Here is a 69,992-nt window from a genome sequence, read left to right as displayed (position 1 = left end):
GTTTGGTTGATGCGGTCATGGCTTCGAGCAATGGGTGGACAGGCTCCAAGAGTGATACTTACTGACCAAGACAAAGCCTTGAAAGAAGCTATTGCAGAGGTCTTTCCAGAATCTCGTCACTGTTTTTGCTTGTGGCATATATTAAGCAAGATTCCTGAAAAGCTCAGTTGTGTGGTGAGGCAACATGAAACTTTTATGAGCAAATTTAACAAGTGTGTTTTTAAGTCTTGGACAGATGAGCAGTTTGAAAAGAGATGGCGGAAAATGGTTGACAGATTTGACCTAAGAAATGACATATGGTTTCAATCATTGTATGAAGATCGTGAGCAATGGGTGCCTACATTCATGCAAGACTTGTTTTTGGCTGGAATGTCTACAACTCAACGGTCGGAAAGTGTAAACTGTTTCTTCGACAAGTACGTACAAAGAAAAACTACATTGAAGGAGTTTGTGGAAAACTACAAAACAATTCTACAGGAGAAGTATGAAGAGGAAGCAAAAGCAGATTTTGAGACTTGGCATAAACAACCAGGATTGAAATCTCCTTCACCATTCGGAAAACAAATGGCAACATTGTACACACATGCAATATTCAAGAAATTCCAAGTTGAGGTTTTGGGAGTAGTTGCTTGTCATCCCAAAAAAGAAAGTGAAGATGGAGCAACCATTACATTTAGGGTTCAAGATTTTGAAGAGAATCAAGATTTCATTGTGTTGTGGAATGAAACAAAGTCAGATATTTCTTGTTTATGCCGTTCATTTGAATACAATGGTTTTCTTTGTAGACATGTGATGATTGTTCTGCAAATGTCTGGGGTGCATAACATCCCATCTCACTATATATTGAAACGTTGGACGAAGGATGCAAAGAGTAGACAAACCACAAGACAAGGGTCAGATGCGGTTGAGTCTAGGGTGCAACGATACAATGATCTATGCCGACGGGCTTTTAAATTGGGTGATGAAGGGTCTTTATCCCAAGAGACTTACAAAATTGCATTCAATGCACTGGAAGAAGCCTTGAGAAAGTGCGAGAGTATAAATAACTCAATTCAGAGTGCAGTGGAGCCAAACTCACTGCTCACTCATGGTTTTCATGACTTTGAAGAGGTGAACCAAGGTAATGGTTCAGCCAAAGCTAACAAAAAGAACAGTATGTCCAAAAAAAGAAAGGTTAGTAACGTTAATTGAGTTTCTATGATTATCTTGCTTATGTTCCTGTTTTTTCTAATGAGTTACAATAGATGGTAATTTATTTTAGTTGGCCTTTTTTAAAATATGTTTTAGGCAAATCCAGAGCAAGAGATAATAACCATTGGCATGCAGGACAGCTGGCAGCAAATGGTTCGTTACTTCATTTTCTTTGTCTTAATGTGGATTTGATACCATATTAATGAAAACAAGGGTATAGTTTAATGTGGGTTCCATACTTTTGTAGGGACACTCAAATTTACGAGCACCAACCCTTGATTGTTCTTATGAAACACAAGAGGGCATGCAAGGGATGGTATGAATGTTTTAACCATGATCAAGTCGTATTGAGCAGGAGATTCATGTTGTGCCTAGCTTGTTCTAGTGTAATTTGAAAGAACAACTTTCTTAAAGTGTAGTTTAATACTTGTTGTAGGAACAACTAAACTCAAGAGCTTCAACTCTTGATGGCTATTTTGGCACTCAACAAATTATGCAAGGAATGGTATGTGATATTTTAAATTTGCCCATAATATAATGAGCAAGGATTTACAGTTATACATTTTCATTAACAAAATCTAAATTGCTTTCTGGTTCTTCTTGCTGCAGGGACAATTAAACTCAATGGCTGCAACACGTGATGATTATTATAGCCAACAGAGCATGCAGGGACTGGTAATGCGTGTCAAATTTTAGTTGCACTGTTTTTGCTTAATGTTTGCTTTTATAATCAATTCTAGTGTCAAATTGGGCTTGTAGGGACAATTGAACTCAATTGCACCTATGCATGATGCTCACTACGTTTCTCAACAAAGGCTGCATGGGCTGGTAATTTATATTTTCATGTGTTTGCAATAAATCTGGTTTTGTATACTGTAGTGATCCATAATGTTAAGAGGCTTTTTAATATATAAGGGAACTCTCCCTTGGGCATTTTTATCCTATAGATGTCTCTTTATACCTGAATGAATATTATTGCCTTTTTCTTGTTCTTCACCCATGGGGATTATATTGTTTTGTTTTGTTTTTTTAATATTCTTATACTAGTAGTAGCATTGTTATTATATTCTTATGTTTTTGTCGTGTAGTTAGATGATATGTTATTTCATGTTTGTAGGGGCAGTTACATTTCAGACCACAAACTATACAGAGTTGTTTTGACATCCAGGACAGTTTGCAAGACATGGTATTTGAATGGGTTTCTCGGTATTGCTTAGCCTTTGCTTTCATAGATTTCTCAAAGTGGTCATGCTTGTTGCAGGACCAGTCCAATATGGGACCTGTGCAGATGCATGGCATGGCATCAAAACATTTGCATGCGAAACACCTAACTCGTTAGCTGCTGATCTAGCACTGATCTTATAGAGGTGGTTTGTATTCTACTTGGGCTTTATTTCTGTCATACTAACTTCTGAGAAGAAAATCATTTTTGGTTGGCTTAAGGCATTAAACAAGCCGATACCTGAGTTCCATTTGTTGACATCCAGTGGGCTATTTGTAACAAAATTTAGTGCTGAAAACTTAATTCTCGTAAGTTTTGTAATAATTTTACCAATCCCTGAAATTTCTGTTCCTTGTAAGATTAAGCTGTAGCATGCTAACCTATTGTTGAGTACCAAATGCTCTGCGTCCAGTTTCGTGGAATGAGCTATAGGTCATTTTTTCAACTAAAATAAAAGTTTTTATTTTACTACCCCGGTGCCACATGAGCCACCATTTAAAAAAAAAAAAAAACTTAGTTAGAATCACAGGAGGAAGCTACAGCTTCTTAGCAAAAACCAGAGTTTGTATTTTTAATGGGAAGCCACATCTTTAGCGCGCGGTTTCAGCTTTACAAAACACAGAGTTTGTATTTTGATGGAAAGCTGAAAAGGGGCTGTTGTGAAGAATATTTTGTAAAATCGCCTATAGCTTATAATGTTTCTATCAAACAGGCCATTTTGACCTTCAACTTGATTGTTCTTTCTATCTAAAATGTCAAATTATGGGAATTTCTATAAGCCTAATGGCAAGCAACCCTTCTTGCGACTTGAGGTTTTCCATGCTGCAGATTCAGCATTGAAGCTTTTTATCACAGTTTTGGGGAAAAATGGTGATCTGATAATTTGATTTGCAGATTGGATAGCAGGGTAGCACATTAAGTGACTGGTGTTTATGGATGCCCTTTTGATTTTCCTTGTTTTTTGCTGTCAGTGGCAATTCCTTTGAAAAGAACATGAGCCACCCCTGTTCTCTTTCTTTCAATTGCCACGGTCCTGCTTTATAGTTTTCTTCTGTAAATGATAAGAGCACAAATCTTTACAAAGAATACCATTTCGTTTTAATCTTTGGACTTGGATTAACAGAAAAACACACTGTTCTTACAGGTGAACACAAGACTGAGCATCTGGTGTACAAAGTAAAACCAATTCAGAAGCATGAATTCTTCTGGTGCAGGCAGGAGCGGGCCTTATACTGCAAGATGCATCAACTCAGTGTCAAAGATGGACTGCTACAGTCAATCCATTCTGGGGTTGGTGTGCAGCAGAAACATGAACAACAGTACAGACACTGATAAGGGTTTCTTTTGTTCCGACAATACCTCATCTGTTCTGTAAATGATGTATTTTCGGGTTTGCAGTTACCTTTGGTGTAAGCCCATGCTTACTCTGTTGAAATTAGTTCTTGCCTTCCTTCTGCAGATTGTAGTTAAGTTACTAGCTTCAGAGATTTTGTCAATGTTGTTATGGTTGTGGATATGGGGTCTGGGTAGGTTTTGTTAAAACTCTGGCTATGATTCATAGCAATGCAGTTGGTTTTGTTCCCATTTTTCTGGGCATTATGACTTAGAAGCCACATAGAAATTGAATCGTAGTCAGTTGCAATTTCCTAGTTTGATCTCCTTCAAGGTCTCAATTTCTTTCTATATTCGCCTTCCACTAACTTGTTCTTCCAATCTTTTAAGTTTTCACTTGGGATAGTTTCGTCTATTTCCAGATTGTTCTTAAAAATAGTTTTCTGTTTTAAAACAATTTCTTTCTAAGATGTTTTCAAAAATTGAAAATTTTGCTTCAGAATTTTAATTTTATTCTTCGTGAAAGCATTGTCGGATGATGCATTGCTTTAATCCTTTTTTAGAAAATGAAATTATCTCAAAGTTTATGTGAAAAAATTATTTTATTTTAAGAATTAATCATAAAAAAACTGTTTTCACTTTTAAAAAAAAATACAAAATATTAGAGTATGTTTGATATTATGATTTAAAAACAGTTTTTTATTTTTTAAATTTTTTAATATTGTTTGATTGTTGTTTTTTGAAAATAAAATAAAATAAAAAATAATTTTTAGAAAATAAGTAAGAATTGTTTTTAATTGTTTCTTAAAACAATAAAAAAATGTATATTTATTTGGTCATATTTTTAAAAATATGTTTTTAAAAATTATTTTTAAATTAAAGAATAAAAAATAATTTTTAAAAACAAGTTTAAAAAATGCCCTTAATTATCACTTAATTTATATTAGAAAATATCCGGTTTTCATTTATATTGAAATCAATTATGGAAAAAAAATATAATTTTAAAATAAAAAACTGTTTTCACTTTTAAAAAATATAAAATATTAGTTATATTTATATCAGAAAATATTTAGAAAATATCCACATTTCCATTTATATTGAAATCAAATATAGAATGAAAAATAATTTTACAAATTTGAAATCAAACGCTCTTGCTGAGTGTTTGTTTGACGAGAAAGAGAGTATAGAAAACAAAAAATAGATAAATTTAACAAAAACAAACCTAGGCAGAGATACTACAGCGGCTCAGGCAAGAGATGTTGGGTTTAGCCACCACTGCTACCGCTACCACCGCCACCGCAGCTCCGACCACCGCTGCGAAGAATCGCGTTCTCTGCAGCTCAGGAAGACTTCAGCGGGTACTGCATTCACAGCGGTTTTAGTGTTTCTTTTAATATATACCGTGTTTTTATGTTTCAAAGACTCGACTTTATTTTTGCGTGCGAACGCTTTTTCTCCAACTCTAGGTTTTTGTTCAGTGGTTTCAGCGTTCTTCGGTCGCGTGCTATCGCATTTCTTCTCCATCGCTGCGGTCTAATTTCTGCGCAGTCAAGGCTATGGCGGAGGCGGACACCATTTCGATTCTGAAGGCTCAGTCTCAGTCCAATGCTTCGGGTGCTCTTTTTGTTTATTTTTTATGTTTTCTTTTTGGTCATGATTCTGAAGATGTTGAGCGGATGTTGTTTACAATTGTTTTTCAGGCAACAAGCAAGCTTTGATTTCGTTGTCCGACAAAAAGGATCTAGCTTTCCTTGGAAATGGCCTCCAAAGTTTAGGGTAACTTCTCTCCTGTTCTTGGTGAAAATAACAGCAATATAAACTGTGAATAGTTTGAAGTCTGACAAGGGAATAGAGTGAGAACAAATCAAAGAATTTCCAAGAATTCCTCAATTCAAACGAAGAGTAATATAAGTTTATTAATTTTCTTTTCATATATCACTGGATTTTAGCATTTTTCTTTTAAATGACTGTGTCTGTTCCTTTTATATAATGGTGTTGGCTTTTTGATGTGTATATATTTTTTTCAGTTCCCGTTAGTCTGTAAGAAAATTATATGTAGTTTGGGAATTTGGAATGAATGTAATAGGAAGCTATTTAAAGGGGTGGAGCCATCTGAGATCAAGTTGAAACACATTCTTCTAAAGTTTTTGTTTTCTTGGCTTAGAGATTGTCACTGGGAGGGGAGGTTTTCCTTCCTTGGTTTCATTGATAGATTGAGGTTTAGGGTTGTTGTGGTAGCCTTGTTTTCAGGCGTCTTTCATTTATTTTTTAATGAGGATCTTGACTGGTATTTATGTAGAGTGCACGCACACGCACACACACACACTATATATATATATATATATATATATATATATAAACACAAAGTCTGTAAATCCTTGTTACATGGGTTTAGTGTTGATCATTTAGTACGCTAAACTTGTTCTCTTTGTGTTTCCAATTTCATTACAAAACCTTGTCCTCTTCAAGGTTGCAATTTTAATTCTGCATGTGATGGCCTCTTTTATACCTTGTAGATATACAATTGTTTCAACTGGAGGAACAGCATCAGCTTTGGAAAATGCAGGGGTCTCTGTAACTAAAGTGGAACAGCTTACCTGTTTTCCAGAAATGGTTAGTTGGTTCTTATCTTGTCCTTTCTAGTCTTGATTTTGTTCTTTCTAGCCTGTATCACTTTGCAATTGCTCAATTAGAATCCTTATGCACATGTTAATTTTTTTCTTTTTCTTTTTTGTTTCTGTGCAAGTATGCATGGCTGTGTTTCCATGTAACACCTACCAAGACAAGTGCAAACTTCATGGTCTTTGTTGATTATAAAATTCCTTGAGCAACTTTCCCTGAATTATAATTTTTTTTTATTTAAAAAAGCACAAATCTGCAATCAACCTTAACTAAAAGTGTGGGTATTGCGTTTAAAATTTCACGAAAGACAAGATCCAAAATTTCCCTTACTATTAGTAATAAATAGGGCATTTTTCTGATCATGGATTGTCTGTAAGTGAGATGAACTAAACTATAACTTCAAATTGATAGATAATGACTCGTGTAATTTTAACAATCTATTATAAGCTTGTACTGTTGTCCATTAGAAGATTCCTTGGATTGAAAATAGGTCTTTGCAGCCTTAATGCTTTTTGCTGGTTGGTTCCATTATCACAAAGCCGCTCCAAAATTGGCTTGGTTCCAAGATGTAGAATCTATGTTGAATCACCATTTAGTGGGGCTACTAGGACTTGGGTCTCTTTCTTGGGCGGGGCATCAAGTACATGTATCTTTACCGATTAACCAATTTCTAAATGCTGGAGTAGATCCTAAAGAGATCCCACTTCCTCATGAATTTATCTTGAATCGGGATCTTTTGGCTCAACTTTATCCCAGTTAGTCTTCTGGTGTTTAATATTTAATTTTGCTTCCATCTTTTGCAAAGCAATGACTATTTAGTAGGACTGATGCATAAACCAGTAGAAACTTTCTGTGAAATAACTGATACTAAACAGTGCAACTACAAGCATTCTGATTTTGTCCATCAAGTATTATTAAATCCTCTTTTCTTTCACCTCTTGCGAGTGACACATGGCTTTTGAGTTTTGAAAATATTTTTTTAGTTATTTTACAGCTTGATGGCCGTGTGAAAACTTTACATCCAAACATACATGGGGGTATTCTTGCTAGAAGAGACCAAAAGCTTCACATGGAAGCTCTTAATGAGCATGGAATTGGTGAGTTCTGTTATCAACTCCTTAATTAATTGTCCTTGCTAGATTGTAGGGTATTTGAACAAATGCATATTTGTCAAGCAGCTGGATTCTCTAAAAATTTTTGTTACATCATTATATTTTTGTTTGTTTAAGCATGGTAGATATTTGCTATTACTAAAACGGTTTCCCAATAGGTACTTTTGACGTGGTGGTGGTGAACTTGTATCCATTTTATGATAAAGTTTCTTCTGGAGGAATTGAATTTGAAGATGGAATTGAGAACATTGATATTGGTGGCCCAGCCATGATCAGAGCGGCTGCAAAGGTTGTTTCTTTTGATGGAAAGAATTTTTTCTATTAGTCATGCTTTTTAATTTTTAGATTGACACTAAGGTAGGAACTGTTTTTTGTATTAGTCTTATTGGTACCATAATGGGTTCCTCCTTATCTTGGCAGGTGCTTGTGGGTACTTTTAGCGATGAATCCAAAAAGAATAGAGCTCAGTTATCTATATTTTAAATGTCCAATGAAATAATCTTTTTCACAACCAAGTTGATTGTAAGGTGAAGATAATTCAACATGTTGGTTTTGAGGCTAATGTCACTATTCCCAGCCTGCCATTTGGCACCCATACAACTTTAGCTTCTTAAATTGTGAAATCAACTTGATCCTATCCAACTCTAGACACAGTTGTTAATTCAAGATATCATTTTGAAAAAATCTGAAGCATCCAAAGCCTAGTAAGAATGTCTAAATAATAGGCATTTCATTCTCTTTACTTCCTGTAAACTTGTAAGTTACAGATGCATGGTGAAGTGGCTTTTTATAAATGGTTTTGATTCATGGAGATGCTTCCCTAATCATGCAGGAGCCTAGAAAATATGTGACATACTGTAGTTCCTATTTCAAGGGTTCAAGAGTTGGTAATTCCTGTGTACATGGTTGCACCTCCTCTGGTCTCTCTTTGTCCAATTTAATTTCTTTATCTATGAAAAGGGATTTAAGGCCTGGCAAAGTAAAAGGTCAAGGAAAATTAGGAACACCTAATGCAATCTAGGAATTACATTTTTGTAGTGCATCATTATTTCATATGTTAAAGATGGTTTTTAATTTTTCTTTATCAGTTTTAGATTTTGACTGACACTTGCATATGAAACAGAATCACAAGGATGTTTTGGTTGTTGTTGATTCACAAGATTATTCCGCACTCCTAGAATTTCTCCAAGGGAACCAGGATGACCAACTGTTCCGAAGAAAGCTTGCTTGGAAGGCTTTCCAACATGTTGCTTCTTATGATTCTGCAGTTTCAGAGTGGCTGTGGAAGCAGACTGTAGGAGGTACTTCTTTGCTCCATATATTTCTAGCTATTTTCAATAAGGTTTTTGTAAACCATGTGGGAATTGAATAACCCATTTTTGTTTCTTGGTAACATTTTTTTTAATGTGGAACTGACCTTGGCACCTCCTCATTCTGATGCCAATTTTTCACACAGAGTTGTACTCAGTGTCACCAAATTGATTTGTTTTTCATCTTCAGAGAAAGAGGTCACTATTTGCATCTTAAACTATCCTGGGTTTGCTTCAAAGAAGCATCAAGAGAAAAGAACTAGAATTTTTCTTTGAATTTTTGAATATATACAATGTTCAGTTCAAATTTTTATGAAATAGGATCATGGTAGTTATATTTAATGTGGTTGCCCATTGTGCTTATTATGATGTGGTACATACATTTATGGGTATCATTCTTTGTTTTTTGTTTGAAGACAAATTTCCTCCCAGTCTGACAGTTCCTCTCTCACTCAAAAGTTCTCTTCGTTATGGTGAAAACCCTCATCAAAAGGCTGCATTTTATGTTGACAAGAGTCTTTCTGAGGTTAATGCTGGTGGTATTGCTACTGCCATTCAACACCATGGAAAGGTGAGATAATTAAATACTATGGTCTTCATATTATCTATCGAGCCCTGTATTACTTCTCTATGTGCAGTCTGAGCTTACACCCTGGGACTTGGGTTGTGCTCCCTTTGGTTCTTTTCTATGAATTTCCTCTGTATCTATAAAAAGGCGATCTTCATAATGTCAATTATTTGTTATGCCTGAGATCCATGATAATCGACAGTACATTGTATGACAAGTTCTATGTGATTTATGGAGTTTGTTTCATTCTAGGGTTTTATGTTCAAGAAAGAGATCCTTCTCTAATATCTACATGTACCTATTAGATTCCAAAATTGAGGAAATGCAGTTTATAAATTGAACGTTTCAATGGGGGGCTGGGTTTGTCAATTTACTTTAGTTGTATTGTTAGTATAAACTCTTTAAGATCATAACTTATTTATCCTTTTTTTCCCTACGGGATAAGCAGTGATTGAATTCTTGGAATGCATTTAGTTAGAATACATGTATTCTTGTAACTTAGCTATTGCAGTCTGGGTTCACATTGATATTTTTGGAATCTTTGCAAATCACAGCTCTGTTTTTTTCTTCTATTAAAGCATTTCACAAGAAATATTTAGTGGGAGCTAAAATTTTGGCACCCATGATGAATTAGACCCCTTCGATGGTTATTTCTATTGTATTTTGATTTTAATGCAGATGTGAACAATTGTTATACCCTTACATGTTCCCTTTTTTCGTGCAGGAGATGTCATATAATAACTATTTAGACGCTGATGCAGCTTGGAACTGTGTGTCAGAATTTAAGAACCCTACATGTGTGATAGTAAAGCATACAAATCCCTGTGGAGTAGCTTCACGTGATGACATCCTTGAAGCTTATAGATTAGCTGTGAAAGCAGATCCAGTGAGTGCATTTGGTGGTATCGTAGCCTTCAACATAGAAGTTGATGAGGTGAGCCATTATGTTTTTGTTCTTTGGGTCTACTCTGAAATGGCATTTTTGTGGGTTGTGTTCTTTCTGGCATGAGCATCTTCCGTTGTGAAGGTGCCAATTTGATTGCGCCAGATGAAGGTACTGCTACTGCCTGTCATTTCACCTACAGCAGGGATAATCCATTGTATTCCTGCTTTCAATGAAAAGACATGAAGTGCTGGTCTGTACCCTAATGTGAGGCAATGTGATTGTTGACCTGAAGAACTAGAGAAACTATTACTGTGAAGGGGATTTCTTTTGAACTTGTTCCGACTTCTGAGAGCCTGTTTTTCTGTATTTTTAGGCACTTGCAAAAGAAATCCGTGAGTTTAGGAGTCCAACTGATGGTGAAACACGGATGTTTTATGAGATTGTGGTTGCACCCAAGTATTCACAAAAGGGACTTGACATCCTCCGTGGAAAATCAAAAACTTTAAGAATTTTGGAAGCAGGCAAGAACGAGAAAGGAAAGCTTTCACTTCGACAAGTTGGTGGGGGTTGGTTAGCGCAGGATTCAGATGATTTAACCCCAGAAGATATCCCATTCAAATTAGTTTCTGAGAAGGCTCCTCCGGAAAGTGAGCTTCGCGATGCTGAGTTTGCATGGTTGTGTGTCAAGCATGTCAAGAGCAATGCCATTGTAATAGCAAAGGTTCGCATTCTTCTGATTCATTATTGTAAAATGTTTTGCTTAGCAGGACAGGCAACCAGAAAAACATCTGATCCTTGCAATTATTTGGACAGAATAACTGCATGTTGGGTATGGGGAGTGGGCAGCCAAACCGCCGGGAGAGTTTGAGAATTGCAGTGAGGAAAGCTGGGGATGAGGTCAAAGGAGCTGCTTTGGCCAGTGATGCTTTCTTCCCATTTGGTAAACACTCCTTTTTTTTCAAGTCACCCTATGTTATGCTTATTAAGATGGATCACAATTAAAGAGATCATTAAAATATGAAGATAATAAAAAAAATGAATTAATATAGGGCTGTATATTGAAACACAAGAATGCACTTGCACCGCTAGAATGGCGTTTAGACAATAGTCACTCACTGTTAACTGGGATCTTGATCAAAATGTTGATTTGGGCCTTTGTATCCTACCTCTCCTCTTGACATGGATGCTGCTCGTTTTTCTATCAACAGCTTGGAAAGATGCGGTGGAAGAAGCATGCGAGAGCGGGATTGGTATCATTGCAGAGCCCGGAGGGAGCATCAGAGATGGAGATGCCATAGACTGCTGTAACAAATACGGGGTATCACTTCTTTTCACCAATGTGAGGCACTTCAGGCATTAAGGATGAGGTTCTTCTGTGTTGCACCCGTCCTTACTCCATTACAGCTTTCTTCAAAGTTTTGGTGTTTAAAAGGAGGATAATGATACTTCCCTCCATCCCAACTGTGGAAGGATGAAATATAAGATATAAATGTTGTGCAATCCATCTTAATTGTATTGTAAGTCTAGGAGGCAAGTACTGTACCTTATGTATTTGGTTATCTCAATTCTGTGCTTGATGGATTTAGGCATGCACGCATTGCTCAGAGTTGTGAAAAGGTGAGTCTTGATAATAATTTTCCCTACATGCAAGGAGACAAAGCCATTACAATAAAATTTCTTTCCTGGAACTATCTTAAGTGAAATGCAGTCGTCACCCTTCACAATGTGAAGGGAAATGGGTATGTAATTTGATTATGTTCTTTTTTATTTTTTACAGACTAAAATGTGAAAGGATAAAAATACCATTATCCACATCTCCACCTTCACCCACTGAAATCTTAACCCTATACACTTTGTCTGTCTTTTCTTTTCTTTCTTCCTTTCTCAGTCAAGGGCCTTCTATTCAGCTACAGTTTCAAAGGCTTGGTCAGTGGTTAAAGAAGGTTGAAAGATTGGCCCATTGTTTGTTTTGGCGCATCCAAAGAGAGCGTGATCGATCAAATTCTTAATGGTAAGTGCATTCATGTGAGAAGGCTTTGTTTTATTTTTAGAATCATTATTCAAAACCCTTTACAAAAAATATTGTTCTAAAAAACATAAAGGAAATCTGAACGCTGTCTGATCAAGAATTCAACCTCAGGTTCAATAAATCAAATGGTCATCAATACTTATCAAAAAATAAAATAAAAAATCAAATGGCCATCAATGCCCATAGAAATCTAGAAACAGGAGCAAATTGCTTTTATGATTAGAAGTAAATCCCAGACTTCTGAGCCTTACCAAGGAAAAAGAAATTCAAAACCCTAATTTAACGGGAAATCTTTCAAAATTATGAGGATTGGATATTTGGCAAGGAAAAATTGGGTCTAAGTTTGGTTCTACTCTCAGTGGCATTTGTTGCATTGGAGAACTGGTGTCTACTGTCTAATATATTTCCTTTTTATTCTGCAAGATCAACTACATCAGAATCCAGGAAAGACAGCCATGCCACAGACACGCCACTTCAAATACTTTCTCGTAGATTAAGAAAAGCCGCCTTAGCCAGCAAGTCTGAGAATGGAGACTACGATATGGGTGGAACACCAAAGGTGATTGGGATATAGGCAAGCTGCAGGAACCAACAGTTGGTACAAAGGTGTATCGTCTCCCAGCAACAAAAACCAATTCTAAGGAATCCCATAGTCCTAGTAACTTGCAACTTTCAGGAGGCAATAGTAACAGACATTCAAAACCGCCCACATGGAAGACGATTACCAGGAGGAGTATGGGTTCCAGACCTAAGTTAGGATCAACCCACCAAGAATAAGAGGCATGACAGTATCTATTCCATCAGCTGAAGTGAGTGAATAGTGAGGCGTTGTAGCAGGCACAGTATATGTAATGTAGCAGGCGTTTGGAGCATGGGAAACATGAACAAGTAAGGAATTTGGAAGCAGGGACACCACAGGAAGGGAAGGAGTTCCAAAGGTTAGGGCAGCGCCTTGATTCAAATACATGTAACACAACACAGGATGTTGGCAGGGGTGTTGGCTATGCCATTTTTGGATTGCACAAGAGAAGTAATGAACAAAAATGAATGGATTGAATCTGAAGCAGCAAATATGTATATAAAGCTGTTAAAAATGGATCAAAACAAAGATTGAATCTCATTTTTAGAAAACTAGCTCCCAATCTCTTAAAAAAAAAACTGTCTATGGCAGCGAAAATTAAACCTAAAACCACCAAAAAAAAAAGAAAAAGGCAGAACCTAGACAAGAATTCAAAGCACCACAGAGCCACATTCAGGTAGATGAAACATTCCGTTCGGGATTCACTCTGGTATAGAACGTGTAAACTTCTGTCAAAGAATCAAACTAAATGACTTCATCTGATATTTCAAAGGAAATCATTCATGGTAATTGACAGTCATTATGCCCATCTGAATCCACTCTATGCAAATAAAGGAGACACCAATTCTTCCACCATTAACAAGCACATCTCATGACAAACAACAAGGTGTCTACCAGGTGATCTTCACCAAATGAAAATGTCAAAACTATATTATTCAAAATACAACTAAAAAAATTCCACTTCTCACGTCATTATCATATATCCTTCAGGAAAATGAAAAAGAAAATAATGGAAAGCTCTGGTAATGAGTGTTGTGTCGCAGAATCTAGGTGAAGTGGAGCATTTTGAATAAAGAGTTGCAGCTTTCTCAGCTAAGAGATGAACACAATAACAAAAATCCGGAAACTTCAAAGAGAAAAACGAATTACCCATTCATTCCAGAACGACTTTGGCACCCAGAGCCTTTAATTTTTCCACAAGTTGCTCACCCTCTTCCTTGGACACTCCAGCCTTCAGTACAGACGGCGCCTTCTCCACTAAATCCTTGGCTTCTTTGAGACCCAAATCAGTAAAACTTCTAACCTCCTTAATTATCTTGATCTTCGAAGCCGCCTCATATGATTCAAGCTTCAGTTCGAACACAGTCTTCTCCGGCTTCTTCTCCTCTTTGGCCGCCGACGCCGCCTTCATTCCCCCGCCTGAAACAGCAGCCGCCGCCCCAGGTTTCATGATCGCAACAACTGGGGGTTCCTTCATGCCCAGCTTCTTCCTTAGAATCGAGGAGAGCTCAGCCACTTCGACGAGCGTGAGCCCGGCGATTTCGTCAACGAGCCTGAAGACTCTGGCGGTGGGTGGGCTCCGGTGCTGGGTGGGGTCGAAGTTTGCCGGGTCGTAATCGGCTGGAAGCCTTCTTTGGTCGATTTCTACTTCTTCTTCGGACTCATCGTCGACCTTGTTGGCAGCGGCCTGGCTCAGTTTTCTCGAGAAAATCGCTGAGTTTCTACAGAAAGTGGAGAGAAAATGGTGCCTTGATGATCTCGTAATCAAGCTCATTTTCAAATGAAATTGATTTCATTCAGATGCAAATTTCACCCTACAACATACCCATCTTTTTGTTTATTGGTTTTTCGAATCAAATTAGTGGGTTTGAAGAAATTTGTAGCGGGATTGAGACTGCACCTTGAAATTGGTAGACGATGAAGATCCCAGAAGAGCCCTAGAGGGAAAAGGGCTAATGGGCTTCATTTCCGGCCTCAGGCCCATATCAGCCCAATAAAGGCCCAATAATTTTGCACCTTGGACTTCAACTTGGCCCAATGTGATTACATTCCTCTGTACACACTGTCACACAGTAATTTCACTTCCGTTTTCTTTTTCCCCCATTTTCTCGGGAACCAAGCAGAGGGAAGAAATGGAAACGGGTTTTGTAGCAGTGGAGAAGATAGGGGGCAGATCAACGGTGACAAGATGCTTCTCAAAGTATCCCCTGAAATTCATAATACCCAGAAAGGTTACCTCTCAATTCATCTCAACCGTCCCTTATTAATCTTGATTATCATCAGTCCATCATCATGATGATTGGTTTTGATTTGTGTGCAGGTGGGTTCCTCCATAACTGATGCTGTTTGGATTTACAGCCTCACCTATGGTGGTGGCATAGTCTCTGTATGTTCCTTCATTTCTCAATTCCTCTTTCCCTTTATCAGTCTGTGAATTGTAATTTTGGCTAATATTTTTTTATTAATGTCATATTGGGTGTAGGGAGATTCCATTTCATGTGGATTTACCATAGGAGATGGTTGTACCACAGTCTTGACAACCCAAGCTTCCACTAAGGTGTTTTGTTTTTTTTTTGTGGGTTGGGTTAATGGGTTATTGATTGCATTTGAATTCTTGGTTATGGAACATTGGCCCCTGTTTGGTGGATGAGAAAACTCAGGAAAAGAAAAGAAAATATAAAAATTTCTATTAGGGTTAGTTAAGTGGAGCTGTTTATGTTTAGGGTTCAAACAAAGGAAATCTGAAATGGACAAATTTATTTTCTCTCCTTCTCCTGCATTTTCTGAATGACCATATGGGCTATTTCTCACGCTTTGTAGAAATTGGGCTCTTATTTCTGTAACTTCATTTTAGTGTAGGTGTACAAGTCTGTAGGATCAAAATGCTCAGAACAAGTCTTGGAGGTAATAGTCTTTCCAGGCTAAATAGCTAAAAAAAGACGAACAAATCATTGTTTTCTGCTATTGTTAGTAGTAACAGCGGCTAATTGATGCCGTGCAGTAGGCGAGAATTGGAAGCAATGCCCTTTTGGCCATCATTCCGGATCCAGTGACATGTTTTTCTACTGCAAGATACTCTCAGAAGCAGGTCTTCAGAGTGTTCTCTGATTCATGCCTGGTTATTGTTGATTGGATTACCAGTGGACGCCATGCAACCGGAGAAAAGTGGGATTTTGAACTTTACAAGAGCTCCAACCACATTTTCCTAGATGATCAGCCTTTGTTTCTTGATACGGTAATATTATCGTCTCTGATGCTTTTTAAATTTCTCTGGATATGGAATATGCTAATGCTTATTAACAGCTTGGCCAGTGAAAGAGATATGACAGCAATTTGGAAGTTCCTCATCAATCATTTTCATTTGTTTTCCATTTTAATGGAAATTTACAACTGAAATTATGATCACCTTCGATGTAGACCATGACTTCATTATCAAAACTGCTGAATATGATCTCATATATGGCTTAGACTTGTGGTAACTTGTCATTCTGTTTAATGAGAAGATAACAGAGTGTCAGTCCAATTGTTGACTTGCAGGTTGCAGAATTACAGACTATAAACTCCATATTTTCATAATTCACTCAATTTGAATCTTTTCTTACCAACTCTATGCATGTCTTTTCGAGTCTTTTGGAGTCTTGAGCTCATATTAGTCCATTTCTGATGGAAATCCTAACAGTTTGCTCATATCCCATTACACCATTCTTTCAGATTTGAAAGATTCCTTTTCTGAATTCTGTATGAAGATACTTTATTTGCCATTTTAGACACAAGGAAATGCAGGTTTGAGCTTTGTTCATATGGACATTATACTGCATCATCTCATCCCTTCTTGTAAAATGGTCTTACTTTCGAATGCAGGTATTGCTGGAGCAAGGAAGCGTCTCTTCTATTGCTGAACGCATGAAGGATTACCAAGTAATTGCAATGCTCGTACTCTTAGGGTCAGTTCTTCATTGTGGATTTTAACTTGTTCCGACCTTACTCATCTTGTATTAATGATTCCGCACTTTACATGTTTCTTTGATTTGGGTAAATCACTTATTGTTAATGGTCACCTGGATGTAGGCCAACGTTGAAACACATCCAGAACCAAGTTCAAGAAGATGTTAAGAGGATGATGTCTGAGCAATTACGCTTTCCTTCTACTGCCACAGGACGCCACAGAAGTTCTGATCACCGCTTGCTAAAACCTACTTTTATTGCTTCTTGCAGTCCTTTTGGTCCTAAGGTATTTTTATCGGATGTCTCTACCATAGTCTAAAAATGATTTATTCATGAGAAATTTCAATGAGAACTTCGCGTCTTCACTTTTTTTTGCTTGATGGATATCAAGATCTAATTGCAGGTTTACTTTCATGTTTGATGCATTCCGGGTGGATGATGATCATAGCATATTTCATGGTGGTGTGTGCAGGGAATAGGAGTAGTTGTGCGAATAGCTGCTACGACAACTGAATCGGTTTACAGTTTCCTTCGGCATCAGTTGGCTGGCATGGAACCGCTGCTTGGGGTACCGCCTTATTGTTGAACATTCATGGAGGATTTGTTTTCTGGGGAAAGAAGTTTCCGCCATGGCTGATCCCTGGATCTATTGTGAGTACACTTTCATCTCCTCATTCTTCAGTGGATTTATACTGTAAAAAACTTTGGAATTGATCACACTCTTCCAAATAAATGATGTTTGATTGTCATGCCATTTAGTGTAGGAGTAGTTTCCCACAAGGCCAAAGATAACCTTTGATTTTCGTGGTCCTCATAAGTGCATATTAAAAAAAGACCTCTTATATTTGATCACACTCTTCCTAGTCTCGGATACCCTGATGGGTACCATGCAGTCTATTATTATTGAAGATGAGGATGCCAATATCCAAACAAAAATATAACCTCTTATATTTGTTGATGGACCACTAGAATTTCATTCTCTATAATTTTAATTGATTCGTGAACAATCATTTTTATTTTTTTATTTTTTTAACATTGGCACTGTTTGGACAGTTTTCTAACTTAAATATATTTGTCAAACTTCTGGTAGAAAAAATTTAAAATTGTTTTCTAAAACAAATTATAAGCGTTTTTAGCTATTTGTGTATAATATTATAAAAAACAATTGGAAATATGGAGAATATTTTAAAAATGTCTATGCATAGTATTTTTATAAAGAATAAGTTAAAAAAACTATTTTTAAACTATTTTTCATATTTGAGTTCAATAACCTATTCCTCTTGTATCTCATATGGGAATGGCATTTTCAATTAGAGTACTATTTAGAAAAACATGTGTGTATCAATCACACATCTTAATCAGTATCACTCTCAATTAGGCTCTTTGTGAATTGACTCACTTTAACGGTGGTTTATTGCCATTGCCAGGTTCCTTTCAAGATTCAGGCGTTCTGTTTCAATGGTAAGTTATAAAGTAAAAAGTATCGAATTTGGAGTTTGGGTGTTTCTGTTTTGAAATCTTTATCATGTCTGGATTTGCAGTAATTTTATAATTTGGTGTTCTCTTGTCGGCTTGATTTCCATTCAACAAAGCCCATTTAAATATTTGGGCTATCTTCAGTTGGGCTCGCGCTAGCTTATCTTTGACCTAGCCCAATTTCAACTTAGGGCCTTGAAATCAGCCAGAACATAAAGCGGAGGCTTAGTGCGAGTATCTGATCCCTCACTGACAATACAAAATAACTTTAAATTCAACTTTTTCTTACATACATTTTGTTATTAATCAAACAATTCCTACCCTAACTTTTTCTTTCTCATTCCTTACGAGAGGTTACAGAAAACTGTGTTTGATAAATATTATTTACTAAAAAAATTATTTTGAAAAACAGGAAAAGTACATCTCATAAATTAAAATTTTTTTTTCTCAATTTTTTTATGAGCAATCAAATGAGGAAAAAAAAAAGTTAAAATTTTTCTTTCTATTTCTTTTTCCTATTTTACCTTAAACTTACTGAGAACCAAACGTTCTCCCAAGGGGCTATCTGCTTTTGAGCTTCATAGCTTCATCGAAGTAGGCAGAACATAAAAAAATTTTGCAGACCAGGTTAGTTTAACCAAAAAAACGTGACAAAGGATTTGAAGTGGCCATACTAGCGAACACAATGAGATGTGGCACGATTATTTGAATATAAAAGAGAAGTGAAACTGGACGATATATATAAATTGCCTACAACTACACCAATCCACCATCATGCTCAACATTATTCCAAAACCTTTTGAATCCATGAAAAAGAAGCACTTTACCACCCACTCAGCTACGAGACGGATGGCTCTCATCCATTCCCAGCTTCAGTTCAAAAATGTAACCAACCCCACATATAAAATCAACACCACAGGAAAACAGCTTACTCTAGAATGAGATTTCACAAGGAGCGTGAAATGTTCTTCCACGGCAGATGGCTTCTAGGTTTTCCCCAGAATAGGAGCAGAGTGGTGATATCTCCACACCTGGCCTCCACATCAAACACCGCCACACCACATATCAAATAGAATATGAGTCTGTTAGTGCCACTACCATTGAAAATGAGAAGAATTATGTATGATTTATTCATTAACCTCCTCTTTTTCTCAATTATACCTTACATGCATTTATGGCTCTTCTCTTACACCTTCTATCGTCACAGTGAAATTCCCTCACCCTATTTATGCATCAGGTGAGGCCCATATAGACTGATGTATGATTCACCCAACTACCCCTCAACAAGGTAATGAAGAATTTTTATTATACTGGTTAGGTTGCAGACTCCAGGTTAAACTGAGCTTTTCCCTGATGCATCAAACAGGCTCTAAATCACTAGGCCTCCTAATAGATCAACTGCTTGTCTGGGTTTTAAAACCCTGCCTTCTACTCTTATTATTATTATGATTATTATTTAGTTTGTTATCTCCCTCCTGCTGCTATATAAATTCACTTATCTTTTTCAATGAAACTAGCTATGAGAGTGCACTAAAAAAAAAAATTCAAAGCATGAAATTACCAGTTGCATATAAGGGCACTGAATGCGTCAAGAAGCCGCCTGCAGCCACCACCCAACGAGTATGGAGTCTGAGAACAAGCAGCTTAGCACTATCGGGAGTGTCAAAGTTTGACCCATTGGCGTTCTTTACTGGTGCAAACTCTTCTTCACGCAATACCTGAATATTGGCGCAGAGAAATTTTCAAGTGAGATTAAAATCAAGTGAGATGGGAAAATAAATTGCTGGGTCAAAGTGAGAGAGAAAAATCACCTCATAAAGTGCAGTTGAAGGGGCATATGGAAATGCATCAAATATAAACTGCTCTAGTTTTAATCCCATTGTGTATCCGTGGGTTGAAGCGATTTTCTTCTCTGCTAGATGGTAACTACACTCACAATCCAGAGTGTAGATTAATATTCAAAATGTGGTTGAGTAATTGAAACATTTATAGATGAAAAATCATGCAACCACAAAATTGCATAAGAAAATACAGATTGAAAACTTGGTGATTCTATTTGTACTATATCCATTTCATATGGGGACATGGCATGCATCTACATTCTATACAGTGTTCTAAATGTCAATGTTTAAATCTCCCAGGCGAGAGCATCAACAGATAAATTTACTGAAATGCTCTAACATTTTTAGAGATTGGCAAGCTACTGCAGCTTTTTGGTTTTTCCTCCTCCTACATTATCAATAGGTGTCCTTGCACCTGGCTGATTACCATTGATGACCCACCAAAGTCATCACAATGGATCTTCAGATAGGATCCCAACTCAAAACTAGCACTGGAGATATTTGTAAGGATCACACAGGACAACTTATCTACATCAGCTAAAGAAGGAAACCCTTGCTTTGAAAAATTTTCCAGGCAATCCACTGGAAGATTACAGAGGCCTTCATTCAGTCCTCACTAATCATTGTAGAGGGAGAGTCAGCAACTGTGATGGAACGGGGTAACTAGTAACTCTCACTCCACAATTGCAGTTGCTGTCTAGCTGACCACTCAGCTAGAAGAGGTGCATGAAACTGTACAAAACTTTAAAAACACCACTTTACAAAGCAAATGTCTGGTGTGGTTGGCTATTCTTTGAACAAACCAGGAATTATTATTATCATTTTTTATAGACAAAGGCAGAATGAATTAAGAAAACACCAAAAACAGGGGGTGCACCCTACGTATACAGGCAGCATACAGTAAGAGCCAAACCAGGCTGCAAAAAAGAGAGAAAAGACCTGGAGAGAGAGAAGGCTAACCACAATGCTGATCACCCAAAAAATTCAGGAATTATAATGCACATTTGAAAAGTTCTTATGTATTTTTGGTTCTAGAACCTCCTTCAATAAAACTAGCCCTATCATAATTGTAAGCTGCTCTATTTATATCCATTACGAATTGAACCCCAACAGTTCTATGATGAAAAAGTAAATTGTTTGGTGTTAATTATATATGTAGTTTTTTCAGCTTGCACATTGTTGTCAAAGATTGTGAACATAAGCAGGGAGAAAATTACTGCATGGGAATTATATAAATGAAAACAAATTTTAGGCCAATGTTAAATGGGTAATCCTGTGGGTCTTGAATGTGGTTTTAAAAGAAAGAGACAGAAAAGCATGGAAGGAAAAGGATAAAATTACTGACATGCTGTCTTTCTCAAGGCCATTTGCCACTTGGTTCAGAAAATCCAGAGTAAACATATGTAAGCACACCTGAAAAGCAGAAACAAACTATTGAAAAGAAAACAAAGCATATAATCAAATCATCCTTAATACCATTTTGAATATTAAATAACACTAAAAATTGAAAGGCAAACTCAAATATGATATCAAGTATAAAACAAACCATTAAATATTGAGAAGAAAAACAGGAACTTGGTAAAAATAGAAGTTAACCTCAATGAAATATAACTAGCAATGCCTATCAAAAAAAAAATATATATGACTAGAAAATAAGTCATTTCTACTTTGGTATTTTTATTAAGTTGAACTTCACTAGGTTTAGACATATTTGGCAAACAAAAACTTTCATACTTTGCAGTGTCCAGAGCTTACACGGTTTGCAATGTTCACAGCTTTAGACACTGTCATTCTCATAAGTTTTACATATTGTTTCCCTTTATCTTTTTTTAGCAAGAACTTTTTTCCCCATAATTCTGTATGTATTTCTTTAATCTAGGGTGTATCTTTTGCAAGAACATTTTCTTCATGATTCCTTCATCCCTTGCCACCTAATCCTCCTTTTCACCTAATAGGCATATAGACGTGAATATATAAGATTGAACACTACTTTTCAGAACAAGAATTTCAAAGTTCTGGCAGCCAACTATTAACAATGTCATTCACAAGCAACTGAGGCTGAGCCCAGAAGCAAAATTTAAATCACCAAAAACACAAAATTATATTTGAAAAAAATAGCAAAATATTAGATCAGACAAGGAGACAGCAGCCTATACATTACTCCAACAATAGCGAAGCCGTCCAGTTTCCTGATTGATTGCACTAGCCAGTGTTGGATCCAACTCACTGTACTCAACGACGGAAAGAGGTCCACCTTTACCTCGCCTTACAAACACACCGACCTTTTCTTGGGGGTATGCCTATAAACAAATTAATCAAAGGAAATTAAAACGTAAATAGATCACTTAAAAATTGTAACATAATTCTCAATATTCCCAATTTCTATAAATCATGTTTATACAAATGACAACTAAATTGTTAAGCATAACAATCAACTGTAAAAGAAAATACAAAATATGGACACCATCCAAATAAATAAAATTGGGCCTTCAAGGTTAAGTAATATTCATCCTTGGGTCATAATGTGGATTGTTACTTCATCAAAATGAAGATTTAGAACCACCATTTATCAAAGAGAAAGAAGAAGAAAGAAAAAGAAACAGGGCAAGATGCTACGAGAGAGTAGAGTTGTCTCTTTTGCTTCTTATATCTAGGGTATAAGTATACAAAATGGTAAAGATATCCTTATGCTGTCTATAGACAATGAATAATAATAAGAACACTGGTAAAACTTCCACTATAAGATCTAATACATATGAGGAGAACAAGCACTAAAAGGGCACCCCCCATAACCAAAACCAAACACATTGCCAATAATGAACCACAAGCAAGGAGGAGGCAAGAAGGGGGAAGGAAAGAAAACCGTTGGGTATGAATCTCCAAGGACAAATATCTCACTGTAGTTGCTATCCTAGAATCCCCATCATTTCCCTAAATATCATACTTGCTCTTGATCAAAAGGCAACAAAGCAAACCTGTTCCCTTGAAAACCTCCAAGCCATTTACCATTCAGTGCAACATTCATAAGAAATACAGCCCCCTAGACCTTGGTTAGGCACAAATGTTGGAATTGATCAAATGAGCATTCTTTGATTCCCTGCACTATACCAAAGGAGATTCCTTTTAAGATTTTCCGGCCTATGATACCTAAAAAGTGAAATAAGTAATTAAGTAGACAAACAAACTTGGATGAAGATGATTCTACCTTCTTCCAACCATAAAGGCACTTAGAGCCCGTTTGGCAGTGATTCTAGTGGAAGTGTTTCATTCTATAGTGTTTATGTGAAAAAACACTTTTATGAGAATCAGAAAAAATGATTCTAATAGTGTTTTTGATAATATGTTGTATAAGTATAAAAACACTTTTAATATTAATAAATTACCAAAAAGACATACAATTTTAATTACAAAAAGAAAATAGTATCAAAAAACTTTTCATTACAACAAAATATATAAACATCTATCTTAAAAGAATATATATATATATATATATATTTATATTGTTAAAAAAAACTAAAAATAATTTTTTTTTTTTTTACGATTTAAATAAAATTTTGAAAAATGTTTACAAAAAGAATTGGATTAATAAATAAATATCAATCATGATATAACAAATTATTTGATTATATATTAGTTTAAAATTAATAATTTTTTATCACTATAATAAAAAATTTTAAAATAATTACAAAAAACATCTAAATCAATAAAAAAGAACATTGAATAAAAGATAATTTTCAAAGTAAAGCAATATATGATTACCTATTAATTTCTCAAAAAAAAAAAACTTTTCTAATTAAAATTAATAATTTTTTTATCACTATAATAAAATTTTAAAAAATATTTACAAAAAACATCTAAATCAATAAAAAATAAAAAATAACATTGAATAAAAGATAGTTTTTAGAGTAAAACAATATATGATTGCCCAAAACCCACACAATAGAACCCCAACTTATAGCAGATTGAGTACATATTGTCTTCCACTTTGAATGACTTCACGTATTCTTACTTGTTGTTTGCCATATCCCATTCTACTATGAACTCCTCCGTCTGCTTTGGCTTCTCATGGACTAATCATCGAACACTTGGTGGATGCAAACACAATGGGAACTGAGAACACTTGGTGTATTGCCGATTTCAACTCCTGAAAATCAAATGATCTTCCCCCATAGACCAAGGATTTGAATACTAATATTATGATCGGAAAAACTGACCTGTTACAACATGCATAAATGGGACCGTTGTTCTTCTCAATTGAAATTGTTGTTCCCATTATGCTTCCCTCAACCTCAACACAGAGTTCGTAAATAGGTTTAACCACACGGTTCAAATATGCATTCTCATTCGGAATTGACAGCAACATAGGCCGACCTATGTTTTCATCAATGTTAATTCTCAAGAACTCGAGTAGATAGAGGCCAGGGCAGAGCAATTCGCGATCCGGATTGGGTGCAGAATCTCGAATCCAAACGCTTCGATTTTTGGCCGAACAGAGGGTTACCTTCGATCAGATCAACAATGTCGAATGAAAGTGGAGCGTATTTCCTATTTTGCAGTCTCGGATGGAGAGCGATGAAGAGAATGAAGAAGAGAGGTATGACTGAAAAGGAAAGGAAGGTATCGGGAATCACTTGGGGGCATTTTTGGAATATTTCAAAATTTTTGAAGTGTTTTTTAAAAAAAAACACCTGTCAAGTGATTCTCAAAAAATCACTTTTGAGTGTTTTTCCAGATTTTCAAAAGTGTTTTTTAAAATTTGCCAAACACCTTATTTTCATCCCAAAAACACTTAAAAGTGTTTTTAAGGGTAGAAACACTTTTGAAAATCACTGTCAAACGGGCTCTTAGTAACTTTTAACTTTTCTCCATCATCTAGCATTAGAACTTGACAACCCTAGGATTGAATTCAAGGGGAAGAATGAAGGTACTCTAAAGGCAAATTATACTATCATATTTTGGAAGATTTTGCATCTGCGTCTAAGGACCTTATATTGTACAAGTGCAAAAGTAGTGTTATGGATTACTTTTATATATATATGTATGTATATATATGGGTAAAGCAAAAGTGTATATATAAATAAAAGGAGACACCAACAGAGCAGCCCAAGGCCCAAAGTACATAGGATGTATACAATAGTTGCCTAAAGGCTCAACCAAGAGAAAAGTGGGGCTACAAAAAACAATACCCACCCTCAAAAAGAACTCAACCAATGAACAACGCTAATAAAAGACAAAGAACCATCTATAAAAATCTTAGAACAAGACCAAAGATTACAAACAAAAGAGTGTTTTAGTCCTTGGTTAAAAAGCTCATCCTTTTCAAATGTTCTTTTGTTCATTTCCTTCCAAACTGTCCAAAAAGTACATAAGGGAGCTGCTCGCCACGCCTTTTTAAGGTTTTTACCCACGTAAGAGCCATGCAACCTAAGAGACTCTCTAACTGAAGAGGAATGCACCCATGACACAACAAAAAGGGCAAATGGCAACTGCCATAAAACCCTTGTTTTAATAGAGTGATTAAGAATGTGGTCAATGGATTCTGTTTAGCTTTGGTAGAGGAAACATCTGTTTGCTAAATACCACCCCCTCCTCTAGTACTGATCCAAAGTTAAAACCTTTCCTCACATGGCCTCCCAAGCAAAGAACCCACCTTTGACAACACCTAAGAGTTCCAAATAACACCCATTGGGAAATAGCACGTATGGATTGCAAATAAATATAGTAGTAATTATGAACTTTTTTGCATTTCTAGAGTCATTCTTGGAACCAAAATCAAATCCATGTCAAATAATGTTTATAATTTGGATTGAAACATAATGACAGGAGCATAGGAGCCAGGCCACAAGTTAATTCATAGAGAAATTGAATTAGCATAATCAAAGTTCACAAATAGGACTGAAGTATGATTTTTTTTTTTAATGATTATTTACCTTACGGACAACTTTTGCTGCTGAAGCTACACCTTTATCAATAAAATAACCCAAGAAAGTTGGATCAGCAACACGGACCTGCTTTCAAGAAACTAATCACACTATATCCTTAAATAGAGGAAATCTCTAGCAAACTTCAACCAAAAAGATAAGGAAGGTAAGCAAAGAAGGGAAGGAGCTAACCAGTGCATTGTCAACTCCATAGCAATCTAAGTACTTGACTCCTCTTGTGGCCATATCTTCAAGTAATCTTGAAGATTTTAAAGCTGATTCAACAAAGTAGGATCAATTTAAACTAATGAGCACTCCTAAATGCATAAACAAGGAGATAAAGTTCACCAGTAGTGATCTGTATCGCTATAGATTTAAATTAAAGTAAAACAGATATTACCTGAATATACTCCTCCATTTCCATCTGGAGCCTTAGCTACCTGGCTTTAAGAAATTAGATATATGTAACCACTATATTTTCAGAACAAATTTGAAATTAAAAAAATTCAGCTAAGGAGGGTAAAAATGGAAATAATCCTAAGAATCATTTTTATGTGTTATAGACAATAACTTAGATAATCATTGAAAAGAATTTATCAGATAACAACTGCAGTCGGATAACTTTGCAAAACCAGTTCTCATCAAATTATTCAATTGGTTTTCTTTTGTTCCTTTTATCATCACCTAAAAGAATATATATGGAGTTGAAAAGCACAAAAGATATCTTATTCACTCCTGCATACAGTAATCAAACATGTATATGCATGATCACATCAAAACTTGACAAATTTCATAATGTACTTGAAGTTCAGTTCATTCTAGGTATCAATATTCAAGTGAATTTATTAGTTCTCATACAGATCTACAGGTTAACTTATGCCTATTAAGAAAAAGGTAATATTCTCCACTGTGTGTGTGTGTGTGTGCATGAGAGAGAGAGAGAGAGAGAGAGACTCCAGCATTCATGAAAAGTACTCCAAAATTTTAAGTGTCCTGATTAGTAATAGGTTGAAAATAGGGAAGGCAACAAATTAAATAGTCTATCCCTTTGATAATTTAAAATCATGCAAAACATTAATTAATTAGTAAAAAAATTATATGGAAATTTTTTTTTTTGGTTTTCATTAATAGGAAGTTTCCTTGCAAGTATACACTTCCTACCAAAAAGAAAAGGACCTGGCACAAATCTTTCTGAGCACATCTTTAACCTTTTTGTTGGGGAGCAACACTGCTACTCTTAAGCCTAGGGATGAGCCACCTAAACAATGGTGATATCAAATACATAAAAAACTTGACATACCCTGACTGGACGCCAATTGTTTTTCATATGAAATTGTCAAAATTCAATTCAAGAATCGGTATCAAAGCCAAAGGTCATGGATCATCCAAATGATAGTGAATTCCAAGGCCATAAAAGGCTTGGTCTACTCTCCTTAGACACAAAATAGTTTTTAGATGAGATGGTCAAAGCTCAATCTAAAACTTTACATAAACTTCATGTTTATCTACTCTAGGACATAAAAAAGCTGTCCTCTAAATCAAAGAAACTTGTTGGGATTATTCATGCATTGACTCAACTTGCGACTTGCACAAGTGAAGAAGGGAGCTAGTGATGAAGACATGTAACATGTGAGACCAAGTGATGAAGACATGTTACACGCGAGAATATTTTGTATGACTAGTAATTTCTTTTCTTCATGGGCATGCATGTCTAGTAAAGAGGCATACATTGGTGGACAGTGAAAAAATATTAAATAGTCATACATCTATAAATAATCGGAGAAAAAACAAGAAGAAACACTACTTTGTAGGGAGTCTCCATGATGAATCTGCCATCCTTTGAAATACAAGGTATGGTTCCTTGCTGGAAGAAGGTGATCTGCATCAATAATAAAATAAATAAAATAAAATAAAATATAAAATAAGGGACAAAAGAACACATTGCAGAGTGAGGAAAAACACCAGAAATCAAGAACTAACAATTATAACAAAAATAAGAGTGTTAAAACATCTTACTTGATCTGCTTCAAGGCCAAAGTATTTATGGCTTTCAAAAAATTTGCGGGTGACATCATCAGTAAATGGACTCGTCATAATGTACCAATGAATTGGCACAAAACCACCTGAGCCTGCAAGTAATAAAATAATAAGGGCAGCATGTCAAATGAAATACAAACAAACAGAATGCAGAATAACCTTACCCTCATTTGTAGATTGAGCAGCAAGTCTTTGAACACACAAAATTCGTTCAGCTTGAAGTTGAAAGAGTGACTTTCCTGATGGAAGTCCAATATCTGACATGAAATAGGCGTACATAAATAAACAGAAGAATTTGAGGAACAATTATCTGAAAATAAAAACCACCTCTATAAATTCAACAAACATGGACTGGATAAAATGTCTTTTCATGAGTAACAAGACTTTTTCAAATCACCTGGGTTATACGCATTCTCCTCGATATTAAGTGTTGAAAAGTTTGGAAAACAAGAAAAAAAACAAATAAAAAAAATAGTGGCCGCATCAATCTAGTGTGCTTGCTGATTCAGTAGTTATCACTTAGAAGTATGAGCTTCACTTAAAAAGGGACTAAAATTTATAGAGACTCGAGTGAAAACTGAAAGGAGAAGAACAGCACATAACTTGAGAAAGAAGACTGAAGACTAACTGGATCCTCTTGATAGGACTCTCATTTTTTGTTGTTATACCATGTGACAAGCAAATATCATATTGAGGTAGAACTAGGTGAATACTCTTGCTATTGGTGATTTTTTGTGTGATTTTCACATCTGTGTTCTCTGTATGGGAAGGAGTAGAGCATGAGATGGAGGTTATTAACAGAGATTATGCATGATCCAACAAAAAATCCCCTCCAACTGCATTGATGGTTTTATTAAAGACACATTAAACATTTAACTATTGTATACTTTATAACAAGAGTAAATCTCTTTCTAATGTAGATAGGTACTATCATGTGATGTTGCATGTATGTATAATAGTATATTTGTGGCACTTTTCTAATGTAAAGCATTGATTTCCTAATGTCTATAGTGGTGATTTCCCTAGGATGAGGGAAGAGATATTCAATCACATGCATGCCAAGTTGAGTGGCTGATCCCAAGTAGCTGGGAATAGCATGAAACAAACTGAAATTGCAATAAATTATTCTGATGATGAAATGGACATGAAATTACTTACTAAAACATCCCTTTGGATCTGAACTTCCAAGCCGAGTTCCCTGCATCAATATTTGAATCACAAGGAAATGCAAACAGGAATTAGTCAAACAAACACTAAGAAAGGGTATTGTGGATATCCAACAACTAGACACACATAAGAGACAATCTGTGCAAGAAACTCTGCTGTGTAGTAATGCACAACTAGATCTGAAAAGCTAACCGAGCCACTTTCTAAACTAAACCAAGTACCCATATAGACCTCAAACTGGTGATATCCTCTTCTATACACAACATCAAAAAGGATGGATCATTCTACCTGTTTCCACTAGGCTTATAAAAACCCAAAAAATAAAAAAATGAAAGTAAAATACCAAACATGGTTTATAATCTACTTAGTCTTGTAAAAACATAAAATTATGCTCAACTTAACAGAGGCCTTATGATGATTTCCATGTCTACAGTCCATCTTCAGTACAAGCTTCATTCTCAAGTTATGATACAGTAGAAAAAGAATGAATAAGTTCAAAATTCTAATTGATGTGACATGAATATATTAGTCTAAAAGTGCCACAGAGAGCAATAAATCAAGTACCAACTTGTTTGTAGTAGTCCAAATATACCGCAATCCAATTCCATAGAGATGTTTTGAAGTAGCAACATGTTTTGTGACAATGTGAATGACACAAATACTCCAAAGTTCTGTAATAGAAACAGGGGATGGGAGGTTGTATATTAACAACACTTTAAACATGTTGCTAAATACAGCTAATGATAACCTGGAGGCTGTTGATGGGAGCACAGAAGAATATGCAGGTGCAGAACTTGATTAATATCCAAAAGTTCCATCTATACAAAAAGATTTTCTCCAAGTAAAGAACTATGCTAGGTTTTATCAAATTGGGCTCAAGCCAGCTCTTCTGTGCATGCTTGGCATGTCTTAGAAGTTATCCTGAGTTGATTTACAATAACCTTAAGACCTCACAAGAAAACTGATATACAACCTGAGCCTTATTGCCAATTCCCAATATTCATAGTTTCTAATGAATATCCAATCAAAAAAAAAAATAGTTTCTAATGAATAAAAAGTACAATGGTTAAATCAGGTGTAAAACTGGAACAGCTAAACAGGCTGTCCTGTCAGCTAGGCCATCTATAAAAACAAAACTTGATTGTACTATCATAAAACTATTTTGTCCTGAGGGACATTGATTTTTTTATTGGAAATTGTGATTAGATAATTTAAGATGCTGCTTGTTGGGTCGCAAAGCATCTTTCTAGGTCATAGATAACAAAATGATAAGCATTTTCTATTATTTATTTATAATATTTCATCACAAGCATCAGATCCTTCCTACTCAGGATATTCCAATGAGAAGAGTGTAGAATACATTCTCTCGTAGCAAGCACATTTTTGCAGTATAAACCACCTATTCATAGAACAAAACCAATTCTCTGTAGTTCATTTACTAAGTAAGCATGTCAATCTCAAAATCTCATAGGAATTAATTGATTGATTTGAAGTAGGCCACAGGAAATATTCTTGTTAATCAAAGCCAATTACCATAAGAAAGAGTTCTACCTGCCCACCAGATAGGAGAACCACCGCCAACTTCCCTTCGGAGATGGCTTTCAAACCCATCTTCCACCATCTCTCTCTTTCTTCAAGTGTTCTCTCCTCTACAGTGGACACACTACTCTCTGGAACCGGCTCAATTGCTGCCGTCGGAAGCCCTGGAACTCCAAAAGAAAATCATAACATTCACCACACGACTACGTCAACTCTGAACAAGATACAATTCCAACTTCAAAAGAAAGAAGAAAAAAATCATTATTATGCATATCTAGCGAAGGAGAGAGATGTTTGCCTTGAGATCGAAGTGAACACCGAATGATCCGATCTACCCTTGAAAGATCTAAACTCTGCGGAAAAAACAGCACACTTATTTAAACCAAATCACGCTTTACAAAACAAAATCATAGAAATAATTAAATTCGAATTGACCAATAATCATTAATTATAAAATACAAATCATGAAACCAATTTAAACTAGATTGGCGCCAATTCTCCATTTCGTCGCGGAAAAAGGTAGCGAAAAAAGCAAAGAAACAAAAAAATGAAAATCATGAATCCCTAACACCACAAACTGATCAAATTATTCAAAATCTAGTTTTCTCGGCCACCGAACGGAGAAATGAAAGACAAAGAGAACGACCTCGATGTCCTTGACGAGAAGGTCTCGCTCCTCTGCCGAAAGCTCGTCCCAAAGGGCAAAAGTATACTCCTGGCCGTAATCCTTGAGCCTCTCCAGAAGAGCTTGCGGAGGAGCCGCCGCGTTACCGTCGGCCGTCAGTTCTCTCATTCTCTCTCTAGATTTCTCTCTTTCTCTAGATAGATCTCACCCAGGAGCTCTGCTTTGTGTTTGGCGTTAGCTCAGCTTAATAGAGATTCAATCAGTGAACCACCAACTTGCAACTACTTGACCTAAAATTACCAAAATACCCTTCCTTCGCCCATGAGATCAATCGAAGAACTACACCCTTACTTCTCACATTTTGTCTTTTCCTTAAATTGAAGAATTACACTTTTTTTTTTTTTTTTTGCTTTAATAAAGGTATTTTCATTTTTCATTAATTTTGAGTTTAATTCATTATTTTAAAATACTCCAAAATTTTAAAAAATAAAACACCATGAATCCTAAAAAAAAAAAATTGACCCAATCTTTATCCTATTTTTAGTTGTAAGCATATGGATTAGGAATTGATTATTGTTTGTCTTGGTTTACATGGAAGGATGCATATGATTGCATCTACCATTTTGGATAAAACTTCCATGTATGCAGAAATGGCATTGGGCAATTTAATAGGGAAAATGGACCCATGTCTCCAATCTGCATGCCTCCAACCCAACAAATGGTTCATTGAGATTTCAATGACCCATCTCTTTAGCTCCATATTACATCATAAGTTCACTATCATTGGTGATGCCCACACTTGTAGTTGCCTCCCGTGTGACATTTCACCAAATTATAATCATCATTAGGGTTTCTTTCATGCTACTAAATGTGTAGTGTAACTCATCATCATTGTCATTTGCCATAACCGTCCTAACCACCGAATTCTATTATTTATCAGTGTTTTTTTTTTTAAAAAAAAAAAGAAAGTTAAAATGTGTTTTAAGGTTTAGAAAAATCATGAGAAACATCCTCAACCCACGTGGGGTTATGCCCCTTCATGGTGGGACTATTGGGGATGTTTTGAAAGATCATGGAGACCAAATTTGAGATCTAGATCCAAATCTCATATGCCAAGCAAACTACCAATTTTGGTGTCTATATTCACAAATACTAATCCTACAGGCTACGAGTCTAGCCCACTGGCCTCTAGGTCACATGCCTATGCCTCCTATCTCAAATTATTAATCTTCTTGTGCTAAATCATTTAGAGGAACACACATTCTCCCCATGCTCATTATGAGGCATATAACGAAGAGTATTCATAAATCTTTCATTATTTTTATTTATTTTTAAATATATTTGGTTTCAATAAAATACCCAAAAAAAATTGATATCCTCATATGTCATTTTACCATGAAAAAAAGAAATCAAATATGATTAAAACTAATGATATATATATATTTTAAAAAACCTATATTTTGAAAAAAGTACAACAAAAAAATAAATTTTATATGTAACTTAATGCACAAATTTGTATGTAATTAAAAATTTTAAGGATATTTATAATATTTTAATTTAAATAATTAAAAAAATACATTACTAAGCACAAAAAATAAAGAGAACCCCAAATAGGACAAACCCCAAAAAGGTCAAAATTATTTATATCTAGGAGGCACTTACCTAAAGTTTGCTTTCATGGGGTAGTGATTGAACTCCAATGAGGATAAAAGAGAAAAGATGTAGTTACCAGCAATTTATGATTAGTACCAAAAAGCCCGTGCCGACATCAATTCTAGTATAATAATCCTATCATAGAAAAGGGGTGAGAGGAGTTAATAATGGTTTATACTCATAAAGTGTATGCAAAAAGAATGAGTCCCATCACTAAATGGAGAGCCTTTTTCTCTTCAATTTGCCTAATCATATCACTTTCCCACTTTCAAGGCTTCAAGAATTTTCTTATCGAACAAACAACCCACAAGAAAAAAAAAGGTATTTGGATGGAAATTGACTTTGAAATTCATTTATCCTCACACATAAGTTGAGTGCAGTTTGGTGTGAGTGAGATAGACATCTTCTCTGCGTGCACCTCAAGCACCTTCCCTGACAAGAAATAGAGCTTTCACAAATCTAAAAGATTAAAAAGGGGGAAAAAAAAAAAGGTGGAATTTAAAATTATTTTACTAAAAAGTCCTTTCTACTATTGAAATGCCAAAAATATTTATATTTTAAAATTATTTTTATCAAAATAGTGATAGTTATTAAATTTAAAAAAAAAACAACAATTAAATAAAAATTTATTTCTCACATGGTGTTTGAGGAAAGTGCAAAGACCTAATTAACAGTTCCATGTAAACTCTTTTAATGTCAAGATGGTGCAGCCAATTCATTCACATGGGCCTGCTTGATGGCTAAAAACGGGCCATATCAAGCAGGCTTGAAGATGGCTAGTGCCATCAAGTTTTGTGGGCCTATATTATTATGGGCAAGAGGCCCATGTCTCACTTTTACCTCTTTCTTTTTGGATGTTTTTGAAAAGGGAGGCTTATGATTTATGCCTTTTCTTGATACCCTTTTGCCATTGTTGAAAAGCTTCGTGATGCCATGGAAAGTAATCAATAAATTTCTCTCTTTTTTTGTTGTTTGTTTTTTCAAAGTGTTTTTTATATTTGGGTGAGCGATCATTTTTGAAATCATTTGAGGATGATATTATGAACTTCAAAAGCAACACTTGCCATGCACCATGCGTTAGACTTGGCTTGAGTGAAATCTCCTTTGTAGACTCATCATTGTGTCCTAATGTTTCAATTGCATTGTAATTTGAAAGAGTTAGTCTAAAATTCGATTTGATTTTTTTTCCTTTTACCATTGTTTTGAAATATTGAATTATTAGTTATTTTATTTATATTTTGGTAAAAAAAAAAAATATTGCAAATGGGCTCAACACAAGTTTAGGGGTAGCAATTCTCTTTACTGAGTTGTATTCATGTTATGTTAAAGTTCAAGTATTTAACTAAATAACTCAATTAAAACCCGATACAAATAATAATCGTGTCAAAAACATAAACTTAAGTATTACCCAATTATAAATAAATAATAAGTAGTATCACCTATTTAACCTATTTAGTAATTAAATTATCATATTTAATAATCAAGTTGAGTTAGGTCTTCTATATATTTATATGATTAATGTCTCAATTAAATATGTTTATGATTTAATTAATTATTTAATTTTAAAATGAGTTAAATAGTTTAAAGATATAATCAGGTTAATAGAAAGATTATTAAATATGTCAATTCGGGTCAAATTTGTATTGTGCATGTTGACTAAAAAGTTGTATATTTATTAAATGGGTTATGCACGTGGACACGAATTTAACCAAAACTCATTTATGTTTAACTTAAACCCGTAAAAAAAAAGCGTTGAGTTTGTATCATGTTGGCAAATCATATCAAACTCTGTCACCCCTAAATACAACCCAATCGGAATTTCACTTCGATTGATTTGGGAAAACGAGATCAAGCTGAGTTCAAATTAAGCAACTCAAGTTGGATACCGAGTGGGCCATTTTTATCGAATGGGTGCAGGGCCCAACCGCATGGATTGGGCTTGACTTAATTACAATCCCAATCCAAGTGGCCAGGTTGCGGCCCTATGAGGGCCTGCCATGGGCCTGGTGAGGCGGCCTAGTATAACAGAAAGGGTGGGCGTGGGCCTGAGGCCTGAAAGCTAGGCCTGTTAAGTTTTTGGATTGGGCCTGGATGATATACATTTAAGCCCAACCTGGTCTGGGTCTCGAATTTACGTTTAACGAGACTCGTAAAATAACGAGTGCAGATAAACATTAGGGTATTTTGGGAAATTAAAGGACACACGTCCCAAAATTACACGACAGCAAGACAACAATACGGTGGTTTGAGTCATTCAACACACGAAATATAATTATTTTAGCCACTCGATGAGAATAAAAGAATTTTAAAATTAAAAAAACCCTAATATACAAAAATAAAGGACATTTTTGTCATATCACAGCTTTCTAACCGAGGAGGGGCTATCACTAGCCCTAAAAGAGACAAATCATAACAATAAAAACAATAAATAAATGTTCACCAGTAAATAACCGAGGCACTCCCTCACATTTAACGGGAGTGAAAGAGTAAAAAATTTATTTGGCCGGGGGTGAAAATTAAAGACGGTGGGAGGGCACTTTGGTAAATACAAAAGAAACAGGGAAGTGTAGGTATAATAAAGGGGAGTGCTCTAATCACTGTCTGGAAAAGGATTTGTATTTGCAGAAAAGGTACACCATTGGTGGGGTTGCTTCCCGCCATAAACACCTCCACCCAGCAGCAATATCTCCTCTTTTCCCTTCCATTTTTATTTTATTTTTCAAAATTTTAATTTAAATACAAATTAAATAAATAGTAGTAAATTATTTAGCCCCATTTGAAAACATCCCAAATCTTTGCTTAAAAAATATTTAATTAAAAAAATATAAAATTATTTTATTTAAATATTCTCAATCATTTTTTAAAATATTTTGAATAATAATTGACAAAAAGAGAATATTTTAAATTTTTTGATATTACACATTTATGTATGATATTTTTATTTGAAATGAGTTAAAAAAAATGTTTTCTATAACGAATAAAGAGAGAGTTTTTAAAAACGTTTTCTAATATAAAATTTTAAGAGTATTTTTTTTACTATTTTTAAAATTATTTACATGCTTAGAAATATTTGATAAATGATTATTCCTATATTTTCGTTAAAACCCAAATCAAATAGAATAATTTTAAATTGCTTTCAAAGCTTTTACTTTTTAAAAATATTTTCCATTGCGTATTGTTTATAGAAATGAAAGGAGGATGAAAATTTATTTGAGGGGTAGTCCATTTTTCTAAAAAAAAGACAGTATAAATAAAGGAGGACAGGGGTATTAGTTAGGGTTTTCACAAAAGCACATGAAAGCTAATACACTTCTTCTACTCCTCGCACTACCACCATTACTGAGTAGTGATAAATACTCCAGCTAAGTGCTGCTCCTCCTCTCTCTCTCTCTCTCTCTTTTACACTCTGACTTCAGCTTGTATCAGACCTGGTAGAAAAAAGGGCGTAAAGGGTTAAAGAGTCTTTGGAGAACAAGAGAGAGCAAAAAAGATGGTGAGAGAATCATCGTCTGGCGGAGGGGGAGGAGGCGGCGGAGGTGGAGTTGCAGGTGGTGGTGGTGGAGATATGGTAATGAAGCCTGCATGGCTGGATGGTCTAATGGCCGAGACATTCTTTGCTGGTTGTGGGGTCCACGAGAATCGTAGGAAGAACGAGAAGAACGTTTTTTGCTTGGAGTGTTGTCAAAGCATCTGCCCTCACTGTCTTCCTTCTCATCGCTCTCATCCTCTCCTCCAGGTTTTGCTTCAAATTCTATATCCACATATACTTTTCCTTCCATTTTTTTTCTCTCTATGAAGGTAATTCTGTTTGGCTACCCTCACGTTTGATGTTTTCTTTTCTTTCAGTTTCCCGGAAAATCTCCGTTTGTTTCTCGTGATTTTTTTCTTGGACCTTCTCGCAAATCGTCAAAACCTATTTCCTAGATTCGTACCAATTGAGATGTTAAACTTAAAAATTTTCCCGAGCTGCAAGGAAACGTTCCTTGATTCTTAATTCCAAAGATTTTGATATATATACATATTTTTTTCCCATTAATGAATGGTGTGTTCTATAAAGGGTTCATTATTTCTTCCTTGAATCTCACTTTTTAGATTTGATTTCTTTCCTATATCTGGAACATTTCTTTTTATCCAATCTCCCTGCAAAGCCTCCTCACTAGTAGCTTTCAGATAAAGTGAAAGTTTGACCTAGTTTCATAAATTCCTCTTTTCTTAATGCTCATTCATTGATACCAACATGATTGAAAGTTTGGTTAGGTTCGTTTGCTTTCATTTTCATCTAAATTTCAAACTAGAGAGTGGTAGTTAAATCGAATTCAACTGTGGTAATATTTCAAAATTTTGTTTTTCCTCCCATGTGACAGGTGAGGAGATATGTGTACCATGATGTGGTCAGATTGGATGACCTTGAGAAGCTCATTAACTGTTCTTATATTCAGGTAATTTTATTTATTTATTTTTGGGAATTTTGAGCTAATTTTAATTAATTCATTAATTAATTAGTGATGATATTATGCCTTGTTTGGCAGCCTTATACTATAAACAGTGCCAAAGTTATATTCTTGAACCAGAGGCCACAGTCCAGGTCTTGTAAAGGCTCTGCCAATATTTGCTTCACTTGTGACAGGATTCTCCAGGAGCCATTCCGCTTCTGTTCCATTTCATGCAAGGTCTCTTTATCACAATTTTTTTATGTTATAAATTTTGTGACAAAGTCCAAGGAAATGACTCATTTACCCAATGAATAAATGTAGGTTGATTATATGGTGTACCAAGGGGAAGATTTGTCGAGCATTATATACAGGTTTGACGAATCCGATTTCGCCTACTCCCAATTCGAAGGCCTACGAATGGAGGACGAGGAGGGCCAAATTACCCCGAACTCCATCCTGGAGGACCCGTTACAGTTCAAGGCCTCGTCCTGCTCCTCCAACGAGACCTCGGGCAATTCAGGAATTTCACGAGATCCCGAGGCGGTGGTGAGGAAGAAGAAGAAATCAACCGGTTTTCTCCCCGGCAATTTTCTCTCCTTGAGCAGCAGAAGAAAGGGTGCTCCTCATAGGTCTCCTCTTTCTTAGACCACAATTCACCAAAAAAAAAAAAAAAAAAAAATTAACTAGAGGTTGTTATTTATATATTAAGATTGGTGGTGGCTTAAATTAATCTTAGCTTAATGTGACGGCGGAGCGAGTAGTATTTTGTTTCTTGAAATGGCATTTCCGTTACTGACCGCCGGCGGGTGTAGAGAGACTGTATTTGAAGGCCAATTAGTCTCTCTGAATCTGCCAATTTTGTTTGTATGTAATGGAACTTGCACGTATATATAATATAATATATAGTAGGTGTTATTTTTAATTTAGTTTCAGCTTAATTTCTTATATTGTCTACATTGCCTAATATATATATGTATATATAGTGAGGGTAACATATGGCGCATGATAGCGAGAGCGACTCCTGGTGATTCGTACGGTGATTTAAGTGTCAAGAGACAAGAGGCCAGAGTGGAGGCTATTGTCCCCCGTACATTTATTTTCTTTTTCATTTAGAAATAATTTTGTGCCTCTGAAATATGCTTTCTGGATAAGTCGCCCTCTGATTTTCTCGTTAGTTTCGCCCGATATTTTTTATTCCCTTCTATATAATTTTTTAAGGAAAATCTCTACTACAGTACCAAGAATATTGCACAATAAATAAAATAATTATGATTTTAATTATTCATTTTAAATTTATTTTCTGCACTCTTAAATTCTTTTTAAATTTTTGCTCCAATACAGTTGGAAGTTGCTAGTAAAACTTCTAACTTTTAGGAGGCATTATTTCTCTCGTTCCATGCAATTTTAAAAAAAAAAATTAATTTTGTATATTCTCGATATTTTACCATGTTCATCCTCGAATGATACAACAAATTTCAAGTGTTACTGTAAAAAAAAATATATAGGAGTAAAAGGGGGGAGGACTGAGGAGGTGGAAGAAGAAGGGAGGTGACGCGTGTGAGAGGAGAACACGCAGAGGGCTTCGAAAGAAGCCACATGGTGAGTGGTGCATGGCTTATAGAGCATGTGAGTAGGACCACCTTTAGACCCACTGGGCCCCACACCACCCCTGGTGCAGTCAGAACGGTTCACATGCCCTCTATCTCTTTCCCTTTCTATGCATCTCTGGGGCTCTGCCACGTGTCATCTCTGCATGCCCCCTTCTCTTTAATTTATACACGTACACATAATTATCTTAATGCGACCTACAATACAATGCTGGTCTTTCGTTTTCCACTAAATCTTTATTTAAGCCATTTGGAATAATGTTATCATTTTCTACCTTTTTTTTTTTATAATTATTAAAATAGGGCAATAATTAAATTTAAAAAATATATTTTTCAAAGTATTATTTATATTTTGGAAAGACGCCTGGATATAAATATTTTATTTTGAAAAAGAAAATTCCAGTTTTGTCCTGGAACCCTCCCCAACCAGGCCCATTAATTAAAGTCCTAACAATTTGTAGACTAATAATTTGCATTTAGAACAACGTGAAGTAGCTAATTTACTGCACGGTAACCAAGCATTGTCGGTGAGGGGCACGAGTGTCTTTTCACATCCGAACGCCTAGTAAAAACAAAGTAGAAGCTGGCAGCATCATTATTTTTCATCATTCTTATTTAATCATTAAAATTAAGAATTTTTTTTTGAAAAAAAAAAAAGGAAAAGAAACGAACGGGAAGGACAGGGCCCAGTGGGCTTGAACTAGAAACATGGGCTCCACGAATTTCCCCATGCAGGATTTTGCAGAGAGCATATTATGGGCTTCGATGAGCATTCCAAGGTATCAAAAATTTATATATAAAAATATATATAGGGTTTTATAAGACAGCATCTTGAAAGAAAGAAAGAAGGAAAGAAAGGGTGAAAGAAGGAAACAGAAAATGAGAGAGAAACCAGGACCTCGCCTTCCAAGGTGGAATAATTTCGAGGAAATCTAAAAAAGTTGTGGTGGGAATCATAATGTGATTGATTAGATGTTGTTGGTTTATTATGATTCCGTCAGCTCCTGAAAAAGGGGCTCTCTCCTTCCTCCAATCACAATCTTGGACAGAATTTGAATGAATGAAAAGCTTTTAAATTTCTATCTTTATTTACTCACTTTCTAACTATAAAAATTCAATTCCCATATATCATGGTTAGGTTTGACTCCACATTTAAAAGAACTAAATTTTTTAAATTGATATTTTTCTTCTAATTTATAAATTTTTATGAGGGATGGAGAATTCAAATCAAAACATGGGGACGTGGTGGAAGAAATGATGAAGTAAGTTGGTGCTCACGTGATGTATTTTTGTCTCTCTCCATGCCATTTCTTTAGGTCAAACCCCTGCCCAAAAAGGGCCCTACTTATGAACAGGGGAATATTCATTTTTCTTTTTTCTTTTTTTTTTTAATATTTGAGGAAAAAAATAGGAGGGTATTTCTTTTCAAAATAATCACTCTTTCTTTATGTTGAAATTTCTCAAAAATGACCCTCAAAAGCTTTTTAAAAATAAATTAGCAAAAGCAAGTTATAAGAAGTAATTCAAGAAATTTGTTTGGAAAGACAACATTAGCCTATCAAACATGAAAAGCAAGAGAAAATCCAAAGGCATTACTGTAGACCCAAGTGACCAATAATGCAATTTGGGTACTCTGACCTCTAAATCCCAACAAGAAGAGATGATTTCACAGCTCTCTAGGTGGCAGGGGAGGTGGGTTTTGGTTCATATAGCTTATACTGCCTCTGCCATCTGTTCTTGAATTCTCCAACTTTGTCTGCCAAACATGTCCTAATTCCCAAGAGCTCATATTGCAACACCTACTCATGAGGGTTTGCACCAATTTCCATTAACATTTAACTAAAAGAGGTCTATAATGTCATTAGAAAAGTGAATTCTCTTAATCATGTAGATATATTTTAGAACCTCAAGAACCCGTTAAACTTAAAACAAACGATATCTAAACCGAAGAGAACAAATTGTTACAAACTTGAGTCTTATTTCTTCTTTTAGATTTTGAATTTAGTATGATACATGTGGTATTTTCCTAAGATAGTAGTAGTATGGATAAGAAGGATAAAAATGGGGTGACCCAAAAGAAACTAGGACAATTTGAAATCAATGGCCAAGCCCATTCAAAGTACCATATAGCATAGATCACAACTCACAAATAACAAATGAGTCAAAAAGTCTAGATCACGTGCCAGGGTTAAAAGGATACAGAGTACACAATGTCTCACACACACATGACATATGGGAGGAGAAAAGATGAATCTGCAACAAGATCCAAACTTGGGCAATGGTGTTCCAATAACTCCAAACACCCATCAAATTAGTAGCTATTTGAATTGTGTCCCTATCTATGAAACCATTCTACTCCCCATTGTTGTTAGATTCTCAATTTTCAGACTATTTCTTAGCCACACAATACAGCTACTTTCAGTACTATATTTGAAGTAAAAATATGACAGAGAGAGAAGGAATGTGATTAGAATGCGAAGAATATTATTAGAGTTGGAAAGGAGTTGGAAAAAACCCATAAAGAGCATAGCATAAAACCCTTTTATCATCCATGATAGATTTGTACTTGGTTCTTTTTTTTCTTTCCATAGATGTTATGTATGTACTTTGTTCAACTCCTCATCATACTAAAATTCTCTGCTACTATAGCCCTTCAGCCTCTACTGTGCCTCTCTCAATTATTGTAGGAGCCACCAGAGCAGCATAGAATTTTGACTATGTCTTCAAGGAACAGCATTGGTTTTAGTCCATTAAAAGTGAAATCAAAAGCAAATTCAAGCATAAAACCTAATTTTCTTCCACAAAAATTTTCATCAAGTTGGTTCAAGGTGTGGGTTTAGATTTGAATGTGCCATCCGAATCATAAAGCCTTTGGTTCCTAAAGATGTTGTTCTTTAAGCAAGCAGCCTCTGTACAATCATTGAAGATTCTTCTTTAGAAAAAAGGTCCAAAAGTAGTGCTTTTTCAAACCTAACTTTAGGCTTGGTGTTCCTTAGTTGGGTGTTGGTACAAACAGTGCTGGCCCATTCTTCCTCAGTGGGGTGTTGGCATAAACGTTTTTCCATATCTCAGTAACATGCATAAACTCAAAAGCTAGGATAAGGATCTTGCTATGGTGCTAGTGATGTCCAATCAAGAACAACCACGTGGCCAAAAAGTTCTTGTTACTTTGTAGCTGTCTTATTTCTTTATACCTTTCATTCATTGATCTAGATTTAATCATACGTCTTAGAATTTTCCCTAAAATAATTTGAAGTGTGATAAAAAGCAATTGATATTATGGTTATAGGCTACAGACTACAGTTATCCTATATAATTCAAAAAATATCATGGTGTTAGTGGGTTAGACAATAAAAACAAGAGATAGTGAATTCAGAATAGTGGTCTAGGATGGGTGCATGTTAGAAACCTTTTACCCTGCAAACAAGTATGAAATAAAGAAGCACTACTAAGAAAAGTAAACAGGGAAAATTTTGAAGGGCAGGGAGTTTTGTATATGCTCCGAGTGCAATGTCATGAGAAATCATGAAGGACAAGAAATTACAGTAATAAAACACTAAATGTAAGTGAGGTTTAGAGAACCATGAAGGAAGGAGAGTTAGACTAAGGTTAAATTGATTGTATGGGCACATAGTGAGAAGTAATGTAATTATGTAATCTGTATGGAGGTGGGGGAGCAGTAAGAGAGTTGGTTAGGTGGGGAGAGAAATTAAGAGGAACATAAATGGGGATTGGTAAAAAGACAGGCATCAAGGTTTGTTCAAGTTCCCAATGATTGATATGTTTGCAAAAAGCAACAAAAAGCAGAGCTCCGTCAAGCCTGCAGAATCTGAGTGGTTGGGAGTGGGATGGGACTTGGGAGACACCCATCTAATATATATATATATATATTTAAATATATGAGAGGGAGAGATAGAGATAGAGAAAGAGAGAGAGCTTGGCTTAGTCCCATCTAATTACATATATCACCCATCCCTATCATACTCTGACATCTGTCAGCCTTTTTGTAAGCTGCAGCCCTTTGTCATTGCCATTGGCATTACCATTGGCATACAAGATAGTATGATACAACCCCCAACCCACTCTCTCTCTGACTTGGCGGCTTCTTGTGTCCCCTCCTTTTGACCATTGTGCCTTTGCAAAAGCTATTTCTCTTTTTCCATCCTCATCATCTTTTATCTTTCAACTTTCAGCCTGCCCTTAATCAAGAATTTCTATTTCCTAGAGGTGATATCAAGGGTGCAAATCAAAAGTGTGAAAAGGGTAGCTTGAAAATGAATGAGAAAGGAGGGGTGGGAGGAGTACAGCTCTAGAGACACCTGTGTGGGTGGTATTGTTGGGGTATTGATGTATTGGGGGGTAGTACAGTGGTTACCTCCTTTCAACACAACAACTACTACCACTGCTGCATAGACACAATAGACATGGTAGACATTGTGATGATGATGATAATGCAATGAAGACTGAGAGAGAGAGAGAGAGAGAGAGAGAGCGAGGTGAGGTCAGTGAGGTGGGTTGGTCCCAGCAGGGGGGTTTGTTTTGTATTGAATATAAAAGAAGCAGAGGGACATCCAAGTCACTCTTCTAGTGTACTGGAGGGAATGGACCCAACATCAGATATTCCAGACCCCTATCATTGTCCAACCCTTTGACCATTGGTCTTCGTTCCTATCCTTCCTTTGACCCTACTCACTGTGCCTAACCCTACTCTGCCCTACTCTACTACCACTAGCCCTGATAGCATCTTTAATTTCTACCCCCTGCTATCCACAGTATCTAATCATGATCATGACGGATGCTCTATTTCTCTCTCTCTCTCTCTCTCTCTCTTTTTTTTTTTTTTCTTTTTCCCATTTTCTCTTTGTTTTTATGATGCAATAAAAACACAAAATGATTATAATAAACTCATATTTTCTACTCATTTTCCCTCATGCTCTCCAAATCATGATTCTATCATTGTCCCATACTCCAAGCTGAATGTTTATATAGGACTTCAAGATACTTGACAGCCAAACAAGAGTGAAAATACTCTGGATGAAAGGATAATTTTCCCTTAGCTGTTGACTTGTGGCTCTTTCAGATGAACAAGAATGAGACTTCTTGAAAAATTCTGAGGATTGATTAAGGAAATGAGAACTTCAAACTCCCACCTCTCCAGTTTTTACATTAATTGAAGTTCCCATCTTTAGATTTGGCCTCTTCTAACCGGTTTTTTTTTTTAACTATCCAAACTTCAGTTTTCTGAGCCTTGCTTCATTTATTGGGAAAATTTATGATGGCCTATAGCAACCCACCTGGTGTTCTCTCTTGGTTTGGGATGGTCTTAACTACTTACTGGGTCATACTCCTAGTTGCTGAATCTATCTTAAATATTGTCTCTCACTTGGTAAATCTGAATCTTCGTACTCATATCTTAAGCTTGTCTTCTTGATTGGGTTAGAACCTTTGCCTAAACCCCAGAACATCAAGTTCAGGATTGGGTTTCAAGGTGGGATCTGGTCTACCACCATCCGGCCCAACCCAAACCGGACCAAGTATATGATACAAGTAGAATTATCAAGGTACAGAATAATAGCATAAAAGTAACAAACAAACAAGTACAAACTAATGCAGGAATTAAGTTCAGAATCAAAGCCCAATTGCATAAAACACTCAGTATGTACACACTACGTGGCATAGGATCTGAGACATAATCTAAAGCAGCAGGATGCAGAAGCATAAAGATAAAAGAGATAAACTAGTTTATTATAAAACCCAGTTTCCAATTATTCTGTTTCTTCAACACTGTTCCTAGCTGCATAATTTACAATCAACCAATAATGCACAGATCTTGAGGCAGACCTCAATGCCTGGCCCAAACCCAGGCCAGAATGGATAAAAAAAAAGATGGATGAGCCTTAACATCTATCGCTTATCCCTGACTTCCATTTAGCAAAGGGAAATAAACTAATGAAAATAAAAATGAAGGAAAGAAATGTATGACCTGAAAAATATGGCTATGATGATTTATTATCACACAGGTATGATGGATTATCGTTACAGAGCTTACTGACCGGGCATTTGAGTAATAAATCATAGGATCAGCGAAGATCTTCATCCATTGAGTTTGGCCAAGTGTTTAAATTCCCAATTTCAACCATTAAGGTCTCTGCAAATAGAATCATCAGAAAAAACTGTGGAAACATTAGAAAGGAAAATTGTGATGGAAGTCTTTACTGCTTTAGAATCACACGTTGAACAAATGGATACAACTTTTTCAAAAAAGATATGTTACTAGAGTTCTTGGATTGTTAGAGCTGGCTCCCGATTCACATGTCAAATATTAAACTGGGGTTTTGGGGGTGGCCTTGATGCGTACAAGGGTTCACACTAGGTACCAGCAGATGGTGTGAACTTCTGTCAATTAAAACAATGTGTACAAGAGAAAAACGTAAATCCTTATAATTTTTTATCAAAGAAGGAAAGGAAAAGAAATTTACATGACATAAGTTGCAGAAGGGGATCCCATGAACCAGAGACACTCATCAAAGAACATCATTCAGCCTGCTTTGAACTCATTCTTTTGCATTCCACTGCAGCTGCAATAATTGATTAGAAATGATGTTTTTTTTTTTTTTTTTCTGATTTTCCAACACAAGCATCAATTCAATGAAATTTCCTTTCATATAAAATATCTATAGCTCATTTATTTCCTGCAAATGCACATTCCATGGACCTATATGCAATCCTATAATAGTGGCTGGTCATTCTGTTCTTCTCGGTGAACTTGTCGATCAATCAGACTTGGCAATAAAATATGTATTACTAGTTCAGATGAACTTCCAAACAAACTTAGTTTCAACCCACAGGGAAAAATGGATAATATTGGCCTTCTGCAATCGAACACCAGATACCCTAAAAAGTGTTGGCAAGAGCAATCTTTAATGAAGGCAACAAGTAACCTCTCACAAGGAAAAAAATGGTAACGATATTGAACATTCTCATACACCCTTTGCCCTTGAGGCTTGACTCAGGTGCCAATTGCTTGGAATGGGAATGTGGGAGGTTCCATGTTCAAGTCCCAGTAGGACACCAAAAAATAAATAAATAAAGTTACCCATCAAAATATATTTTTGTACACCCTTGGCTATCTAGCCAGTTCAACAACAGAAATTGCCATTTAACCTCTTTCAATTTAAAGAGATTTTCTTACAACCTCCTCACTTTCTCACAGACAAAAAGTGATGTCATAGACACAAACCAGTTTGAGAAAAGAGTATTAGTTTTTGGTGAGTAACCAAGATTGGAGAAGCTTACAATTATGCTACAGAATTCACATAACTTTCATGTATGCATCCATCAGTTTATTTAGGCCTAGAACAGATGACTTGTTGCCGACAGTTCACTTCTAGCTTTTCACCTTTTAACATCAGCAGTCAGACCATGTTTGAATTTCTTTTGTGTCTACAGTACATGTTGGCACAACATCTTCTAGAATGATGAATTTACAGAAAAGGATATCATCACCACAAACTAAAGTGAAGAGTTGAAAATATGATGTCACTTACGAAATTAAAAGTGATCATATATGGGCTTAAACAAATAAAATGACCAGAATGGAAAGAACAGAAGTGATCCACAATTAGCTTCCAGATCTCCACAGCATGAGCCGCAGCAAATTTATCAACACAGGGAATATGGGAAGCTAACCTCGCATCAATAGCTAAAAGAGAAAATAGAGCAATACCCAAACATGCCCTCAATAACCTATTCAAAATTGATTAAAAGAAACTCTGCAAAACAAACTACAAAAAACATTGGGAGAACACCGTCCACTGAACAAAATTTACAGCTCCAGAGCAAAATTTAAAAAATCAGAAAACATACCTCCTCAACGATCCCAAGCAATTCCTCTGACAAGTTCACATAAATTATTTCAGTGAATGATATATTAATCCGAAAACTCATGTCTTTGTAGCAAGGTGGACACTGCACAAGGACAAAAAACCCAGTCCTAATGAATAAGTTCTGAGTGGCTATGTCTAGGAACCTAGTTAATGAATTCATCAAAATAAACCTTTTGATGACACAAGTGAAAAGAAAATTTCTCTCAAGGATTTTGCTTTACTAATACTTAAAAATGTAAACCTACAAAACAGCTGCTGTGGAAACCTATGTAACATTTCAATAATATTTGGGCCTCCAAAGAAGATAATAATATTATTTGCTTTAAAAATGCACAATTAATATCTTTGAGAATATCTTGAACTTAAAAGCTGGTCCTTGGAAAATTGCAAACAAAAAGTCCATTCAGGTGCACTACATGTTAGGAAGAATGTCAATTTTGACCAACATTTATTTTCTAAGGTATTTCCATTTTCAAAATGATTAATCAAAACACATTCGGCATACATACAAGGAGGAGAAAACAAATAACTAAAAGTTTAAGTTGTTAGGTAGTGAAGCTCATTTAGGCCACAATCAGGCAGCCCTGTGAGGTAGTAAGTCAACAATGTATATTAAGCTTATTTGGGTACAACCCACCTCATGGGCAGCACTATTAAATAGTCGACCAACAATGTATATTAGGCTTATTTGGGCTACAACCCTAACACTACATCTCAAGGAAGCTTATTTGGGCTACAACCCTAATACCTTGCCTCACGGAAGCTTATTTGGGCCGTAACCTTACATTCCACTTCACAGGTAGAGAGAGCAACCTTATTTGGGATCATAAGTGGGCTCAACACATTGGGGAAATAAGCAAGCAATGAGTTTCAAACTCATGACCTCGCATAAAACAAGGTTCCTATTGTTAGGAAGTGTCCCAAATTCCTAATTAGTATAGATTCTTTTTTTGTAAAGAATATTATACAGAATATTTCCAGGTTGATATATTATTGTAATATTAGACTTCCTTATAGAATAAGGAAGGTTGTTGGAAATATCTCTATAAATATTCTAGGTCATGAGGGGAAAAAGTTATGAGATAGAGATGGGCCTGTAGAGACTATACGAGGTGGATAAAGATGTGAGGAAGAACGGGAGGTACCCAGTGGAACGAGAGTAAGGTATGGATACAAGAAATGGGGAAACATGAGATGTTTCGGGAACCCAATAGTTGTAACTGGTGATATGATACAAAAGGTTTGTGTCATGGAGAGATTGAAGATTAACTTCATATAATTTGGTCTAAGGTGGAGATTGTTAGGAAGTGTCCCAAATTCCTAATTAGTATAGATTCCTTTTTCGTAAAGAATATTATATAGAATATTTCTAGGTTGATATATTATTGTAATATTATACTTCCTTATAGAATAAGGAAGGTTGTTGGAAATATCTCTATAAATATTCTAGGTCATGAGAGGAAAAAGTTATGAGATGGAGATGGGCCTGTAGAGACTATACGAGGTGGATAGAGATGTGAGGAAGAATGGGAGGTACCCAGTGGAATGAGAGTAAGGTATGGATACAAGGAGTGGGGAAACATGGGATGTTTCGGGATCCCAATAGTTGTATTTGGTTCTATCCTCTGTAATATTCTCTATTGTATAGTGGAATCATTCTCTCTCATCTGTGGACGTAGGCATGGTTGGCCGAACCACGTTAAAACCTCGTGTACCGTATGTGTGATTGTTTTATCTTTGTGTTCTTAAACTAACATTGTTGGCATCAAAGCTTTCGTTAGCACTACAATTGGTATTAGAGCTTGGGTTGAAGATTTCTAGAAGAGTAAAAAATCACAAAGCACACAAGATGAAAACAAAAGGAATTTTCACTGAAGGTGGAGTCGATTGCTCTTTCGTGGTGATATGATACAAAAAGGTTTGTGTCATGGAGAGATTGAAGATTAACTTCATGTAATTTGGTCCAAGGTGGAGATTGTTAGGAAGTGTCCCAAATTCCTAATTAGTATAGATTCCTTTTTTGTAAAGAATATTATATAGAATATTTCTAGGTTGATATATTATTGTAATATTAGACTTCCTTATTGAATAAGGAAGGTTGTTGGAAATATTTCTATAAATATTCTAGGTCATGAGGGGAAAAAGTTATGAGATGGAGATGGACCTGTAGAGACTATACGAGGTGGATAAAGATGTGAGGAAGAACGGGAGGTACCCAGTGGAACGAGAGTAAGGTATGGATACAAGGAGTGGGGAAACATGGGATGTTTCGGAAACCCAATAGTTGTATCTGGTTCTGTCCTTTGTAATATTTTCTATTGTATAGTGGAATCATTTTCTCTTATCCGTTGACGTAGGCATGGTTGGCCAAACCACGTTAAAACCGTGTGTACCGTATGAGTGATTGTTTTATCTTTGTGTTCTTGAACTAACATTGTTGGCATCAAAGCTTTCGCTGGCACTACAACTGGTTGGAAAACCGAAACTGATATGGAAAGAAATAACTTTGTAAAGCTGTAAATTAGCTATTAGTTGTCAATCTTTGTATTTTTAGGAAAGTAATTGTTAGGAGTTATTCTTTCCCTTTAATCAGTGATTTAGTTTCCTGATTTGAAGGATTTGTATATGTTGTAAACTCTATAAAAGAATAATCTCAATGAAAGAATATTATTCCCGTGAAACCCTATTCTTCAAGTTGGCATCAAAGCTAGCAATTTGCCTGCCGAAATCCTCCTTCTTCCTCTCTTTCAATCTTAAGGAACAGTAGTGGACTCGTTTGAAATATCCGACATGGTTTCAAAGAGAACAGGGATTGAAAGAGAGGAAGAAGGAGGATTTTGGCTAGCAAATTGCTAGCTTTGATACCAACTTGAAGAATAGGGTTTCACGGGAATAATATTCTTTCATTGAGATTATTCTTTTATAGAGTTTACAGCATATACAAATCCTTCAAATCTGGAAACTAAATCATTGATTAAAGGGAAAGAATAACTCCTAACAATTACTTTCCTAAAAATACAAAGATTGACAACTAATAGCTAATTTACAGCTTTACAAAGTTATTTCCTTCCATATCAGTTTCGGTTTTCCAATAGTTCCAATACCATGTTAAACTACCAATTAACCTAAAAGTTTAAATTGTTAGATTATATGCTAACCATGTGTATCATGGCAATTTATACTTGAGTTAAAGCCCAAACAAAAGCTTTTAGGATAATTGGAAGCTTAACATGGTGTCAGATTCGAACCTCACTGATGTCTAATTTCCCTTTTTTATTAAGCACACATGAAAGCCTAATAACCCAAACAAGGACCATGAGGTGGGATGTTAGCATTTTAGACCAAGTGAAAATTGGCATAATATACATTATTGGTCCATTATCAAACAACTTAAACTTTTAGGTTAAATGACAGCTTCACAGTCAGAAAAGCCAAATATCTAGCATAAGCTCAAGCAATATTATTTGATTTACCAATCTTCTTTCATATTTCTTGCTTTGTCACCACACAACCCAAAACTTCTAGCCATTTCCCTGGACAAATTATTGGAGATTGGATGCAGAATTATATGCACTAGTATTAAAAAGAAAAATACAAATGCAATAACTCCACAATGATAATTTACTAGCAAAACAATTTCAAGTTATAAACATAGATTTGAAAATACTGAATGTGACTGCATAACTATTTACCATCATAAAACAAAACTCATTAACTAAGCACCATGAAGGCTAATTATAAAATATACTACCCCTAAAATCACAATTACTCATCTCTTGATTCAACTCTCATATGTAAAAAAAAAATCAAAATCTGAAAAATCTATCACAAAGTTTCCATTATCGTGAGATTGAGGTAAATATAAAATATGATTATGAATAACCTCCCAAAAGTAAAGAGATGTATATGTTGTTTTAGATAGCTTTAAAATAGCCCACATATTAGCACACCCCCTAGCAAAGAAAATTTTATTATATTATTCCACAAGACTCTTTTCTTTATGCCAAAGTTGTTATTTTCAGCAAAGGTGAGGAAGGTAATAAAAAAAAAAGGTACTACAAATCCCTCCAAATGTGTACTTCTCTCATGCAAGTCAATAACAAGTTTAATGATTAGTGTCTATAAAAAAAAGTCCAATGCTTATGTATATACACAACACTAGAGCACCCATGTCTATAGTGCTTATGACAGCAATATATTGTAACTGTTCCTTGAGGTTAAAGTGAAAGAAGGTAGTTTTAGCCTATGTTTAGTTCTTGAAAAAGTGCTAAGCACAGAAAAAAAAATGTCAAGGATAGTAATTTTCTTATGTTTGGATACTATGGAAAAAGGCAAGGAAGGGGGAAGGGATGGCAAAAGATTTTCCTCCTCCTTTTACTTGAAAGACGGTAAGGAAAGTGCATCACTCAAAGAATTTAATTTTTTTTCCATAGACAATCGAACAAGAAAAAAAATTTATAATTTTTTCTTACCTTTTTCTTTCTTCCTATTTTTCTACTTATTTTCTTTCCCTCAGACTTTCCAGGAATCAAGCATAGCTTTACCATCATATTAGGGAGCACAACACTCCTTTCACACAAGAATCTCTTGTTTGTTAGGTTAAACCATAACAATCCACACCAAAACATGTATAGTCCAGTCATTAAACTTAACACATTGTTCACAATAGGGAGGAAGATTTTCAAACAGCAAGTGTTGCTACCGAACTATCACCTATGGATGCAGACAAGATCTCGCATGTCATTCTTTATCATGAACATGGGTTCTAGAAACAGAAACTCCCCAAATCTAGAGAGATCTAAATTATTCATGCAACAAGTAGAAAACATTTCTGTACATGTGTAGATTTATTTGTAGGATTTTGTATGCTAAAGTATTTATGAATTTTTCTTCAGCAATCAAGCCAAAAATGCTGGCCATAATATAATCCACAAAACATGTGCCGTTGAGCATCCTTACATCATAAATCATACTTATGAAGCAAATCTCCCACAAAAGGTCCTGGAAAATAGTTACATAAGCACATAAAACTCATCCTCTTGCATATCTAATGGAGTTGGTACCTAAGGATCTAAAACAGTGTCAGACATAAGCAACTGGTATCTTTTATTGGAGATTATGTGCCTCCTTGAATCTTATCTAATTTTTGTTCCAAATGTTGTTTCACTTTTTGTAATCTATCTCATTTGTTCAACCATATGGGTATGGGTAAAGGAATCCATTGCCTTGTCTTGATCTAAATTCCTACATTGTGGAAGGATGTCTTGTCCTTCTTGATCTTTTTAGTTAAGAGAAAAGATCTATTAGGTTTCTGATAAAATAATAATAATAATAATAAGAATGTTTCTAAAACCCCAATCATTGGAAAAGTGTTCCAGATATCGCAGCTAGCAAAAGGTCAATTGGTATAACCTACACAACCTCAAATTACTATTCTTTCCATTTTTATACTTCTGTTTTTTAACTATCAATATTGCTCTTACAAGAATTAGAATTCATCAAGCACTGAGTTTTGCTTTTTGCAGTACACAAAAGTTAGACATTTCACCAAACAAAATAAAACTCACTTTACTTTCTTAAGTAAATTAATTCTTCTTCATGGTTTGCAAAAGGTAAAATAACCCTTTGACAAAAGGACTAGTAAAGGATCAAACAGGTGGAAAAAAGGAGCAAACTCTCCAGAAAAGTGGTTCATTTAAAGTGCTTAAAGAAAACAGGAAATAAATGCAGCATGATCACGTAAAAATAACAAAATTAAAGAGTATACTTGAAAATATATCTCAAGTTCAAATAACAGCCTGGAGAATAGGAAATATGTACCGATCAAGTGCATTTTGATATCACTGGAAAATTAGACAAATTTATCTAAAGGTGATTCAGAAAATAACCACCCCAACATGGTATTTCATAAATTCAAAGAAAATAATAACCATAAAGACACATTTTTATTCACTGTACCAAACCCAGTTTTGTCATACCTATTTAAGTGATTTGTGATTATTCTCACAAATATCTTGGATATCAATACTCCATAACTATTATGAATTCTATTGATTTAACTCCAGAATGTAAAACATTGCATTTTCTTTTTCTAACATGAACTGATTTTCCCAATATATTTATACTTTTTTTTTTCACCAACTTATTCTGATTTATTCTTAGATCCAAAATTATTCAACTTGATGAACAATTCCCAAACCATATTTGTCACCATGGCATCATCTAACATTATTAGGTTTGCTTTCCCTTGACACATGCTGATGAGGATGAATATTCAAGATATATATCAAGAAAGGGAATTAGTATTAGTTGTAATTAAAGTAGGATTATTATTACTTGGAATTAAATTAGGATTAATATTTGTTGGAGTCTAATTAGGATTAGCTAGTTGAGTTATAATATGATTAGAATTTGAGTCATGATAGGTTATTAGAGTTCTAGTAGACTTTGGATGTTATAATTATAATTAGAATCATAATAGGTTATTAGAGTCCTAGTAGACTTTGGATTTCTTAGAAAAACCTATAAATAGGCTAATCAATGTAAATCAAAGGGATGAATTTGATGAATAATATTATACTTTCTTTTATTAAAAGGTTGTAACCCTCAATGGTGAGACTCCATTGATTTTCTTCTAGGTGAGACTCCTAGAAGGCCTTAGTGAGACTCTAAGGTTTTCCATCTTTTCTTCATTGTTTCTTCTTTCTCTCTATTTCTTATCTTATAATTTTCTTTACCATAAAGTGTATTCCTTGTTCCTCTCTTTACACCCTAAAAATAAAACCCTAGCCCACCTACCCTTGATACAGGCAACCATCCTAGGGTTGTCCTACATCAATTTTGGTATCAGAGCGAAAATTCTTGGCATGAAGGCATATGTAATTGAGGAGTAGAGCAACGTATGCAAACATGGTTGAAGGCTACAACTTTTTTATGCAGCCATTGGTGAACATACCAAGGCTAAATGAAGAGGAGGATATGGCGACGTACTAGCATCTTCCAAACTCGTGTTGCTTGTCAAGGGAGACTATGTACTTTGATTATTGATGGAGGTAGTTGTTCCAATCTAGCTTCATAGGAGCTTGTTGAGAAGCTTAATCTAAAGACAGAAGATCATCCAAATCCCTATCAAATAGCATGGGTAAATGACGCATCTATTTTGGTGAGTTCTCGTTGTCTAGTGACGTTTAATTTCAGTAAAAATTTTGAGTTATCAGCATGGTGTGATGTTTTGCCGATGAAAGTTGCCCATATTATGCTTGGAAGACCATGGCTTTTTGATGAAAGGGTCCAACATGATGGCTATGAGAACACTTACACACTTGTGCGCAATGGGCGAAAGAAGATCCTTCGTCCAATGAAGGAAATTCCACCACATAAGCAACCAGAGGAAAAAGTGGCACCCTTGAAACTAGAAGAGCCATCAAATATTCTTATTAAAAAGCAAGTCGAAGTTACTAGAAAGGACGAAGAAATCATCAATGATGAATCTAGAAAGCAAGAGGTGATGAAACTAATCTTAGATCAACCAATAGAAGAGCTCAAAGAAGTTGAAGAAGTTTTAGAAGAATCGATGTTTGACTTCCCAAGGCCAAACATTATCGTGAGTGGTGGCAAACATGAAGAATCTGCTGAAATTTCTTTTGAATATAGGGAATTCAAGAATCTTATTCTTCCACAAAACAATTTACAAGAAGAGTGTGGGAAACAACTTCCCACAAGTTTGTTGAAGACACATAATTATTTCGAGAATTATCAACTTGTTGTACAACATTAAAAAGTTTTTCGAAGTCCAGTATTTGTCTTGCATGAAATTGAACAAGTTCAAGAGATCTTGAGATCTTGTCTTACCATGGGAAAGAGACGACGAAGAAAGAAAGGGTGGAAGGCATTGCTCGGAATTTCAATTGATCGTGGAAAATCACTAAAACTCGAGGTCGAGTTTTTTTCAAGTCAGGGGGAATTGATGAGGATGAATATTCAAGATATATATCAAGAAAGGGAATTAGTATTAGTTGTAATTAAAGTAGGATTATTATTACTTGGAATTAAATTAGGATTAATATTTGTTGGAGTCTAATTAGGATTAGCTAGCTGAGTTATAATATAATTAGAATTTGAGTCATGATAGGTTATTAGAGTTCTAGTAGACTTTGGATATTATAATTATAATTAGAATCATAATAGGTTATTAGAGTCCTAGTAGACTTTGGATTTCTTAGAAAAGCCTATAAATAGGCTAATCAATGTAAATCAAAGGGATGAATTTGATGAATAATATTATACTTTCTTTTATTGCAAGGTTGCAACCCTCAATGGTGAGACTCCATTGATTTTCTTCTAGGTGAGACTCCTAGAAGGCCTTAGTGAGACTCTAAGGTTTTCCATCTTTTCTTCATTGTTTTTTCTTTCTCTCTATTTCTTATCTTATAATTTTCTTTACCATAAAGTGTATTCCTTGTTCCTCTCTTTACACCCTAAAAATAAAACCCTAGCCCACCTACCCTTGAGTGTGTGTAGGCAACCATCCTAGGGTTGTCCTACATCACATGCTTTCACCTAAATTTTGCAAATAGTGGCATAACCTACAACACAATCATCAGCTGCATAACATGTGGCATCTGTACCAGACACCTCCCCCCTGGAAAAAAGACAAACTCCTTCCCACTGCATAGACGAATTTTTTTTCCATTGTGATGAATTAAGAAGATAACTTTAAGAAAGTAGCCATTGAATTGCAATTATAAGAGATAAGAAACCTGATAAAATACAGGATAATGAGTCGAATCAACGTAATCTCTCCAGTAAACATCTCCAGTCATGAGTATGCCCCATCCTAAAACAGCTCTGTCTGATGCCCACTTGCAATGGCAACTCATGCTCACATGATCAGCAGGAACCAAGACATCATAAAAATTCTGCAAGTAGATTCAATCATAAAAATGCATGGATAACTCTTACAAAAGTTCAAAACTATCTAATCAATATGCAAACAAAGTCAAACATCAATAAAGAAAAAGTACCACTTGTTAGTATTAGTAACTAAAACCCAAATTTACTTCAGAAGAGTTCAGAAGAAAGCAAAGTACCATAAATATTGCTATGAATATTGGGAAAAAAACCAATAAATAGGATTTGTCTTGAGGACATTATGGAATATTTCTACTCTTTGAAATTGTAACACATTTCTACCCTTACTGACAATACAACGCTTATGGAAAAACATACACAAATTAATATAGAAGAATGAATTGAGAAAAACAAACCAAGAATTGAATAGTTTCACAAGAAATTAGAGTGGGGATGTTTATGAACATCTTATTGAAACCATACATTTTAAGACATGGACAAGATAAGAAAGTAATACTACACCATGGTTTTAAAGGAAAAACAATAAGACTTCTTACACATTGAATTTTTACTCACAAAAGCTTCATTCAAGCAAGCTTTCTTACACAAGGGTCATTCTCAGCATAGTGCATTTATCCAAATAAACTTTTTCTTCAAAATTATCTATGGAGTGCTTTCATTTATCTAGACAAAATTTTCATTTAGAGTACATGAGGGAAACCAAATAATGAAGCAGGATAAAGCTGCAGAAAATCAATATCCTTACTAAACATCAGAAACTGAAAGTCCTTAGTGGACTTTCTTAGATTCCAGTTTTCCTATTTATCATATCCGAGAGAATAAAATGAAGTCATATGCAAACTCTAATCATTCTCTCTTTGATCATTAAGCAACAAGGAGGCAGAGCAAAAATATCAAACACCAGTTCCTCAAATTGATAAAAACACACCTATACGAGAAATAAGAGTTCATAAGAGCACAGAATTTCGTAATGAACTTCCTAAAGAACCCATGGCGGTACCTCTTTTACAGAAACAATTGATCAAAGATCATCGGATTTAGGAATTTGATTGAGCCTTCAGAATCCAAACAGGGTGTTGATCCCTCTTGTAAAGTTGCATCCCAAATTTGGAATAATAACAATAATAATTGTTTGTGAGGCCATCCCTCTTCACGTCTACAAACTAAATACATCAAGAAAAATGGACGGAATTCAAGAAACCCAGAATGGGTTACGATCTCACCCAATACCTTCGGCAAAATAAAGAGACAGCGAAGAAATTCAAAATTGCAGTTCTGAGAGAAATAATAATAACAACCTAGTACATTATTTGTTGGATTGTCCCTATAATCCCTATCCAAAATTTTCAAAATAAGCTACTAACTTCTTACATGAATTCCAGTTACACTAAGTACCCAGAAAGCTACGACTGAAATATTCAAAAATTCAACCGACCCAGATGCTGAAAATGCAAACCCAGATTTTAAAATTGCAAGACCAGTCAGAAAATTCCAAATCACAATAGTAATCAAAGTGAGAACCCGCTAATACGAATTTCATCCGCAGAAAATATTGAAATTTTGGGGAGACCCACTAGGTGAAATGCAGAATTGAGAGGTACCCACCTTACTATCTTTACCGACATTGACTTCAGCAAGTTCCTAAGCCCATTTTTGTAGAGAAGGATTGGGGAAAAGTGAGGTAGCCATTGTCATGCTCATACAGCAGTTTTCTCAACCTCTTCTGCATTTTTACCGCCTTTTTGTGTGAATAACGGAAAGAGAAAAATATCAAAATTGTGGCTGTTTTTGTTTAAAAACAAAACTTTAATCTTGAAAGGTATTGGAAATAAAAATTTTCATATATATAAAGAAAAATGATTCTATATTTCAGAAGTTTTTATACTTCATATATTATTATTATTGTTTGAAAATTCATCTTCTTTTTTTTATCGTCCCGACTTCCAAATAATTATTAAATTCTAAATCATTTATAATTTACTTTTTAATTTTTATTATATATATATATATATATATATATATATATATATATATATAATAAAAGTGTATTAAAAACATTACAAATTTCAATTTATTATCGTTATATCATTCAACCAGGTGACATGGTTTTCCGTTCGTATATATAATCCTCTGAAAAAGCCAAAAAGGCTATTAATTTTATTATATACGGGGAAGAAAGTAATTTTCAAATTATAATTGAATTAGAATTTTGATTTATTAGTCAAGAGATCATTTTGATTCATGGGTCAACTCTCCTTCATGGAATATATTTGACTCAAAGCAACTCTCCCTTAAAATGTTAGAATAAATAAATAAATAAAATTTTAGGATTTATTTGGCAATGATTAAAAAAATCAATATTTTTGAGAATAAGATTATGTTTAAATAATAATTTTATTATATTTTATAACATAATATAATTTTTTAAATTATTGTTTAAAACTTTCTAAAAAAACAACTAATAACACCTAAAATTTATTCTAAAAAATATTTTGCTTTCCTAACAACATTGAAAAATGTATTTTTTTAATTTTTTTTTTTTATCAAAAGTCGTTGAAAAGTGCTTTCTATAAAAAGACTTTGTTAAACGTTTTTTTTTTCTTAAGTTATAATACTACTTTCTATTTTTAAGATTAAAAAAATTAATATCAACAACAATTATCAAATATATCTTTAATAATTCTCTAGCTTTATCGGTTAAGAAGAAAACAAATATTCATTCAAATAATAAGTTAAAAAAAATGTAAATTATAAGTGTTTACTTGGACATGCCTCCAATATTTTATGATTAGATACATTAGTTTGATTCAAACACTAGTTTTAAATTAGATAAAATCAACTTTAAACTAACAACGGAATGTTTCAAACACCTTCAAAATATAATAGTTTCATGATTTTCACATGCAACTACCAAATATGACTGACTTTGAACTTGGACGATAAATGTTTTTTTTTATATTTCGATCTTAACCTTTTATTGACAAAGTGATAAAAGTGTTGTATTTTAATAAATTTATAATGAAAAATGTTATGTTTTAAATGTCAACAGGCAAAGCATAAAATGCGGGAAAGTTGAAGAAATAAAAATTTATTTAACCCTATGTTTTATTTTTTTAAATAAAAATTAAAAATACTTTATATAAGATACAAAAACTTTTTTAAACTTATATTAAAAAAGTAATTATTTTAAAAATTAAAAGCATAAAATAATATACTATCTCAAATTTTAATTTTTTTTTTTTAAATACAAGCAAATCTTTTTTTTTTTTTAAATACAAGCAAATCTATATATATATTTTTTTAAATGCTCTAGTTTTGTATATAAGTTTCTGATTTTAAAAATAAATAACAAAAAGTATATCCAAGCAAATATTAAATTAAAAAAAATTGAAATTTTTAATAGGTAAATTATAAATAAAATAATAAATCTTCTCGTGTGGCAATGGGAGTGAGCTCTGATAATGAATCAGAAACTCATTTATCAATTGAATGACAATGAACCGATGACAACATTACAATCCGATTTCCATAGATTTGGAAGCAAAACGGAGATTTTGATACTGAGGTTTTCTCATACCAGTGAATTGATAATCAGGTCTTATGTAATTTACGATATGTAAAATGCCTCATAGACTCAAAGCTAAGCCAATCCTGACTAAACCCAGTCTCAACATTGATACCTTTTCTCCTTTCTGAAGAAAGCTTTATCACCCATCAGATTAGCTATCATGTGCCATCAGCTCCCACCCTGGAAAATCTTCTGTCAGTCCTTCCTGCAAATGGAAACAATGAGAAAATTACTTGGCTGAAACTGCAGACTTCATAGCTATGACTTGAAGCTACATGTAAACATGTTAATCAAATACAAGGCAAGACAAATGATCAATCCAGATTCAGGTCTGAGAATCGAATTATTCAATCATCTTCCTGAATTGTTGATATCACTTGTGTGTGGGTGTAAAAGGCATGAGCTCAAGAGAGGACGGGACAGCCCACAGCGACCAGTAGTGGATGCCCCACTTCTTAACCCTCCCCCCCTCCTCCAACGAAACAGCTGAAGCATTTAATGTGATCCAATGAGTTTAGCTAGATTAGATGCCTCCGTCATAACTATGATCTATCTACATCAGAGCATTAATGAGGTATAGATAACATGCAGGATTCAACTCTTGGCATGGCCATCACTCCTAACCGAAACCTACATAGGTATCTGCTAAGGGGTTATCAAAGACACTCTTATCTCTCTTTCTACTCTTATTATTTGTTGCCTCCTCTAGTAAGCACCATGATTGACTTGACCATTGGAGGAGCAGAGGCCTAACCAGCCACCCCCCTTCCTAACCGGTCTTCGTTGTCTATTATAGAGAAGCACACATGTGTCAACCGGCACCTGAATCCACTTGTCAATGCAGAGAAAGGAGACACAACAACTTGGAAGATTGGGCCGATGCAAACATTGAAGCCTATGAACACTGAGTATTGCTTTATTTGTTTGTACCTATCCATGCCACGAATTTATCTGATGCATATTTGGAAAGATTTGATTTCATTCAGTAAATTCTATATCTAGAACCCAAGGTCCCAACAATTTAGACCAATCAACTTACACTAAATAAAAGGAAAAATAACTTTTTCATAAGCAAAAAATTTTAAAATGTTTTCAGGAAATGTGTGTTGAGGGTAACATTATCAGCTTAGAATTTAATCAGATAAAAATGTATTTAGATTCGCCAATGAATGTATCTAAAAAGCATAACCAAATTAGAAACAATGGATTCCAGTTTGATATGAATCAAATATGGATTGGAACTCAAATGTGAACCGTTTATAGCCCTGAAGCCAACTATGGAAGCCCTTGTTCAAAGAAAAATCCATGCAAAAGCATACACAATGCAGAAAGGCAAACCACTGGGGAATTACTTGTAGAGTTTATCCATGGTATCCTTCAAGCGGGCAACATCAGCACCGATTATTTCAGCTGCCTTTTTCCCATTTTGAAAGAAGTGGAGTGTTGGCTGCAACAGAAGAAAGTCAAGAAACATCTTTAGCACATACAATTAACTAAAATAGAGAGAGTCTGCTCTGATTAAATATCACTAGCCAATTCAAGCAACAGAAAGAAAGATAACTGGTCTAAAATTGTGATGGCAGACACCAATCTGTAAATAAGACAATTATTTGAAGAAAAGTTATGATATTAATGTATTCTTCAGTGCAAATATGCACAAATTTACTCATCCAAATACAAAAAACAGGATACTTAATTCACCAATAAAAGAAATAGATAACCACTTTGCTTCATGAATTATAAACCAAACTCAAAACAATTCTTAAGGGAAAAGAAGGGATCAAGTAGCCTAACCACGGAGGCAATATTTAACCTTCTTAGGGTGTTTTCAAGCCCATCCTGCAAATAGGTTAACAAAGTAAGTCCAACAGAAATACCAATGAACAATATGCTTAATAGAAACAACTTAACAATTAAACAACTATTCAAGGCTAAATGTAAATTGTAATGCAAGCACCATACTATTATTGGTCCATACAACTCTGAAACCATGCTTCTTGGAAAATGCTTTTCTATGAGCCTGCTTGGAAACGTTTCTGAAAACAGTTCCCACTTGTTTTGAAGAACAAAATTCTGTTTGGGAACTTAAATATGAAAAACAGTTTTCTCCGCTTGTTCTTCTACAAGTATATACGAAGTAAAAGTTCCTAAAATATTCTCCATGTTTTCAATTATTGCTCAAAACATTGTTAAAAAACCTTAAATTTGTTATAAAAAACAACCTATTTTATGGCAAATTCTCAAAAAACTATTTTTTTTTAGAAGTTTGTCAAACATGTTTTTTGAGTTAGAAAATTGTTTTATGTTCAAAAGAACATAAAATGTTTTCAATAGCAATTTCCAAACAGGGCCTATGTCACCTTTCATTCAATCATGAATTTTTACAAGTACATTTGATATTCCTTTCTTATACAAACCACCAAATTCTCAACTTTCTCACGATGTTTCTCTATGAACTCTTGAATGTTACCCTATTCATGAGAACTACTACAATGATATTTTTAAGATTGATATCAAAATTTCATAATTTAAAACATCAATAATCAGTTTCTTCAAGTTCAATCTTGATCATCTGTATAAAAAGCATACAGGGTGATTCATGAGAATAAATTCAATGTGTTATCAACTCATAAACATGAGTTTCTAATTGGACAAGGAAAAATTCTCCTCACCTGATCAATGTCAATCTTGTATGTGGTGACATGAGGGTACTTTTCACTCAACTCTGCTATGATAGGAGCTATAAACCTGCCTACACGAAATAAATATGCCATAAAACCGATTAAACAATACCCTTCCTTGAATCAATGAAGTAGAAAATGAAATAATTCAAAAACTTACAAGGCCCACACCATACTGCAGTGAAGTAGAAAATTGCAGGCAAAGATTCATCTATTACAATGAATTTGAACAAGTATGTAACCAATGAGAAGTGCTGTAAGAATTAGAGAAAACAGTAACGAGATGCAAACAAACAAAATATAAGAGAAGAAAAACGAAATACCTTGAACCTTGCTAAGTGAAGTATTGAACTCTTCTTCTGATTTAATCAGAGCAATTTTTGATTGACCTGGAATTAAATTCATTCATAATGCTTGATTTATTCATCAAACCATAATGCAAGTAGAAATTATATCATTTTTTAATCAAACACTGGTAAAATTCACAATTGAGCCTGAATAAATTTAAAAGCAGTGATTTATACAAAGAATATAAACCCTAAATCGCAAATTGCTTCTAATCGAAACGATGAAGACAGCTGTTTGATTTCGAAAAAAAAACCCTAGGATCATATTTTTCCAAGCAAAGCAATAACAACTCGAAAGATGACGACGAAAATGGAAATGAAAAATAAAACAAGTAAATGAGAAATTGCACGGGAAATGCGAGGTACCTGAGGAAGAGCAAAGTGTGCGGTAATTCAAACAAGGCCGCGAGAACTGAGAGTTAGCGGTGGCGGTGGTGAAAAAGGAGGAAATTGTATGAATGGGAGGGGATGGGACAGCAATCGGAGATGAAGCTAGGGTCTCGATCAGAGAAGAAGAACGAGCGCGAGACGAGGGAGAGAATCGAAGGAGGTGTCGCAGAAGAACGGAGTTTCTCGCCATTTTCTCGCACTTTCTCGCGCTTTCGCTGCTTGAAGCCTGAAGGTAGGGTTTTAGGGAATGAAATGTGATGGTGAGTCAGCTCGGGAATTGATTCTGGTTTCACCGAGTCAAGCCTCGTGATGACTCGGTCCACGTGGCTCTAAGTATTTGTTTCGCCTCATTTCCATCGCCACGTCATCGTCTAAGGATATTTAAGGTAAATATCCTTAAATTAGGCCCACTTGCTAAGGCCTAAACTCGAGGAGGTCCCTCCATGTAAGGGCCCATAAAATCCCAAGGAATGGGTTTGGGTCTCATGGGCTTGGACCTCGTTTTTCTAGAAAGCAAGATTTAGACTCAATTGGAAGTATTTTCGAAAGTAGGTTTTGAGAATAATTTTTAAAAACTATTCTTTAATATTTTATAAAATAAAAAACTATTCAGAAATCTAAAATATTTTAAAAAAAATTTCTATATTTTTAAATATATTTTAAAAAAATATATGTAGTGTTTTATTTTAAATCATTTTTTATATTTGTAGAATTATTTTTTTAAACAACTTTTAAAAAAATAAGTGAAAACAATTGAAAATAATTAAAATATATTCTTTGAAAATATTATGGTTTTTATTTTTAAAAACAAAAAAAAAATTCTTTTCTATTTTTTTTTCAAATGTATTTTATTTTTTTAGAATAAAAAAACAAGATTATTTTTAAAAAAAATAGTTACCAAACAAGTTTTTAATATAAATTACCTTTTACCTCATGCAACCTTCCTCCTCCCATGCACATTTTAGGTTTTTTATTTTATTTATTTATTTTTCAATTAATTGTTAAATATGACAACTAGACACTCTATAATCACTTAATAAAGTCATTGACTCTAATATATATATATATATATTAGAGTCAATGATTATATGTGTGTGTGTTTTATAATTGCTTGTTTGAATTGACTTTTGAAAAATCAAAAGTTTTTTTCAAGTTCAACAACTTGTATACCTCATTTTTTTTCAAGTTCAATAACAACTTGTATACCCTATTGACTAATTCTATTCAAATAGCTTATAACTTAAAAAACAAAAATAATAAATAATAAATCAAAAATAAAAAACTTAATATGAAAGTCAAAAAAAGTTGCTTATTATTAAAGACATATTTTAGTGTATACACTATAGTTTTTAATGTTTAAGAAACCTTTATCATATTAATATTTACTTAAAAAAAATATAACTTTGACTTCGGCCTCAATTTCTAACTAAGATAAAAGATAAAATACGGTTTCGATGATAAGATAATTATTACCTCATTACTCTTTCCATGGTCGTGTTAAAAATTATTAGAAAAAGGTATTACTATCACTTCAAAATCATTACTGATTCCCTTTAATAACTATCTTAAAATCACTAACAAAGAACACCTGATTTTTTCATTCGCACGATATATTTCTTGTCAAGAGAAGATGAAAGGCCATAAGAGTGAAACTTCAAAAATAAAGATCTTGCTTAAATTCAATTACAATCATTGAATTATGATGGTGATTGAAAAATCAATTCATCATAGCATGCATGCAATTCTTGTTGGACCACTACAAATATTTTGTGGTGAGTTTGTCTCAATGACATGGACCCCCAATATGTAGTTAATGGATGAAAAGATAACACTTGACCAACAAAGTATGAAACCACTTATGAAATTTGAGACAATGCTTTTCACATTCACAATTCTTTTTCTTTTGGTCACAACTTTTTGATAGGATATTGTCTTAATGCTCATACTTAAACAATAAGCTAATGTTTTTAACCATGGAAAAACCCGCATTGCATATGGGGCATTTTTCAAAAAAAAAAAAAAAAAGTTAGGAGGATATAAAAAGGAAGAAGATATACATAACATAAACCCTAGTGAAGGGAACTTAATAGGATTTAAACCCTGATCAGCAAAAATAGAATTCAAAGGTCAAACATAATTTTTAAGAGCATTTGATTAACATTGTTGAGTATAATCCTACATTTGTCAATACCATGTTTTTAAGAAATAAGAAAATTCATACTTTGTTTTCTACGAAAACAAACTTTCATTTAATTAATATTTTTGAACATGTTATAATTATCTTCTTTTTTTATAAAAAAATATTTTTTAAAATATAAAACTTAGAGTGTCTTTACTAATGTTTTTTATTTGAAGTATTTTTAGAATTCGTTTGACAATGATTTTAAGAAGTATTTATAACATTTGTAATATTAAAATTTTTTTTTATCATTTAAATATTTGAAATGTTAAAAATGTTTTTTATAATTATTACCAAATGTACTCTTAAAGTGCATTTGACAGTACTTTTAAGAAGTGTTTTTAATTTTTATAACACTTGAAAAATAAAAATTTTCAAATATTAGAAAAACCAAAAACACCTTTTAAAATTGGTACCAAACACCCTCTTAATTGAAGTATTTTTCTCTAAAAGTATTTTTTAAAATAATCATATATCAAGTGTTTATTTAGAAAACACTATAAATAATTTTTTAAAATTTTAAAAGTATTTTATAAAATTAATTAATCACTTAAATAAAAAAACAATTTTTTTTTAGGTTAAAAGCACTTCCTATTATAAGTAATTTTTAAATATTATAAGTGATTTTTTTATATTTTTAAAAGTATTTCTTAAATTTTATCAAATATTTTTTTTTCAAAAATACTTTTTAAAGTTAAAAATAATTTTTTTTTAGAATAGATAGGAAACAAATTCTTAATTACATCATAACAACAATTATTTATTTTCCTAATTTTTTCTACTATTAAATGTAGAAGTCAAAAACTATATGAGTTGGGTGGAATCTTTTGATGCTTGCACAAGTGGTTGCTTTCCTTGATTTAAATATTAATTCATGAAGAACCCCATGCACACTTGGACATTTTTTATGGTCAATTAATTGGTAAATCATGTATGATGACAGCTAGATTATCCATGATTAACACATTGTGTAAATAAAAAAAAAACGTTAGGTAAAAAAAAAAAAAGGCTTAGATTTCTTCTTGGACAAAAAAAATAAAAAATCAGAATCAGAACCCATTATGTGAGATGAGGATGATTAAAAAATTTGATCTTTTCATGTCAGTGGGGCATGGGCCCTTTCTTTTGGAGGAGTGGGAGACATGGGGGTGTGGTTTCATCTGCAGCTCCAATTTAACTTTATGTTTTTTGGATTGCATGGTCTTTGATATGCTCAACATGACCATGATTCGAGAATCTTCTTCAAATCCTTTGCCTATGAAAAAAAAAAAAAAATCCAAACAACTTTAAGGGTTTGTTTGGTAATCAATTTTCAGAACCGTTTTTTAACTGTTATATGATATTTTATAGAATAAAAGCTCGTTTAAAAACTTAAAATGTTTTTAATATGTTCTTAATAATTTTAAATATGTTTTAGAAATAATTTTTATATATAATACTTTATTTTTAATTTTTTGTATGTTTATATAATTATTTTTTAAAATAATATTTAAAAAACAAGTGAAAACAATTAAAAGAAGTTATCTGAAAATACATTGTTTTTCTGTTTTTAAAAAGAAAAAAGAAAAACTAATTTTTAATTATCAAATGTATTTTTTTTATTTTTTTGTTTTATATAACAAAAAATTATTTTGGAAAATAGTTTTCAAACATATCTTAAGTTTTATTTAAATTCAAGTTATGAAAGTTAAAAATGTGTTTTTTTTTCTTTTGTGGTTTGATAATATATTTCATATATGTATGATAATTTGTTTATATGATTTTTTTTTTTTTACTTAACAAAATTTATAGGAAAAACCCATTTTAGTATGTGCAGGGATTTATGTTCATATTGAATGAATTTTGATACTTCATAAAGCATTTTAAGTTGATAATTTTTGCTTTAATTTCAACGTCTAACTATAATCAAAGCTAAAAGACTAATATTAGATATAAAACAAGGTAAAGGTGAATTATTTTTATACAAATAATATTATTCTTTATTTTTTTTTGTTAAATTTCTTTCAAAACCAAAAACATTTTTACTAATTATCCCAATTTGAAAATAATTTTGAAATGCGTTAAAAGAGATTCCTGATGTTTGGAAGCGTTAAAATATATGTGAAAAAAAAAATATTTTATAGAGATAATTCAATAATTTGATTATAAGAGGAAACATTGACAAAGATTTCCTTCCCCTCGTGTAATGAAAATAAGAGAAATAAAATATGTGAATTGTAAACTTAAAATATCTATATATATATATTTAATTCAATTAATACTTAACCGAAATTTTGAGTATAAATTTTAAATGATGAATTAATTTAATAGAATATTCATATCACATGGTTTCTTAAATAGGTATTATAAATTTGATTGTTTCATACGGTTTTTAGTAAATTTCATATAATAATTTAAATTGAGGGTATTTGGTTTTTTAATTTTTTGTTGAAAGTAATTTACTTTCAAACTTTAGGTTATTTATTTTTTATTTTTTTATAATTTATTATAATTTTTTTGTTAAATAGAAAAAAACTAATATATTTTATTTTTTTAAAATGGAAAATGTAATATGTTGATTTTTTTAATACTTAATAGAAATAAAATATTAAAAAAACAAACAACCTAATACTTAAAACCATTAAATATTAAAGTTTTATTTAAAATTATTTAGAATTAAGTAAACAAAATAAACACCACTAGATAATGAGAAAATTTTAAAATAATACAAATGTTCTTCACATAAGTCACATATTAATAATTAGAATAAATAATAATAACCAAAATAAATTTAATATTAATGATTATAATGAATAATAGTGGGTAAATTTTTTAACCTTGTCATTAACAACTAATAAAAATGAGATAAAATTAAAATAAATGAAATAAGAGAAAATTTGGGAATAATTTAGAAACTTATAAAACCTTGAAAAAAGAAAATTAAATGATATAATAAGAGCATTTTAGAAAGGAAAAAAAAGTAGAAAACATCCATACTTTTATAAATTGTATGGGTTGTACAAAACGCATCATCAAATAAATCAATTAAATATACTCATAGACCTAATTACAAAATTCATTTAGGTTGAAAAAATTGAGGGAAAATTTTAAAAATAGAAAATGAAGCAGAAAAATAAAAATAAATTTAAAGTTAATAAATTATTTTTATATCCCATTTAAAATTCATTTAATTTATTTTAACTATTCGAATAAAAAAATTATATAATTTTAAAACATATAAAGGTATAACTAATTTGAATTATATTTAATTTTTCTTGTTATTTTTCATAAATAATCAAACGAGAAAATTATTTTTTTCATCATTTTTTTTTTCTTTCAGTAGTTTTTTTCATGTTAAAAAAAAAAATGGAGCATGGTCATTAAAAAGGTGATGGTCAACTTGGCACCCACGAAAGAGCTTAAATGCCCCAACTCCCAATTTGACATGGGTGGTTGGACCAGCTAACAACAACCTAAATCCCACACATCCACAAGCCCATTTTTTTGAGTTGATCAGCAACTCCAACCGACCCTCCATCTTTCTATTTTCAACCTTGTTGTTTTTCATACCAAAAACAAAAAACATATATATAGGAGTAGTGAGATTTAATTCATTAGATGGTGAATGATGATGAAAAAGTCCAACTACTCTTTTGAATTTATATATAGACGTAACTAATTTTGGGTTTGACATTGAACCTACCATATGGTATAGATGACCAAAATTGCAAGCATCATGGCGTCATGATTTGGACATATTATCCAATCTATTAAAGGTGTGTTTCATAATATTTATGAGACCACCTAATTCAATTTTGTGACTCGTAGCTTGCCCTTGGACCATCTGGAAGCATGCGGTACAACCTTGTGGTACATTGTCCAGGTCAAGTTTTGGGTGGAATCAGGAATGGGTCTTCTCGTTTGAACATTTTCATTGCAAGATTCAACCCTTCATCATTCTTCTTTGAAATTTCCTTTTTTTTTTTTTTTTTTTTTTTAAGTTTGAGAAATTGTTTTTTAGAAGTATTTGTATTTTACTTCTTTAATGACAATTTCATGGTAATGAAACAAGAAGAAGAATTGTTTATATTTATGATTTAAAAAGTTTTTTTTTTCCAAATATAGGTAAAACTTTAGACTTTTTTTGGCTCATGAAAGAAAAAAATCGAGAGATAAGAAAATAAAATATAAATTTAACTCAATAAATTATTTTTATATATTTTTTCTCGTATTTATTTTAGTTTATTATAAAAATATTAAATATTTTGAAAATATGTAATTTCTTTTATATAAATTTTAATAATATTTTGTGGGATCAAAAATGACCCAGTTTCCATTTTATATAAAAATGATTTTTTTTTCTTTTCTTGTTTTATTTAAGATGGAATTTGAAGTTGAAGTCAAAGTAAAAATTATAAGAGATTTTTAATTTCTCAAAAGCTAGTCCATATAGGTGTGTTTGAACTTTTAAAAAGTTTTTATAGTTTTTAATAACTTCATGTTTTTTTTGCTTTATTTTGGAGTTCAACTTGAAATTAAAGTCACCAATAATAAAAGGTAATACTAATATTATAAAAATTTATTAAATATAAAAGAACTTCTTAAATAAGTCAAAATAAAACTTCTATGGAAAGGTTTTATATTAATTTTTTTTGGATTTTAAGTTTTTTAAATAAAATTAGTCAAATAAATTAATAAAATTGCAAAAGCCTTTTTGACTTTTTGAAATTTAATTCAAACAAAATCTAAGGGTTGTTTTTTAAAATAATTTTCTAATTTTTAGAACAAAAAATTAAGAAAATATGTTTGGTAACAAAAAATTATTTTTTGCTTTTGTTTTTGTTTTCTTGTGTTTTCAAAAAACATTTTCTATTATTTTTATTTGTTTTTTTTATGACTATTTTAAAAAATAATTATACAAATATTAAAAATAAAATACTATATATAAATATTATTTTTAAAATATGTCTAAAAATATTAAAAATAAGTTAAAAA

The 69,992-nt window shown here is 33.7% G+C and overlaps 7 protein-coding genes and 1 long non-coding RNA gene across 23 annotated transcripts in view; 4 read left to right on the top strand and 4 right to left on the bottom strand.

The window, feature by feature from the left end:
- LOC100262925 (protein FAR-RED IMPAIRED RESPONSE 1) overlaps window positions 1-4,062 on the top strand; it is a 7,438-nt gene extending 3,376 nt beyond the window's left edge. Inside the window, exons 2-10 of one of the 5 annotated variants that reach the window (XM_010650730.3) lie at window positions 1-1,173; window positions 1,288-1,344; window positions 1,439-1,507; window positions 1,628-1,696; window positions 1,801-1,866; window positions 1,951-2,019; window positions 2,309-2,377; window positions 2,453-2,558; window positions 3,558-4,062. The exon at window positions 1-1,173 is cut by the window's left edge and continues 1,166 nt beyond it. In XM_010650730.3, coding sequence (XP_010649032.2) covers window positions 1-1,173; window positions 1,288-1,344; window positions 1,439-1,507; window positions 1,628-1,696; window positions 1,801-1,866; window positions 1,951-2,019; window positions 2,309-2,377; window positions 2,453-2,530 — 1,650 coding nt within the window. In that variant the 3' untranslated portion in view covers window positions 2,531-2,558; window positions 3,558-4,062. Of the gene's footprint in view, window positions 1,174-1,287; window positions 1,345-1,438; window positions 1,508-1,627; window positions 1,697-1,800; window positions 1,867-1,950; window positions 2,020-2,308; window positions 2,756-3,557 lie in introns of those variants that run through there. The other 4 variants (XM_019223328.2, XM_019223361.2, XM_059737528.1 and 1 more) reach the window with 4 other exon arrangements.
- Window positions 4,063-4,817: 755 nt separating this feature from the next.
- Window positions 4,818-11,931, top strand: LOC100245755 (uncharacterized). 2 transcript variants are annotated; one of them, XM_002276052.5, is made up of 12 exons: window positions 4,818-5,103; window positions 5,224-5,359; window positions 5,446-5,521; window positions 6,262-6,358; window positions 7,362-7,464; window positions 7,638-7,768; window positions 8,603-8,780; window positions 9,206-9,360; window positions 10,082-10,291; window positions 10,617-10,964; window positions 11,057-11,183; window positions 11,452-11,931. In XM_002276052.5, the coding sequence occupies exons 1-12, from the start codon at window positions 5,002-5,004 to the stop codon at window positions 11,601-11,603; spliced, it is 1,815 nt and encodes a 604-aa protein (XP_002276088.2). In that variant the 5' UTR covers window positions 4,818-5,001; the 3' UTR covers window positions 11,604-11,931. The 2 variants fall into 2 exon arrangements, with proteins under 2 accessions (XP_002276088.2, XP_010649051.1); XM_010650749.3 differs by having other exon boundaries at window positions 4,874-5,103; window positions 5,212-5,359.
- Window positions 11,932-13,675: 1,744 nt separating this feature from the next.
- Window positions 13,676-14,831, bottom strand: LOC100854962 (uncharacterized). Its single transcript, XM_003631194.3, has one exon. The coding sequence runs from the start codon at window positions 14,624-14,626 to the stop codon at window positions 14,006-14,008; it is 621 nt and encodes a 206-aa protein (XP_003631242.2). The 5' UTR covers window positions 14,627-14,831; the 3' UTR covers window positions 13,676-14,005.
- Window positions 14,832-14,858: 27 nt separating this feature from the next.
- LOC100250903 (urease accessory protein D) lies at window positions 14,859-18,379 on the top strand. 4 transcript variants are annotated; one of them, XR_009465858.1, is made up of 9 exons: window positions 14,859-15,083; window positions 15,173-15,238; window positions 15,335-15,409; window positions 15,712-15,756; window positions 15,857-16,087; window positions 16,714-16,796; window positions 16,921-17,083; window positions 17,270-17,448; window positions 18,225-18,379. XR_009465858.1 is itself a non-coding variant. In XM_059737545.1 (8 exons), the coding sequence occupies exons 1-8, from the start codon at window positions 14,985-14,987 to the stop codon at window positions 17,381-17,383; spliced, it is 876 nt and encodes a 291-aa protein (XP_059593528.1). In that variant the 5' UTR covers window positions 14,859-14,984; the 3' UTR covers window positions 17,384-17,546. The 4 variants fall into 4 exon arrangements, 1 of the variants encoding a protein (XP_059593528.1); XR_009465859.1 differs by lacking the exon at window positions 15,173-15,238; XR_009465861.1 differs by lacking the exon at window positions 15,335-15,409.
- Window positions 18,380-18,985: 606 nt separating this feature from the next.
- LOC100256047 (UDP-N-acetylglucosamine diphosphorylase 1) lies at window positions 18,986-31,644 on the bottom strand. The gene is made up of 15 exons (XM_002276012.5): window positions 31,425-31,644; window positions 31,077-31,131; window positions 30,791-30,942; window positions 29,231-29,270; window positions 28,237-28,329; window positions 28,052-28,164; window positions 27,840-27,914; window positions 26,436-26,475; window positions 26,228-26,310; window positions 26,045-26,122; window positions 22,271-22,414; window positions 21,460-21,527; window positions 20,085-20,199; window positions 19,835-19,991; window positions 18,986-19,304 (listed from the first exon to the last, which is right to left on the bottom strand). The coding sequence occupies exons 1-15, from the start codon at window positions 31,569-31,571 to the stop codon at window positions 19,207-19,209; spliced, it is 1,458 nt and encodes a 485-aa protein (XP_002276048.1). The 5' UTR covers window positions 31,572-31,644; the 3' UTR covers window positions 18,986-19,206.
- A 4,693-nt stretch (window positions 31,645-36,337) lies between these two features.
- On the top strand, window positions 36,338-38,411 carry LOC100268160 (protein RGF1 INDUCIBLE TRANSCRIPTION FACTOR 1). The gene is made up of 4 exons (XM_002275213.4): window positions 36,338-36,792; window positions 37,421-37,495; window positions 37,586-37,726; window positions 37,811-38,411. The coding sequence occupies exons 1-4, from the start codon at window positions 36,547-36,549 to the stop codon at window positions 38,132-38,134; spliced, it is 786 nt and encodes a 261-aa protein (XP_002275249.1). The 5' UTR covers window positions 36,338-36,546; the 3' UTR covers window positions 38,135-38,411.
- A 2,223-nt stretch (window positions 38,412-40,634) lies between these two features.
- LOC100855064 (uncharacterized) lies at window positions 40,635-57,656 on the bottom strand. 8 transcript variants are annotated; one of them, XR_785663.3, is made up of 4 exons: window positions 57,459-57,651; window positions 55,742-55,900; window positions 45,150-47,064; window positions 40,635-40,895 (listed from the first exon to the last, which is right to left on the bottom strand). It is a non-coding gene; the product is annotated as an uncharacterized LOC100855064 (long non-coding RNA). The 8 variants fall into 8 exon arrangements; XR_785665.3 differs by lacking the exon at window positions 40,635-40,895 and adding an exon at window positions 55,542-55,649 and having other exon boundaries at window positions 44,815-47,064; window positions 57,459-57,656; XR_785669.3 differs by lacking the exon at window positions 40,635-40,895 and adding an exon at window positions 56,854-57,016 and having other exon boundaries at window positions 44,815-47,064; window positions 57,459-57,655.
- A 1,632-nt stretch (window positions 57,657-59,288) lies between these two features.
- On the bottom strand, window positions 59,289-63,202 carry LOC100261132 (thioredoxin O2, mitochondrial). The gene is made up of 7 exons (XM_002275116.5): window positions 62,816-63,202; window positions 62,426-62,491; window positions 62,263-62,313; window positions 62,094-62,173; window positions 61,216-61,260; window positions 60,774-60,868; window positions 59,289-59,626 (listed from the first exon to the last, which is right to left on the bottom strand). Exons 1-7 carry the CDS (start codon window positions 63,027-63,029, stop codon window positions 59,617-59,619), a joined length of 561 nt encoding a protein of 186 aa, XP_002275152.1. The 5' UTR covers window positions 63,030-63,202; the 3' UTR covers window positions 59,289-59,616.
- Between the last annotated feature and the right edge of the window lie 6,790 nt (window positions 63,203-69,992).

This window comes from Vitis vinifera, chromosome 1 (assembly GCF_030704535.1).
Source record: "Vitis vinifera cultivar Pinot Noir 40024 chromosome 1, ASM3070453v1".
NCBI lineage: Eukaryota > Viridiplantae > Streptophyta > Magnoliopsida > Vitales > Vitaceae > Vitis > Vitis vinifera.
The sequence above is the reverse complement of the archived record's forward strand: the minus strand, read 5'-3'. Positions and strand labels throughout refer to the sequence as shown.

Excerpts from the sequence above, each read along its gene's own strand:
- LOC100250903 (XM_059737545.1), top strand. The coding sequence starts at position 14,985 with ATGGAAACGGGTTTTGTAGCAGTGGAGAAGATAGGGGGCAGATCAACG. Across the intron at positions 15,410-15,711 it reads CAACCCAAGCTTCCACTAAG|GTGTACAAGTCTGTAGGATC; the intron begins GTGTTTTGTTTT and ends ATTTTAGTGTAG. Across the intron at positions 16,088-16,713 it reads AGCCTTTGTTTCTTGATACG|GTATTGCTGGAGCAAGGAAG; the intron begins GTAATATTATCG and ends TTTCGAATGCAG.
- LOC100256047 (XM_002276012.5), bottom strand. The coding sequence starts at position 31,571 with ATGAGAGAACTGACGGCCGACGGTAACGCGGCGGCTCCTCCGCAAGCT. Across the intron at positions 27,915-28,051 it reads TTGGCCTTGAAGCAGATCAA|ATCACCTTCTTCCAGCAAGG; the intron begins GTAAGATGTTTT and ends TTATTGATGCAG. Across the intron at positions 26,123-26,227 it reads ATGGAGTTGACAATGCACTG|GTCCGTGTTGCTGATCCAAC; the intron begins GTTAGCTCCTTC and ends TCTTGAAAGCAG.
- LOC100245755 (XM_010650749.3), top strand. The coding sequence starts at position 5,002 with ATGTTGGGTTTAGCCACCACTGCTACCGCTACCACCGCCACCGCAGCT. Across the intron at positions 8,781-9,205 it reads GTGGAAGCAGACTGTAGGAG|ACAAATTTCCTCCCAGTCTG; the intron begins GTACTTCTTTGC and ends TTTTGTTTGAAG. Across the intron at positions 10,292-10,616 it reads TCAACATAGAAGTTGATGAG|GCACTTGCAAAAGAAATCCG; the intron begins GTGAGCCATTAT and ends CTGTATTTTTAG.
- LOC100268160 (XM_002275213.4), top strand. The coding sequence starts at position 36,547 with ATGGTGAGAGAATCATCGTCTGGCGGAGGGGGAGGAGGCGGCGGAGGT. Across the intron at positions 37,496-37,585 it reads TTAACTGTTCTTATATTCAG|CCTTATACTATAAACAGTGC; the intron begins GTAATTTTATTT and ends CTTGTTTGGCAG. Across the intron at positions 37,727-37,810 it reads TCTGTTCCATTTCATGCAAG|GTTGATTATATGGTGTACCA; the intron begins GTCTCTTTATCA and ends GAATAAATGTAG.
- LOC100854962 (XM_003631194.3), bottom strand. The coding sequence starts at position 14,626 with ATGAGCTTGATTACGAGATCATCAAGGCACCATTTTCTCTCCACTTTC.
- LOC100261132 (XM_002275116.5), bottom strand. The coding sequence starts at position 63,029 with ATGGCGAGAAACTCCGTTCTTCTGCGACACCTCCTTCGATTCTCTCCC. Across the intron at positions 62,492-62,815 it reads CACACTTTGCTCTTCCTCAG|GTCAATCAAAAATTGCTCTG; the intron begins GTACCTCGCATT and ends ATTTAATTCCAG. Across the intron at positions 61,261-62,093 it reads ACAAGATTGACATTGATCAG|GATGGGCTTGAAAACACCCT; the intron begins GTGAGGAGAATT and ends ACCTATTTGCAG.